The sequence below is a fragment of the Diadema antillarum genome, unplaced genomic scaffold (genome assembly GCF_040938485.1).
Source record: "Diadema antillarum isolate AM-2024a unplaced genomic scaffold, OU_Dant_1.0 scf00000029, whole genome shotgun sequence".
In the NCBI taxonomy this organism is placed as follows: Eukaryota; Metazoa; Echinodermata; class Echinoidea; order Diadematoida; family Diadematidae; genus Diadema; species Diadema antillarum.
In genome coordinates this window covers 3,654,620-3,726,708 of record NW_027270918.1, presented here as the reverse complement: position 1 = coordinate 3,726,708, position 72,089 = coordinate 3,654,620, and the positions used below count along the sequence as shown (strand labels likewise).

General features: G+C 39.0%; 2 protein-coding genes across 2 annotated transcripts in view; one reads left to right on the top strand and one right to left on the bottom strand.

Annotated features, from left to right (window-relative positions):
* The window catches only part of LOC139738226 (uncharacterized), a 27,617-nt gene extending 6,599 nt beyond the window's left edge, over positions 1-21,018 (bottom strand). Inside the window, exons 1-8 of the mRNA XM_071648885.1 lie at positions 20,837-21,018; positions 16,975-17,144; positions 15,060-15,272; positions 13,942-14,612; positions 13,065-13,170; positions 11,814-12,001; positions 10,831-11,001; positions 9,709-9,795 (exon numbers count right to left, since the gene is read on the bottom strand). Coding sequence (XP_071504986.1) covers positions 9,709-9,795; positions 10,831-11,001; positions 11,814-12,001; positions 13,065-13,170; positions 13,942-14,612; positions 15,060-15,272; positions 16,975-17,144; positions 20,837-21,018 — 1,788 coding nt within the window. The remainder of the gene's footprint in view (positions 1-9,708; positions 9,796-10,830; positions 11,002-11,813; positions 12,002-13,064; positions 13,171-13,941; positions 14,613-15,059; positions 15,273-16,974; positions 17,145-20,836) is intronic.
* Positions 21,019-53,145: 32,127 nt separating this feature from the next.
* LOC139738215 (mitochondrial 2-oxodicarboxylate carrier-like) lies at positions 53,146-64,404 on the top strand. The gene is made up of 8 exons (XM_071648874.1): positions 53,146-53,248; positions 55,912-55,960; positions 56,426-56,509; positions 59,506-59,635; positions 60,147-60,254; positions 61,289-61,453; positions 62,578-62,759; positions 63,963-64,404. The coding sequence occupies exons 1-8, from the start codon at positions 53,197-53,199 to the stop codon at positions 64,075-64,077; spliced, it is 885 nt and encodes a 294-aa protein (XP_071504975.1). The 5' UTR covers positions 53,146-53,196; the 3' UTR covers positions 64,078-64,404.
* Positions 64,405-72,089: the final 7,685 nt, after the last annotated feature.

Below are 72,089 nucleotides of genomic sequence, written 5' to 3'. Positions count from 1 at the left end.
AATAACTGCAGTTACTACAGCTTCAAGAAAAATGCTCAATGCTGATAGGTTATGGCCTTGGCTGTTGCCATAGTAACAGTCATCACATACCAGAAGAATGGGATGCTATTGCAGCAGTCTAGTGCTTGGAGTAAAATGTGAATCTGGGCCCCGTTTCATAAAAAGTTGATATGATAACAACTCTTGCTGGAATGTCAATTGTCATGGTAACAACATGAATGCAGCTTCCCGATTGGCTGTTGCTATAGGAAGTTGTCATTCCAGCAAGAGTTGACATCCTAACATCTTTTATGAAACGGGGCCCAGATCTCACTTATATGCTGAACAGAGAATGATCCATGCCAAGAAGGCAGTTATTGGTGTGGATAAAGAGTGTGGACTATTTCTGCTCTGTGAGAGTGATTTTATTGAGCATGACTGGGGGGCTTCTTAGGATTGGAACAAAAGATGTTCAATGGTTATGCAATGTGTGAAGTGTGGGCACTCCCGACTTGAAGGCAATGTAGCAGGGTTTGCTCAGCATGTTCACAATGTTTGAGACCCCCGAGCTACGGTAGGTGCTAGTGCAGAGCGGCGAACAAAAACTGAATGTTGAGCATGGTTTGTGTGTGATTGACTACTTGTTTACACTTTTCTGCAGTGACAACACTTCCATGCACTCTTACTTTTCTTCCCCGTAAGTAAAATACGAGGCATAAATAGAATGAAGTGTTTGACAACATGGTAACAATTGTTTGCAAACTGTTTACATAGAAATGTGGCAAAGTTGGTCTTGCCTGATAATTACGAACAGCAGGGTATGTGCGTCTGTGGGTGAATGAATGTATATATGTATGCATTGTGTGTTTGTGTGAAATCTTTGTTCTGAAACACGGTGCTAATTTTGATGAATAATATTGCGTGCACGTCAATTCGTTCATCATTCAATCTTAATTATGTTGACAACTTCAATAAATGATCTTTGAGCAACGTCTGCTGGCATTTGTGTGCACATTGTATGTGTGGTGTGTATACAAATGTGTAACATCTGTTTAGACACAAGGTGCTAATTCTGATGACCAACATGTGACCCATAGTCTATACATTTATAATGAAATCTACAGAAAATCTAAGGAAAGTTATATCAAATAGAATTACGTGGAGGCCTTCGTGCCTTTTTTGTTAAGGGCAAGCTACTGCTGATTCAGCATGCAGCATCCTAGGTAAAATGCTGACTACTATTTACACTCACTCAACAGTTTTCTGGACTTTTCCTTTCTACTGCTAGGGAGTATACAACTGTACCATCCCTACAAGACTGTTCAACCTTGCAACAGAATTAGGTGATCCCTAGATATTGTCATATTGGGCATAGACAAATTAAGAGTGGGACTTCAAGGTGTCCACATATGAAACAAATCAATTACAAAGTAAAACATTCAAATGAAAACAAAAACAACAGCAAATGCAAACACCTAAATGCTTGTTTTTATGTTTGGTGATACAATATTTGCTAAAGTGATCACGAGCATAACATTCAAAAGTTACATTGACAACATGTGCCTGTATAATGTGTGACAATAGTGCCTGTATAATGTCTCTTTGCAATATGAAGTGCATGACAATGTTGTACTATGTGGTTTACAATACACACATCCTGAATTCATGCAATCTCTAAAACCACAAATACGTGTAATTAAATCTCTTCTTTGCCTGGAATAATGAAAAATGTCCTTTTTCTTCTGTTTTTTCTCTTCAAAGCACACTCTAAAAGAAGAGCCCTAATCCAAACTTAAGCAAAACATATTAGAAAGGCATACGCACAACCACACAATCACGGGCACACCTAATTTGCTCAACCGAGAAATCACATTTCATAAGATCAATCATGGCAAATTCTGTTCCAATGTCAATCTTGTGACCATGCAAATGACAGGGCATTTGTAGGAATGTGTCTTATGCAATCTTTTGACAACACTGCCGAGGCATTTTAAAGTTTGTTAATGTATCCAAGAATATGTGTGAATTTCAATAATCAATCCATTAGACCACGTTATTCATAGTCCATATTCTCTCTCTTATCCAAACTATTATGAACCTTTTTGCCATCCACATGTAATCTACCCAGTCACAGTCTGAAAGTACATAACATGGGGTTGCATTTTTTCATAAAAACAAAAAAAAAAAACAAAAAACACACGCACAAATAGTTCTAAGACATTTCACAGATTAAAGTGAGAATAAGAGCAGATAGGACATTGTCAACACCCACCTATTGTGAATTTGTTCGCCATACTTTTGATATTTAGTCAATGTCATATTTTAGACTATATTCATGTGTGTATTAAACTTGCCACAATGAGCTGAAATATCATGGAGTGGTGGCATCAGTTATTTTGACATTAACAGTACCTCCTTTGCTTTGTTGACAAAAAGAAACAACAACAATATGCAGGACTTGGCATGATACCTCCTTTTTTTTTTTTAAACTTTCCCTTTACAATAGACAACCCGTTAATCACATGACCACGTAGATGATGCGCTAGGATGCGATTCTTTGTAAATATTTCATGCAGCTGAGAGAGAGAGAAAAAAAAAGTCAAAGGGAGTTATTCTTGTATGTGATACAGGCAGGCTGACAGAAAAAGAAAGAAAGAAAAAACACCAACTAGAATATGAAAAAAAAAAGAATTGCCCCCCCCCCCCCCCCCATAATGAGATGTAGGTATGGAGTTTGTGTGGTGAGAGATAGAGGAATATTTGTGGGAGGAAGAAATTGTCTTACAATACCCAAAATCGACCTCCAGAGTAGGGGACAGAAAGAAAGGGAGGGAGAGAAAGAGAGAACACGCAGGGGGAAAGGATGAAAAAATAAAAAAAGTTTGGTCAATATTTGTCCACCTCTGAGATGTGTGCGCTCATTCAATACAATGGAAGGGAGAGAGAGAGGCAAGAAAAATTATTATTGGAATTGAAGAAATGCATTACAGTGTTCTGCTTTGTGGGGACGTGCAATTTCCCCGTTTTTCACATGAGTTTGGAGGGAGATTGTTCGTTTGCTGAAGGAACACATGTTTGTTTGGCTAGAAATGATATGTATATATGAGTATTCCTTTCTATGTTTCTTTCTCCTCTTGCCCCACTCGCTTTTCTTTCATATACTCATGGAGTGAGGAGTAACCCAGGTACTAGGCGTGATGAGAATACGGGGTTTCACGGTAACGCTCCTTGTGTGATGAAATGCGCAGCCTTTTATGATATGTTCTTCCTCAAAAGGGTGTCAGCTATTCTTTGTCAGAACACAGTAACACTTTTTTTTTTAGAACATATTTCAAAATTTCAAAATAAGATCATGTGTGTACATACACCTGTAATTATGTTTACGTATACATGGATTATCATTAAAACAAAATACAAACAGTAGAGAAAAAATTGTTTCCAATTTTTTTTTTTTTTTAGCCATAGGCCTTCGTCAAGGAAGATATTCCTTCCCAATTTTTGAATACCTTCCCTTATGTTTCATGTGTGTGTATAAATACAACTTTAGGTATACACACACATACATACCATGGTATACATGGGTACATCTCTTTATATGTAGGAAATGTTTCTTTTGAAGGAATTCTGAGTAAGTAAAGCCACTATTATTGACAGGTGGAGCACACTTCCGCAATTAATCAAAAAGTTACGACAGGGCATACAGTATATCTATACCCTGATACAGCATATACATACAACTTGTATATGATTTAATAATGTTTTGAAAAGAAAAATGAGAATTTCAATGGATGAATAAAAATTTATAATCTTTACATGATCATCCATCATTTTTCTCAATGGCAATATCGGCATGCTGACTCTATACTGAGGAAAAATATTCTTGTAGATTGTGTATAGTTGATTTGTTTGCTTACAAAGTGTTAACTTGTTCTTTTTTACCGACTTGGGATTTCAAAGGAATAATCAGGTTTGAAAGGTCCTGATGACCCCTTTACCATACTGGTTGCCACATATAATCATGAATGGGTTCAATATAACACAATATTTTCTGTGCTAGAAGTCTAATCTATTATTTTTTTTTTGTACAGCATCTATTAATTTATTAATTCATTCCTTTATTTATTCAAATAAATAAATAGATAACGAAGAAATATGAAGAAATAAAGAGTACAGAATAAATGGCAAACTACACAGACACTATTTAGGTCCATGTGTGTACACACACCTAAATTGTAAATATGAATGCATTCAGCCAAAGGAACTTGTAGTCGGTTCTGTTGTATTTCACACTGCTATTTGCTATGGACCTAAGCTTTGGCTCTGTCATTCATTTGAAAATAGCCTTGTGTTTCAGCTTAATATCTAATTGTATTCTGACCACTTTGATACCGTATGTCCTGTGATTTGGTTATTGTGAATTAAGAGGAATTAATTCATTTCAATTCAAAACATATTGAGTACAAACAATTACTGTGTACTTGCTCCTTGTCATGACAGCATATTCATTCTCCCAGTTTTAGCACTGTGGTTGTATTGCTGCCCCTCAAAGAGGCAGGTAACAGGTTCAAGCCTCCATTCAATGACCACTGTTTTACTTTTCCTAACAAATAATAAGCAGATGTAGCATGTGATCTTCATAATATGAGAAGCACGCCATAAACATGTTTGTTTGTATAAACTTTATATTGTTCCTGTATTTCTGATCAACAACACGGCATCCCTCTTGCATGTTCACATACATTTTTCTTCTTCTGTTTTTTATTTAAAGAATTTTCTCTGCCTTTTCAAGAGTCAACTTGAATGTCACTGTCTGGGGAAAGTTACACGAAACTTCTGATGTGTTTTTTTTTCCTGTTCTTTATCTCCATTCTGAAAAATAGATTAAAAACACCCTGAGAATCTATTGTGGTCTTTATCAATGACATTTACCAGGAAAAACTCTTCAGGATTCAGAAGCAACCACTATCAAATTATAGGTAGTTGCTGGCGATTCATTGCAGATTTACATTCACTAAAATATAGTTCAGATTGAGACTTATTTTCATGCAAGTGATTGTAACAAATTCAGCTTTCATTCTTAATGTTTGGTAATCAAATCAATTCTTTTTTTCAAAGGAATCAATTTTCTGTTTTCAAGTTAGTCCCAATCCTTCAATCTTTCATGAAAAAGAAAGGCACATCAGATGCTGAGACCCATTCCAAATGCAATAGAGAGTGAAAACACACTTTCAGCACACCTGATAATCCGATACTCTTCAGTGTGAAGTGAAAATAATACAGAAAAACCTTGAAAAGTCATGATTTGTGGACCTCCTCCTTTTTGGCCATCTGCAAAAAAAATAGGTATAATGGTGGGGGATGCGTGTGAGATTGTGTGCTCGTGGCTGTATGTAAATTGTGGGAAAAAGGCGGGCATTAAAATATCAGCAGGTCCGGGGGAAGAGTGTGATGGTCAAATACGGTCTTGCTTGTTGAACACACACGCACACACACTCAATTTGATAGCAAACGTCATGAGCAAACCCCTACTTGTTTGATATGGCTGCTTCAATGCGGCCATTAAAGATGATAGAAAAGGGGGAGGGCAAAGAAGAAGGGATACCAAAAGGAGGACATTTGAGTGTCATTCTAAGGCATTTCTTGTGAGCTGATCTGCAGGTCATTATTGTTTCTTTCATTTTTTGTTTTCTATTTCATCTTCACTCTGCTCAAAAAGGTGGTGGCAATCTTGTGTTTGCAGAAAAATACAGAGATGTTTTAGTAATCTTTTCCAGCTGATCTGAAACTCAAGTATAGGTTTCACTGTTGCTTTATAGACCTAGAAGTATCACTGCTACCCTTGTTTTAACAGTACAATTTATTAAGCTGAATAGAGATTGACACTTGTATTGACAAGTGAATACCATTCTTGTACCCATTTGCAGTGTGCAACTGCAAGAAAATATTTGGATTGAACAGACCAGGCTGCACACATAGACAATATGCTGTATGAATACTGGCTTGCTTTCACTGTTACCATATTGTGCTTTAAAATGTGAACAAGATGAGAATGTATGCACACGTAGTCATACCCACTGGCTGGTGCCTCAGGTTTAAACTAAACCAAAAATGTAGTTAGTGCACGTGTATCGCAACTAGAGCTTACCACAAAACGACTACTAACAAAATGTGACGACATGGAAATACACTTTGGTTTTTTATTCCAGTAAAAGAAAACAGCAGCACACAATGACTGCTCAATCATTTGGTAAAAAGTTGAGATTATAACAATCATAAAGTCAACAAGTATTTCATTCTACTCATAACCTGACCAGGTCTGTCTGTACTCTAACAATTGTGGATATATGCATATATTCATATACCTCATATGATGGATCCTTGATTCTGAGCCCCAAAGTACTAAACTGCCCCATACACCACTTTGGGTTGGTTGTTGTTGGAATTGCCTTTGCGTATTGTACAGTCACAGATGTACTCATAATAAGCCAAGGGTAAAGATGAACAAAATGTCTTTACTGCACAACTGTCTTAAAAAGAGAAAAAGAAAAAGAAAAAGGAAAGCTATTCAATACATTTTGCATTCATTTTGTCTCATATAAGGCAAGTATGATGATTCTCTGTCATCAAAGCCATCCGACTCGCAAGATTTACCAATACGCCTCAATCTTCTCTGTCTTGTCTTATTACACATGTGGTGCTGCTGATTTTCTTTTTAAAAGTAATTTACTGAACTGCTGCAGCAATGCTAACTTGAAGTTATTGAGGTAAGTTTCAGAGTACTTTGGCACATTTTATTCACTTTAAGACAAAGGAATACAATATGGGAGGTCATTAGTATAATGCAATGTTCCATGATTTGAATGTTCAACATGCATTGTTTATATGAAGCTACATTTCACCCACAGCTTGGCTTAACATAATGCTACACCTAGTTTTGCAAATTAGAGCTACTACCACTTGGGAAAACTCAACCTTTTAATGACAGAAAGGTATTTTAGACAGCAGGTCACTGAATATTTGAGCAAATTCAACCCATTACAAAGAAGCATGAATGGTAATTCTATTTAAGATATTCAATACGAAAAACTTTATGAAATGTTCTCTTTGTCATACAGCTGTAATGTTGTCTGTATTTGAATATGATGGATCTATCACAGTACTTGGAGCTCCTTCACCATGATATGAACTTTGCTCCTAAGAACTTTCATAACTTCGTTGATAAAGTCACATGCATGTGTGTTTGCAAGATATCCTCATAATACAAACTTTTGCTGCAGTTTTCATGTTGTTCTGTTCTAAAACCCTGCCACAAAGAATGTACCATGAAAATCAAAGAAATAAATCCTATCAAGAAAAGTGCACATTCATGTTGGAAAATGATGGATAACTTGGTACACAGCCATTATAGTCCCCTGAAAAAAATATACAACATGCTGGTTCGCCATGCAGATACTTGTCGTGCATATGGCTTTGCGGAAAGAAAAGCCTGTTGTCGCACCCTTTGCCATATGTGGGCCCTATCCCGGTATGGGATAAATATTGACACTTCATTGCGGTCGCAAATTATTGAGGGTATCCGATTGGAACAGCCCTCTATGGAGGGGAAAAAACCCCTCTAAATTCGTCCTTTGCTTAAATACAAAACAAGACAAAAAGGGGGAAAATATGAGACTATTGTGTGCCACAGAAAACATTGACATGATTGAGAATCACTGTCAAACATGCCCTGTATGACAATGACAAAACATGGATTATAAAAATGACTTGATTTAGAGAGGGCAATATTGTATTTATATAAGAGAATGTAATTGTAATTACGGGACAAAATATGGAGCAATAGCATTACTTATTTGGACAAATTCGCTTAATTATCTCTCACCATTAATCTGTGTGATATATGGCGTTCCCTCCCTTGTAAGCGGGTCCTTATGGCCTAAGGCAAACTGCCCCATATTTGTTTTATATTGGATGGCCATGAACGGGATACCACGGCATATTGGCTCGAAATGAGTGCAACATTAACTGATATTCCATGAAATAAAGCCATCGAATATAATGATTATAATCTATATAAAATCATCATCAGCATAAACAGCTGTTAAAAGCAGTTACTAGCATTTGATGTAGACTACCTGGGTAGACCAAGTCGTGACTTGCACTTGTAGCAAGAGTTCACGCACGTAGTGAGTGTACGTGTGCTCGTGCAACAGACGAGTCAAAATACAGTGTATTATTTACGGGGCCATTTACGACAGTAGTCCATGAGGGATTGACACACTAGCCTATATGTTTCAGTGAATATGCTCTGATATTGTGCATGAAAATCAAGCAGACAATAACACGTTTTCAATACAGATAATGATGCACTGTGTTGTGTATAGCATGGCGAGGTTGTGTCTTTCTACCTTTATGAGCACTGTGATTGAATGTAATCATACAGCAGGCACTTGGACCCAAAGTGTGCTATTTGTTCTCACTAAAAGAAACATAGATCTGATCACTCTGGTTTCTATGTAGGCCCTATGTATCCCTGTTTTGGCCACTATTCAGGGAACATACCAAACTGCATGGAAATAACACTAACTCCTTACAGCCAGCTGGTGCTGTGAATTTTACTTAACGCTCTGTGCCGTGTCATACTGTCTACTAGACACATAGTGAAATATTAACACTATGTACCAAATGTTCCAAATTGAAAGTAAAAATCATACTAGATGAAAGGAAAAATCATACTAGCAAGTGCTGACAAAGGTTGGGGGTGGGGGTAGTCTTGGGAGAAAAGACATAAGCAGATGCATGTACCAGCCAAAAAGAAACTAAAAGCCAGTACTTTTATTAGTATTACACTACACATCCAGTGCTGGAAAGGCAAAAAAATGACAAAATACTCAGGAAAGGCAGAGACATACATAGGATGAACTGAATATCTTCTCTTTTTGGCAGTACACAGACCTCTCGTTCACATTCTAAGTCTTGTTTGCTCCCTATAAACGTACACACATGCAGGCGCGCACACACACACATGTACACGGTCATATCGAACTTTGCGATAGCTGCCTGTCAAGCTAAGCAAACTGCATGCAAATGAAGGGGGTGGAGCTGGGAAAAATGATGGGCGTGTCTACCCATCTGCCCATTTCAAGCTTCATCAAATTCAACACAGAGGGCGACATTCCTGTTAGATTCATGCCAGAAACGTACTAGCTACCAGTTAAATAAAGGTCACCCCAATTTCAGGTAGTCAGAGATATATCACAGACCAAGCACAAATATATCTAATTTTTTGCATGTAAGGTAACAGTGCATATTTTGACTACGCTCCTTTCTTTGCTAAATGCCTGTTAGAGATATTACAGAAATCCCATGTGATTTATGGGATTTTTTAAATTGTACAATAACAAGAGAGATAACACAGTTGAACTGCCTCTCAACCACCCCCTCCATTGTTTTGTTTTTTTCTCTGTTATTTCTTCTAATTTCTTGTAGGTTGTTATACACTAAATGTGCTGATATGTTCCCTAATCTCGTCTAAGGTCTATAAATCAATCAACATTATGCAAACACATTGCTTTACCCTGTGTGTATCAAAGATGATGAAGGGATCTACAGCAAGAACAAAAACAACAAAAACAAACAAAGAAAGAAAGGCATGCAAATACCTTTAAAAAAAATGTTCAAAAGTGAAAGTGATGTATTTCACTGTGTAATGCCAAGCATGGAAATACTCACTTTGAGAGCCTTTTCATTGTTGTTCCGCGACTTTGAGCTCTCGCAGTTCTTTCTCAGCTCTATGACTTCTCTCTCTAACTTCTTGCACTGGAAAAAATAAGAGTGAAAAGTGAAATGAAAGACATACCTTCAATACACTCCCTCAATTTTTTGTACTCTTCTCTCCACTGATGTACAGTACAGTACAGACAACTTGCAATTTACTTTCAGCAGATGTAGCCATTCATATCCTTTTAAGCATATGAGCAATCTTCAGCCATTGGCCATTCATTACTTACACAAGATTTGAAACTGCTATTTACACAAAACAAAGATATGCACACAAATGTGTGTTAATGTTTTTTTCCTCTCTTTCTCAATGCTGTTTATTCATATCTTGCATATCTGGGGAAAAAAAAAAGTATTCCTTTCTAACATTAGCCTGAACTGTTATAGATAATGGACATGAAACAATGAGTGGGTTAACCTGTTTCTAAATAAGAGCCAAACTGGCGGTCTGAACAAAAATTGATTTCCGTTGTGCAATTCACACACAGCATATCTGCAGTGCACAGACAATTTAGAAATTAACATGCATATAAAGAATGTTCATCAAAACTATAAAAGAATTTGACTGTGTGAGGTTTGCATGCAGGGGGATATTGCAAAATGTATACTTAATGATGTGCTTAAAATTAAATGCATCTTTATAGCATAGATCAGTTCTTCTAAATAGTTACAGATGGGCTTGTCAATAAAAGATAATACAGTGCACAGCTGTCAATTTCTACTGAAAGCTGTATTATTGTCAACATTTCAACCATGCTGAGAGCTGGACACGCACATCTTAAACAACATGACTGAGAAGAAAAGGGCAATGAACCCAACGGGGGATTTCAAGTTTGGTGCTCGTGCTAGTGTTCAGCAGATGATATTCAACACCGGGCCCAGCACCAACTACTGGAAATACATCGTAATTTTAAAGTCAACCTCCCAACACCGATTGATTTCAAGTTCAGTTTTATCGCCAGTGCTAGTGTTGAGATAGCACTAGCACTAGCACTAGCACCAAACTTGAAGTCACAAGTTGCCTCTTCAACGTAACGGAGTGACAAGGAAAGAAGAGTGGGATGAGATCGTTACCTTGGCAACAGCCATGTCTTTCTCCTTCAGGATGGCTCTCATCTCCTCTGATGTAATCTGCTGCCTCCTACCCTTCGTCTTGGAGATACGACCAACGATGGCCGAGCCGAATCGGTCGATGGAAGACTTGTCATTAGCGACGGTCAGACGTGACAGCAGATTGCCAAGTGTCTGTTGGAGATTTGGTCATGATACACATCATGTCAATTATACTGTTTGGGTTCTGAATCAACCATGTTTCTCATTTTCTGGCACAAGAGACAATTCAGCAAGCACTTTTGTGGGAAAAGAGCAAAATTTTATGTTATAAACACTACTTGTGAAGTGACAGAAAAAAAAGGTAACAATTGTGTGAGTACTGATGATATCAATAATGACAATAATCACAGTTACTGCAACTAACGATGCAATAGCATCCTCTCATATGATGCACAGTATATGAAAAATGTTAGGACTAGATGGGTATGATGTCTCTCTGGATACATTAATTTTCAAACCAGTTATCTTCTTTTTGTGATTTGGCATATCGTACTCGAAATTATCATGTCACATACATTGTAAAAGGGGACAAAGACTTGAGCAGACATGCAGCTTTTTTAATGCAGTTGCAAGAAACATCACAGAATAATAAATAATCCCTCTGCATCCAATAAATAGATTACAAAATCTACACAGGCAAGTCTATGGATTAGTGACACGACATTTGCTTCTGTGACAATTGCTCTAGTCTTATCCCCTCTGAGGATTTAGGGTTATGGTTAGGGTTGGGATAGGGCTTTAGATTTAGTTTAACGTGAGGATTAGGATTAGGATTGGGTTAGGGTTATGTCTATGGGTAGAATTTATGTTTGGTCTAGCGTGTAGATATTTCATGGGAGCAATTGTAGCAGGAGAAAATGCCATGGACCCTGTTAACACTATTAACTAAAATTGTATTTTTTTTTTTTTTTAAATATTATCTCAGGATATATGTGCAAATTTACCGCATCAGCAGGAGAATTGTCCTCTTCGTTTGAGTTGACGTCAGTGCCCGAATCAAAGCCATCCTTGGACTGCTGGTATTTATGGAGTCTGGCGAAGGCGTCATCTCTCTCATCATTGGCCAGGCGGAGGCGCCCCATGATGGCCTCGTCGTGTTCCCTCTGGGCGGTGTAGATCTCCTCAATCAGGGCTGAAGGGTAGAAACAGGAATTATTTCACACATTAATGGTGTTTCATGCCAGGCCTACATAGAGTTGCGCAGTGCTGCATATCAACTACGCTATGTCGAGCTTACGCTGCAAATGCAGTAAGCAATTGTATGCAACCGTAAGAAAACCTATGTAAATGTACAAAACCCTAAGCCTGTTATAGGCTTTTCTACAAGTAAGTACACCAATTGAACATACCATTGCTTTGTTGTCGTTATGCACAGGGCATGCAACCATACACCACCACTCACCAACCTACATATAACCTATGCAGGGACTATCTCATGCGCAGCAACATTTTTGCCACACATATTTAGCCTGATTGCAGCATACTCAGTACGCTGCACAACAAAACTCTACGCAGGACTGGTGTAAAAGCCCCTTTAGGCAGCTCACTGTAATTCCTTCACACAATGAGGATGCCTCGAGATGGTCTCACATGATGTCACTAAATCTCAAAACACACGTAGGGTAAACTGGATACGAAAGCATAACATATGCATATCATGATCTACCATGCCTGTCTTTCAAATTGCCTGCAAAATACTATTTAAGAATCTCTACTCAATATCACAATCAATAACTCCTTCATTGCAAATCAGATGCATAGCAAAAAGCTCATAGCAAAAATATCAATAAACTCACAATGATGAAAGATGTGTTCATTTACTGTATACATGATATGTTTCACCAGGGTTTTATTTTCACAAATTTTGCCAGTCAGGTGCCATTCGTTAATTTAACAACAAATGAAAATATTAACTCTGATCCCTACATGAGTGGATGTGCCGGTGTACATTTCTCCATTCAGTAATTTTAGCCACTCATGAAAAATTAGACTTGCTAAATGGCATATATGCTTCCCAGTTCAATTGTTCGTATGCTTGGCATGTGAACATCCCATCTAATCATAGTATTTGGAAACAGCAACAAACTTCAACGTTATAACGTCGATGCAGGGCCATTTGTCAGTCAGTAGCAACAATCCTGTCCAAATGTGGAGGCCTAGTAATAATCTCTTGAGATTAGATTGAATGTTAATACCTGCTCCCTTGGCTGCTATCTCTGCTTCTGACATAGCATCCTTCACTCCCAGCTGCAGCTGGAGAGACTCAATCTCCCTCTCCGCCTCTGAGCATCTCTCCGCGAGCTTGGTAATGAGAAAGAAAAGCAATTTCAAAGAAGAAAAGAAACAAAAAAAGAAAATAAAAACATGAATCTACTAGAGAACACAACTATTTTTGTTTTGCAATTTGTGCACAATCCCTGCAAAAATGCAGAATAAGCACAACTTGCTACTCTCTTGTTGACAATTTCAACTATGTGATTTATCCATGTTTGTTTTTTGATTAATGTCAACATTCTTCTTGTCCTAGAGAACTTGGATTTCATCTGTTTTCTGTAAGAACAAAATGGGCAAAATCAGCACACATATAAACTGGTGTACAGAAAATAATTAAGGTAGTATGGGTCAGATGTAACAAGCCACAAGGCACACTTGGCAAGAATACAGTCTCGATTCTGCAACCAGCAACTGGCAGAGCAAACCCCAAGAACAGATGATTAAATCGAACAACACCCTCAACAAGAGAAGAAAACCCTTTACACACCTTGATCATCTCAAAAGAAAATGATGCCAATGATGAAGACAAGGAGGAAAGGTTTCCAACTGAAATTAATTGAGATTTACATTTAAATAATCCAATATCAGACATGATTTTGAAGTACAAGAAATTGATCTTAATCATCAGAGGCTGTCAATAGCTTTTGGAGTGCAGAATCTATTCAACCTTTTTATGATTTGAGTGATTATAACTTGTCCTGTGAACTCAATACTTTGTGAGGAATACACTACATGCTATACCACTTGGACCGATTTATTGTAACACAGTAATATAGACTAGGAAAGACAAAAACTCACTGCTTTATTTTTATCTTTGGTAGCACCTAGCTCATCAAGCAGCAGCGGAAGACCCCTTTCATCAAAGCCATGATGCTGGCTTGGTATGGGTGGTGGGCTGGCTCCAACGCCGATGTTCACCATCTCCGAGTGGTGGCTTGTATCCAAGCCCTGGTCTCGGGCTGCAGTGGACACCGACAGGGAGGGGGACCCTTGGTGGTTCGTCCTGGTAGTTGACTGCTGGACGCTCTCGGGTGATGGCTGGATTTGAATAGTGACAGGGATGCGTTGGCTGGTTGGTTGTTGCTGAGGGCTTGCATGCTTGGGGTTAGCCCCGCCTTGCTCCCTGCTCCCATCCCCTTGCCCACTCTCAGTGTTCTGTGTGGGGATCACCAGCGTGGGTCCCGTAAACGGGAGCTGGGCGTCGCCAACGCTGTGTCGGCGTGGATGCTGTGGTGTGGAGCTTGTGTGCTGGGCGTACGCCTGGGTGGCGAACTCAGGACCTATCGTGTGCATGAGACGCGGGTCGTAGGATGGGATGGGAGGTACCCTGTGTGGACTTATCCAGAGGTTGTGGGCAGCATAGGCAGGGTGGTGCAGAGGAGGTCCATAGTCCCCATACCATGCGGGAGGTTGGTGTCTGCTCCCGGGATAGGTGCCAGGCCTGTCATCCCTGTCGCTGTTGTCATACCCTACACAGCAGTAGAGACATCAAAAGTGCAATACATGCATTTAATCTGTCAACCATCCTTATTAAAGAGATCTCACTGTGAGTATGTTAACTGCATTAAGTTGTGATATGAGGTACCAGTATTGACTGTGTAAAATCCTTTAGCATCAGCAGGCAAGAAGAAAAGAAAGGTTAGGACATTTGGGGGGGGGATGCCAACATGTTCAGGCAATAATGGCAGCCTGTCAATATGTTTTAAAAATTTGTTGCTTGTTTACGTCATATCAAGAAGAGTTTGTGAGTGTGCTCTTGAGTTCTACATACTGGTGGTGACATATTAAGCATTCACTGCCAACTATACTCTGAGATCAAAGACTCCAAGACTAAAGAAATGCACATTACCAGTTTGCACACATTACAATTTACTGAGTGCTCTCTCACATGAATCAACATTAAGCTTTTCTCCTACCTGCTCTCTTCCGCTGCCTTCCGTGTCTCCTGCCCGCCTCTTCCCTTCTATCTCGTCGTTTTTCCGGCTTCCTCTCCTCCTCTGAGGTGTAGTAGTAGCTCTCCGTCAGGTGCTCCTGCCCATCATCCTCGTCCCCTGGTGTGGGACTCCTCCGTCGCTCCTTACCCCGGGTGGCCTTTGTGCCCCTTTGCTGGGGAGGGGAATTGCCCCTACCTGTTTGCAACAGAAATCCATTCCACTCTGATTGTAAAGACATCTTGCAGAGCAAAAGTTAATGCATTGTACAGTGCACTCCTGTTATAACGAAATGCTCGGGACCGGCAGTTTTCTTTCGTTATAACGAAATTTCTTTATAACCGAACAAATACAATATAAAACGAAAACAAGGAAACCACGTATATACATCATATTCTGTTTGCCGAATAGTCATCATACACTGGAAAGCTATGTGAAATGTGATGGGATAACTGTATCACAATAAACGCAAGTTCCCCACAGAATCTGTGCGTGACACAAGGAGCGAACACACAGTGGTGTGAAGCGTTCACCCATGCAGAGACGCTATAAATGCTTGTTCCGCTACGTATTTTCGAAAGCAATTCGCATTTCGTTATAACGGAGCACATTTCTTTTGTTTTTCTTTGTCTGTGGCGCTCGGAAAAGACTTCGTTATAACGGAAATTTCGCTTTAACCGTGTTCGTTATAAGCGAATTTTGTACCATAGACTTTAATGGTGATAATTTTGGGACCAGAAGATTTACTTCGTTATAACGAAATTTCGTTATAACCGAGTGCACTGTATTAAGAAGGGTGTGCATGCACACGCATGTGTGTGTGTCTTGATTTCAAATTTGTAAATCCTCAATCTCTTGTTGAGTTGCCACATTAATATATCGTATTCCAGTCATTTCTTGATTCCAACGCAAAGTGATGCACATTAACAATGCCCAGACCACAATCACATGACACAATGGCAGGCATATTTCACATTACAATAGTCTAGGAGATCAATGCAATAATCTAACTCAGTTATGCTGTTATCTTAAATAAGCAAATCCCATGTCTGCCTGTAAATATACCAAAAAAAAAAAAAATCCAAAAACAGTTGATGACGCTTCCTAACCCCCGTGCCAGCTTAGCAATCTGTTGTAGACTAAAACAACAAATGATGGACTTTGCCGTTGTTTTGACATTCACACCCTTCTCAAATCGTTTGCATGCTCCATGAAATCAGCCCTTTACTGAGATTTAACAGCTCTGCATGAAGGCGAATAAGGTTATGGGTATTGGGGTGCTGATTTCTCAGTCACTTCTCTAACTCTATTTACATGAATCTAAAATGTTAGACTACACAACAAACACAGGTCGGGTGGTCAAATGGACATGAAATGATTTCTGTCAAATCTCGTAATCTGTATAAACTTGACTCCCTCATGAAATTAGATTAATTACTGATCGCATTATTATTATTATTATCATTATTTATTTAGCAATTCAACATAAAATACAAGTGGACATGAAGTACAAACAGAAAATCATATTACATGATATAAAGATTGTGGTGATTCTGGGTGCATGCCACTGGTTGCCAGGGGAGGAAAAGGCAAACTTAATCACCAAGGCTTGAGGCCTTCCTCCGCGACCAGTGCATGCACCCAGAATCAGCAATATCAATGAAACACAGTTACAAACATTATCAAATAATACATTATTACACAAAAATATGCACTGAATTAAAAAACAAATATAACATGTGGCATGATGGCAAATCATATTACACACTACAAATGGAGGAGCTAAAATGGCTCTGGAAAGAGGTGCTCAGTGGGGGGAACAATGGCAGGGAAGTAATCATTGTCAGGTAAGGTGTTATGGGGGAGGGGAGGAGGGCTGTCTCTGCGTTTGAGGCCCTACCAAGAAGTCTTTTTCGTTGGGCTGCGGGGGACAGCCATTGCTTTAGCTCCTCGTTGACTGATGGGGTAGAGCCTGCATAGGGGTCAACATAGCTACCTTCTGACGTCTTGTCCTGCTCCTGTTTCTCTGCGGCTTTTCGCATGGCCCGCTCACGCCTGATCTCCCGATCTCTGATGGACACAAAAACAAGCACAACGTCATTACATTGCTGGATATGTGAAGGCATTCTTCATTCAGTATGAATATGTCAGTTTCAGGAATTTTTGCGCATCTTTTTCAACAATCATTTTCAGATGCATGTGAAATGGCAAAGAAAATATAAGTTTCTATTGATAGAGAAAGGGTGTTGATGTATTAGACACCCAAACATATCACGGTATCACTGTTTCGCCGTTGACCTTGTTTATCATCGGGTTTCCAGTAGACATCTTCTAATATTTGGACATTTTCATATCCCCAGTGAAGAGCAGAAAACCACTCCGCATAGTCTCATACATGTTTATCATAGTTCAGGGCTGCCAACTCTCACGCACTGAGCGTGAGACTCCCGCAATTCAACCAATTTTGACTGTCTCACTCTGATAAACGAAATCTCACGCTAAACCCCCAAAATGGAATGTACATGACAAAAAAATAAATATATCTCTAAATTCTCTGATATTCCGAATATCGATATGCCCAAGCCCAAAATTTCGAGATTTTCCCGCGCGGGTGTAAAGCTTAACCAATAATAATCGTTTCCGGTTCGCGCGCAAAGACGAGCTATTGGATAACGATTGATTTCTACCTATACCACGTGAGCGTAGCTTGTACTTTTGGCAAATTACAGTACATGTATGGCTATGACGAGTGCTTTACATCGCTTTACATACACTGACTGTGTACGTAGTACATACGTATGTACGTACGGCCACACAGCAGGCCGCCAGGTACTAGCCAGGAGGTCGCTCCGCTCCCTCGCAGTGTCTCACGCCAAACTCTCACTCAAGGTTGGCAGCCCTGACAGTTATGGGTAAACTCGGCCTAGCTGGTAAACTCGGCCACTTGTAATGCGCACGCTGTGGGCTGAGTTTACCCATAACTACGATATTCGTTCTCTACGTCGTTACGCGCAATGCTCAATGCAACGTCAATTACCGTATAGTCACCACTTGCATGTATTTCCTGTGCACTCCCGGGTTGGCGAACTAAAAATAGGTATGGTATTGAATTAGTTCGCCACCCATTGCACGCCATGTATCATTAGCGCATGTGTTATACACACACTTCTTTCAATGAAGGATGCATTGTGCATCATCGGGTTTGAAAAACTTTGTTCATCTGCCACCTGAAATCCATTCGAAATCAAAAACATTCTCGCATTAAAAATGGTTTTATCACCTGTTACATATGGTAAAATACATTTGGATTAAAATTATTTGTGTTTTTATAGAGGAAAAAGATGAATTAGGAATGTCTTAATCTTCGAGAGCGATGAAAATCTGTCGCCCCAGCTGATCTCCGATTACGGCTCGCGTTACATAGGAGGTGGTATTCTGAAAATCTTCCTATAAGTATCTTCCGAAGTTTCTTCCTAAGTCAGAAACTTAGGAAGTGCCTCGGAAAGACAGAATTGGTATTCTGAAATTTCTTCCCAGGCACTTCTTAATGAAAATTAGGCCATCCTTATCCCCGCCCACGTCCTTTCTTAAGCCAATACGGAATGCCGATCGATCGCATATTACTACACGTGCACGTGAGCGCGGCATGTCCCCTTTCTCATGCAAGTATATGTGCCATGCGTGCAGTGAATGACAAGCGCACCTATTGTATCAAGATGTCTGCACTGACTGCAGCTTGCTATTCTTAACAGCGTACTTAGGACAGGGTGGAGCTTTCCTAAATATCTTCCCAAAGTTCTTTCCTAGGCCTATTATGAGAGATTTAGGCCATCCTTATCCTCGCCCACGTCCTTTCTTAAGCCAATACAGAATGCTGTATCATAAGGAACCAACCAATGACAATCGCATAAAATTTTGATGTTGGGTCAAATGCACGTTTCAATACGCGGCATGTCCCCTTTCTCACGCTCATTTCGCGCATCAAAGTACATGTGTGCACAGTAAATGACAAGGGCACCTATCACGATGTCTGCAACTTGCTATTCTTAACAACGTACTTAGGACAGGGGTGGAGCTTTCCTAAATATCTTCCTAAATTTCTTTCCTAAGTGCATTCTAGAATACCAACTTCTTCCCAAGTCAGAAATTTTCATACTTCCGCCCCCTTCCTAAGTTTCTTCCGCAGTTTAGGATAAAAGTAAAAACGTAGGAACAGACTTAGAGTAAGAGCCCCAATTTTCGGACACTTAGATTTATTGCAATATTTATTCAACTCAAATAATACTCTCCAAAATTATATCTATAATAATGTACATCAACCTAATTTTTCCCAATATTTATTTTGTTAAACAGATCATAAAATTTCACAAAAACCCCAAATATCATCACCTTGTCAATTCCCCAAAATTCGGACAGCGTCTCCAAAATTCGGACACGCGCGCAATGTCAATACGCATACAAGGCAGCTGAAAAATCCACGCGCGCCATACATTGTTGGCGCAAGGTCGCATCGGGGATGTTGCGGCGCCCGTTCGTGTCCGAATTTTGGGGACTGTGCACTTGCATTCAGCCCCTGTACATTTATTCACTGCATCGGCATGTACGGAGATTTTGTTTTTCTTTTGTGTTTTTGAGGATACAATCACACTCTGAGCTTGTGATAACCGAAAAATCTCGCAACGGAACAGCGTAATTTTTCAATTTCTAGTGCTTTTTCGGCGACCCCGATTCTTCACACGGGACCTAAATTCGCGCGCACTTTGGAAAAGTTGCGGCGATTCCGTGTTTTTGACGGCAAAATTTGGGATTTTAGATGGATTTTTGGAGGTGACTCAGGCACTTTCCTGTGGTGAATGAGTGTGCTAGAGTGTGAAATGATGTGATATGCTTGTGTTGTGACAGTCGACTTTGCTGCATTGTGATAAGTGGGACGTGTCCGGATATTGGAGGCCGGCCGAAAATTGGGGTTCTTACTCTATATGGTTAGGAAGAAACTCAGGAAGATTTTCAGAATACCACTTAGGGAAAAATCCTGACTTAGGAAGAAATTTCTTCCTAGGAAGGATTTGAGAATACCACCCCTGAGCTAAGCTACATATAATTTTAGATCCAAGCAGTGCATTCTCAGAAGACTAGAATACCAACTTCTTCCTAAGTATGACCAAGCATTGTGGGACCGGACAGGTTGTGGGACCGGACAGGTTGTGGGACCGGACGCGTATTGTAAGTGCGTCTGTAATAAATTAAAAATGATGCACCCAGGAATTCTCACGCCGTTTTCAGAGTATGTATTATGTTGTCTAGTATATGAGGAGTCTCTATCAAGTCTTTGAGGTAAAGAAGGGTGCATATTCTATATAAAATAGGAAAGTTTTCACACGCGAACTTAAGAAGTTAAATGTCCGGAAACACAACCCCCCATCATATTTATTATAACAAATCAGAAATTTGCATAAATTTTACTCCCGCTCCCTTCATAAGTTTCTTCCTGAAGTTTAGGAAAAAAACTTAGGAACAGACTTAAGAAGAAACTTAGGAAGATTTTCAGAATACCACTTAGGAAAAAATCCTGTGGTGCCCCATTCTGGCTTCTGCCATAGCCCATAGACGATCTATCACAATGCCCTGCCCACCGGAATAAACAGTGAAAGACATCATCGACATGCTTCGTTATCCTGCGCCGGTGGCACCCCGTCCGCCGTGACTCTACGTTCGCCTCGAACGTTCCGTTATTACGCGATTCTGTTCATATCTTTACTCACTTTGCTTCAACTTCCTGTTTCAGATTGGTAATTTTAGTCTTCGTTCTCTTTACAGCACAATGAACTTTGTCTGAAAGATCCTCGTTAAAAGGATGAGCAACGCCGTCAGAGTAAGGGGACGTAGTAATTGAAGATCGTTGGTGGTGTCGAAATCGGCGATCGTTGAAGGGAACATCGGCCATTTTGGACGCCGAAACAGTTACCGTGGAAAAGACTTCTGGGAAATTTCTATGCGCAATTTCTCTTTGCACTGCATTCCGTGTTCCACCCACTGATCTCCCCTCCTAGAGGGGAGATCAGTGGTTCCACCCTTTGTTGGAACCGCTTCGAGCATACAGGTGTACAAACTCATTGCGAAAAAAAAAGAAGAATGAAGAAGAGGCAGAAACTGACTCAACATCGAAAATAAAACAGATATATGAACATAATTAAATTATTGTCTGATTCAACAATTTTAGTCGTGTCGATTTTCAACTAATCTTAAACGTAGAAGTTTACACAGGGCAGTGGCGGATCCAGGGTGGCGGATCCAGGGGGGCGCACCGGGAGCGCGAGCGCGCCCCCTCTGTAGGCCTATTTTGTTGTTAAAACAAAAGAAAAACAAAAGAAAAAAATGAAATGAAACCCTGAAGTAGCACCAGAAACATTGTTTGCGGCCCCCCCCCTTACAGAATTCCTGGATCCGCCCCTACAGGGGATGTTAAAGTGTGGAATGATTGTCTAGAAAATATCAAGATTATGAGTTTTGATAATTTCAGGGTCCATTTAAAACAGCAGCAGTTGTAGTTTAATTCACTGTGTCATCATATTTATCATATCAATATATCATAAAGTTTCATATCACGTTTTACGTCAATTTCTTGTCAATGTCATCTACGTGCTGTTATATGTAGATATATTTCAGGGCCGGCGGAGCGTTTTGAAAAAGTGGGGAAGGGGGGGGGGGCACTTCCGGGTTTCATGAACTAACAAGCAAAAAAAAAAAAAAAAATGGAGGGGGGGGGGGTCCTTAGCTCACCTCTCCCCTTCAACTGGTTTTGTCCAGCTGACAAGCGAAAAAAAAAATAGTGGGGGCCTCTAAAGCGATGGCACCTTATGTATTCCTTTGTATGGTGCACAGAAAGTGTGGGGGCCCGGGCCCCCATGGCCCCCATGGTTCCGCCGGCCATGTATTTTTTTTCTCTCTCGGTGATTTTCCGAGGGCCTCTGTGTTATTTTTCGTTTTTTTTTTAAATCATTATCATACACTGAATCTAATGTTTTTCTTCTATATTATATTGTATACATGCACGGACTTGCAAAATAACAGCCAATGGCTGAGCAAGTTCCTTTTTTTTTATTACCGTGTTGAAATGAATTGAAAAATAAATAAATAAATAAATAAATAAATAAATAAATGAATGAATGAATGAATGAACAAATAAATAAATAAATAAATAAATACATAAATAAATAAATAAATAAATAAACATGGTATTCAACATGCCCAATAAAGTAAACGGTCTAGAATTCAGAAAATTAATGCTATAGCATCTCATCATCATGGCATCAATTCGCAAGGTTTTTTTTTTTCCCCGCAAGATTGTTGACCTCACTCATAAAACGGCTGAGTGAGGAGTGAGTAATGTATTAATGGATGAATGGATGGATAGATGGATGAATGATGAATGAATGAATGAATGAATGAATGAATGAATGAATGAATGAATGAATGAAATGAAATAAAATGAATAGACACATGCATGAACGTTTAGAACGTGAGTAATTTATGAATTATTCTACACCACTACTTGCTTGCTTTATATTCACTGATTCATGTTTTTCAATGTTTGTACACTAAAAGGAACTTTGTTTGAAGATTTAAAATATCGCTTTTAAGAATCGACGACAGGTTTACTGGTGCTCAGTATGTGTGATAGGCAGTAGGAAATTGAAATAAACAAAGGAAATAGTTCTTATACCAAAATAGTAGCAACTCATTATATTCCCATAAAACGAATGCTGAGTCGTTTTAGACGACCGTCTATTGAACACAAAAAAAAAAGACGAAAAAGATATAAGCATACCAGACACTGTTTCCATCTTGACAATATCAATTTAAACGTATATCAGGCCCTATACACGTAATGCATATTATGTTCTATTTAAGTATGGGCAAACTGTCCACCAAAGCGGTGGAATTCATCTACTGGAGATGTGACACGCATCACCCTGACTGTCTGTGTCATTGTATGCGAGTGAAAATAAAAAAAGGGTAAAAGAAAACGTTTTATTTTGGATTACAAGTGTGTCCCTTTGTCATCTGTGTGGATACTGCAGTGCGTTATCATTATTTCTTGTCAAAAAATATAGTGTTTTTGTGAAATATTCATTTCATATTTCTCATTCTTTTTTATCGAATCGGCACTGTATAGTATTAACCAAGCAGGATGGGTTACGTTTTCTTTTCCCGTTTGAGGCCGAAGATGCTGATAAGTGGGTCTTATAATGTTAAGTTAAAGTTATGCATGTGCACATCGCCAAAAAAAAAAAAAAAAAATTTTTTTTTTTACACTTATCGTGTAGGCCTACTCATAAGATACAAAAAAGTGATACAATCGAAATGTTAATTGAAAATAAAGAATAGTAAAAGCCGTCAGGGGGAGGGATCGAAGTAGTCAAGAAACACAAGTGTGAATTCAACCAAAAGAAAAAAAAACATGCAGCATAAAACATCTCGACTGAAAGAATTTCATGAATTTGAATAACCATGCAGCTATATTACATTTAAATATCCATGCATTGCTACACGTTTGGATTTACAGCAATCAATATCATTTTTTTTTTCTACATAGGCCTGTACCAAGGACCGACATTTAATGATGCAACTTCCTAGCATCCTTGCTCCGGTATCACGAAAAATAAATAGATTTTCTTGACTGTCTATCCGGTGTAGCGAGTTCGAATCCCGTCCAGTATATACCTACGTCCTTGGACAAGATTTTTAACCCATCACCGCTTGATTCAGATTATGTAATAATCAAATGTAACCATTATGCACTATAAGAGGTTCCAGTTGCTTGAAATTATGGATTCTGAGGGGCTTGGCTTTCTGCTGTTTTCTGAGGGGCGCCGCAGCACCGAAGAAAAATTAGTGCAATGCCAGTCACCGAAGAGTCCATAATTCAGATGGTACCTCAAAAAGAGTGCAGGCATAAATTTGATTTATTTATACCTGCAATGCCAACCAAGGATAATCTGTCAGGGCCCTCTGGTAGAGCAGTGTGCACAACACTGAAGAGCTATCCAAGATCTAATGATGAGACCATTCTAATTACCCCGTCAACCCCTCCCCCTCAAAAAACAAACAAACAAACAGTGACTTACAATTATTATTCATAACATTTCAACATGAAAGAGTTATCAACTTTCCTAATGCCAAGCAGTCATGTACCTGACTAGTTTAACAATTGTCCCCGCCTTGAAGACAGTTGACCGTGTGCTTTCAAAAGCGTGTCAATGATATTTAGTCTGGGTTTATCTATATTGCCCAAAAATGCCTCAAACGCGTTTATGATTGTGATTATGATTTTTTTTTTTTTTGTTAAGATAGACGCAAAATACATCTTTACATAAAGTTTAGGAGTGTATCACGTAAATAAACTGTATATCAGGAATATGGCGTTAACATTCACCTCTGAGTGAAACACGCCATTTACCAAAACAACATCAAATATGGGGAGGGGGGGGGGGACAGAGCCGCTACTGAGGGGGGGGGGGGTTGATGTGCACGACACGTAATGATGTTGAAAATGTAAACTGCGTGCACGTAGTCTTATAAGGTAAAATGCAATCAAATATTATCAAAAGTATTTGCAGTGTTGCTTAATGCGAAGCATTATATCATAATTTAAAAATAATTTCATAAAGAAACAATAATAATATGTATTTTGCATTAGTACGTACGCATAAATATTTAAAATACTTAGATTTATTTGTGTAAACGACTAACAAAAAAGACTATGCACTAAATAAAGAAACAATCGGGACAATCCCGTTGACACGAGAGTGCGGCGTGTAGCCGGTTGCCCATTCACGCAACGACCTCAACCTCTGTCTACTGCGGTCCTACTAATTGACGCAAACTAATGCAAACTAATGCAAACTAATACAAACTAATGCAAACTAACGCAAACTAATACAAACTCAATGCAAACTCAATGCAAACTCAATGCAAACTACTAATCAATGCAAACTAATGCAAAATACTAATTAATGCAAACTAATACAAACCATTAGCGGTGAAAATTAGGGTGAATTACAGTACCTGGACCTGGCTCTTCCGAGGCCACTCTCACGTTAGTCCTCTCGAAACAAAAACTAGTATCGATCAAGTAAATCCATTCTATCGAAGAATGACTAACGCAACTGCTCAACAGTCAACACTAACTTGAAAAAAAAAAAACATTTTATGAAAATATCATTAAATTCATATTTCTTGACCAAATAGATATCGTTTTGAATATATTTCGCTTTCAAAATTCAGAAATTTTAAAGCAGAATGATGCCCAGAAATACGGATATTAATAATCGATCATAAATGCCGAAATACTAATTGATGTAAACTCGACGCAAACTCCAAAACACAACGCTATCCTATGCGAAAACAACCTATATCGATTACAAATATCGGGAAATGACACCCCGAAATACTAATTAATGCAAATTCAACGCAAACTCCAAGACACAACGCTATCCTATGCGAAAACAACCTATTATCGATTACAAATATCGGGAAATGACACCCCGAAATACTAATTAATGCAAACTCAACGCAAACTCAAAAACACAACTCTATCCTATGTGAAAACCACCTATATCGATTACAAATATCGGAAAATGACACCCCGAACGCGCAAACTCCAAGTCACATTATAACGTTTTCCAATGTGAAAACAATGTAAATTGATCATGAATATTATTATTATTATTATTATTATTATTATTATTATTATTATTATTATCATTATTATTACTATTACTATTATTTATAGTGCGCTTTTCCCACAAGGCCCAAAGCGCTTACAATCAATTCAAAACATGTACGACAGTACGTGTAATTCGATAAATGTTACAGCTACGAACTACGAATATCGGAAATTGACACATCGAAACACTATAGTAATGCAAACTCCAAAACAAAAAGTTTTCCTAAGTGAAAACTACCTAAATTGAGTACAAATATCGGAAAATAACACCTCGACATTAAAAAATTGGTCTCACAGTATTCTATCACAGTCCTGTATCAAATTTCACTCTTGCAGAAGCGCAAATCTATTTAACACCAGATTGAATTGCAGTTTCAAGTTAAGATTGTTTCAAATGCTGTTAGACTGCCGTGGGAATATTTAGAATGCCGTAGGAATATTTATGATGCAATTTTATTTATTTATTTATTTATTTATTTATTGCAATTCTTTATCCAGAGTAGCCTGATCAGCATGAAATATATAAACAGTATAAAATATTACATTTCAAAACAGTATAAAGTAATCACACACATCAAGTATTCAAATAAAATAATATCATGCAATCACACAGATTTAAAATAGACTAACTGCCGGTCTTCCTCAGGGCTCTGTTTTCGTAAAAATCCATGAAACATGAACAACATCAACAACGGTAACAACACCAACAATAAGAAAACAATTTGTTTAAAAATAGATATTACAAATTGTGGCTGATCAGCGACGGGACACGTAATACAGTCAAATATATAAATGAAGTGAACGCACATGTACAAACATCTGGAAATACGATAAAACAAACTGAACATCTAGAAAGAGGAGAGGAGAGGAAATGATATTTCCTATTAAGCGGCTGCAATCAGAGTGCAATCAGAGTCCAATTAGAATACTCTTCGAATGCAGATCAATACTTTCCATTTCGAATGCTCCTCGAATGTTTTAGGCATGGGTAAAACATTCGAGCTGGCCTCAAGAATGGGCCCGAACACACTCAGAATGTCGTCAAAATTTTTAGAATGCACTTCGAATATGCAGGAATGCAGGAAGAATTTTCATTCCAACGACATTCCGGCTCATTCCGCCTCTGGTTGAACGGGGTATCAGAAAGAATTTTCAAATCCACATTAATTTCATCAAAGAAATGGGCCGATAAACATTTTTTTTTTCTGCAACACATCTTTACCTTCTTTGGCTATCAAAATAATCATCGCTTGTTTTTGAGAAGCGAATAATTCCCATATTGATACGCTTCACTCTAGGCTACTAAATATCCTACGACCGGTCAAAATGTATGTATATATACATAATATATGGGTCAGAATTTTGAACGATGTACAATTGAGCCAAAACAACGCAAAATTTAAAAAGTAGGAAATCCTCAAAATAATTTATCTTATCTGATAGAGTATAATTCAAACATTAATATGAACCCAATTATACTAGGAATTTCCCAGAGGAACAAGTTTTTTTATTCACCGCGGAAGTTTACCATGTCCAGAGCAGCGAACGTCCGTGAGGAATAGCACTGCACATACATTTTGAATACCATTTGACATATACTTGCAACAATCTGATTCAGTTCAAAATCGTAATCAAATATCTTATGGGACATGTGTATGTGTTGGCAGAATATTAAGCTTGTACTCTTAACCTGTACGTAATGGTAGACAACTGATTATTTAACCAAATACGTCATTTCTGTTGAAATATTACTCTTCCGCTATTCACAAAATACTTTCTCCAATTTACGCGCATTTTACAGAAACTCAATATTTCGACCTCTTATTTCACTATCCCATACTTTAAACCTTACTCAAAAATGATAAGATACTTTTTAAAGATGTATCTGATCTGGGCAGTCTCTATAACCCAACAAATATAACATAGTTTTCATCACGGAGGTTCGCATATAGCTCACGGACGTTCGGAGCAAACAAGATATTGAACAATGCAGTTCTTTTGAGTTGGAAAGGCATTCTACTCACAACAAACAGCGATTTCATGTCGAGAACAAACTCCTCTGCAAAGTCCTAAATAATTACTACCGATTCTCAATTATAAAAGTTTGTTTATCTTTCCACGCTGAGGAATGAAAGAAAACACTTTTTCCATCTCTCGTAAATGAACGTACAAACGTACGTGTAATCTCAGTGATGTATCTGTGCATCCTTAAGAACGAATATATTTATCAAAATTTTGTAATCATGAAGTAAAGATTTAGCTCCTAAATTCGTTATCTAAAGTCTACAATGCAAAATTTGCTTATAACGAACATGGTCACAGCAAAATATGACAATTAAGAATTGACATAGAAAAACAAAATAAATGTGCTCCGTTATCGAATACGATGTTTAGCTCGGGAGGGCAAACGATGTGTATAGAAAGAAATCCCTCTGCGTTTGCTCCTTGTGTTACACACTGTTACCAAGGAGAATTTGTGTTATTTATTCAGAAATGATATACGGTCCGATACTCCGAAGTTTCGTCATAACAAGACACAGTAAGTCCATATAACTTGGATGGATGTTTGCGACTTCGATATTATACAATATTGTTCGTTATAACAAACATTTTGTATAAGCGCGTCATTTCGGAGGATCGCTATTCATACGGTTTGTCAATCCGAAAATTGGTTAAGGTTCGTATAATTATGAAGCTATATTATTCGGTAAATGATAGGAATCTCCGAAGGTTAATCGAAAGGATTGTTAATTGGAACATGAAAAATCTGGTTCGTTTATCCAAATGTGGAGAATCAAACTAACAACCAAATCCCCCAGATTTCAAAACCTCATAATAATCGCTTTCACCTAAACTAAAATAAGGCCCATTCCACTTTTAGAAGAATGCGGACCTTAAGGATAGTGAATCTTAATAATTCATTTTCGGATTAACAAACTTTCGGAATAAGAACATTTTTGATAAGAAAAATCCTGAAATAACTACGAACCTTTTTTTTTTCATTTTCGGAATAACAAACCTTTGGACATTCGGAGTAACGAGTCTTTGGAAGAGCGAACGCATCAAAGTGCGACCTTACACTCTTAAAAAGAAAAGGGTAAATCAGCGTTTTAAAAGGGGCGAGGAGTGACAGCGTTTAAAAAATGTTGTATTCACCCCTTTTCTTGCTGTATCTAGCACATCTAACTGTTGGATTCAGCTGGATAAAAGGGTGAATACAATATTTTAAAAACGCTGTCACTCCTCGCCCCTTTTAGATGTTGATTAACCCTTTTCCTTTTAAGAGTGTAATCCTGTTATTAAATCATCACTTTTTTTAAAATGTGTTTTCAAAGTAAGCACAAAAGCACAAACAACTTGAAGATCTCTCTGTCTCTTAAAGGTAAAATAAAAAAACAATTCGGACAGAACTGCAAAGTAACATCGCTTTTCATTGATGAGTATAAGAAACACCATGTCATGATAAACGGAAGATTTGCGTGTTTTCATCAGACAATAAATCGTATAATGCATTATTTTTGTTCGCTTATGACGACATTTCGATGAATAAAAAATAAACAAACAAACAAACAAACAAACAAAAAAGCTCCTCCAGAGGAATTTGGTATAACGGGACTGCACTGGCAATTCTTTTCTCTGTGTGTTGGAGCTCGATCCCTCCTCTGTTTCTTCTCATTTTCATTCAACTGCTTCCACGTCCTTTTGAAACTTGTACGTTTCTTCTTGACACATGCCCATTACAGACTTCTTCCTTCATTTCATCCTTTTTGTTTCAATATATTCTGAATGTTACTGCGGAGCACTTTTCTGTTTGGTCGCAGCATGTTCAGGCTACTTAGGGAATGAGAGAAAATCGTTGTGAAGAGAAAAATGAGAATGTATCAAGGCATAAAATATTATGACAATAACAGCGAACGTCCGTGATGGAGACCAAAACTGGATGGCAGCTACCTTACTCAAAAGATATACACAAGGAGTATCTGTCACTAAAAAGTGGCACTGTTCTTCTATCTCCTACTATGTTATAATCCATGGACTTATTCTACCAACGAACATCCGTGAGCAAAACGTTTTCCTTTTGTTATTACAGGTAAATCGAATGCTGAACGTTATTCACTTTTGGGTATGAGAAAGTCGGTGATTTGGTAATATTTTCAAGTAACATTAACTTAATGTATACAGTGATATATTTGTAATTATCAGAAATTTCCTTTCTCCGACCGAACGTCCGTGAGCGAAATTTTCAGAACCTATAACAGTGCAAATTGTCTCCAAAACCTCATCAGAAAGAAATTCAAATGCACAGAAATTACAGATTACGCAAAATTCCATTTTCCTTGTTTTCAGTGTTTAGCTGTTTTTATGTAATTAGAGGAAAAACAAGCATAAATTTGTGAGTAAATTCTGAGCTGCCTGTTCATCACGATCAAATACCGCCTTTAAAATTCTGAAACTACTGCTCTAAGCTCATTGCTTACTTTGTAAAACTTTATTTGTCGCTATTGGAGCTAAAAGATTTAAAGAATATAAGGACACTTTCGAAACAAGTTATCCCTATCGGTCGCATACGTCACGAACGTTCGCTGATTATTGTCACGGACGTTCGTTCTGTATACTACTACACAGGGTCATGTTCCAGGACGGGTAACTAATCGACGGAGAGTACGTAGCCTTCCTAACTCTTTCAAAAAATTGAAAAGGTATTGTCAATGCAAATTATAAGAAATTTGACACTCTTCCAGCATATATATTGCTCAGAGAGGGATTAGAGGGTGAATTTTCAGAGAAAATAGGTTTTCGGTGAATCGTTATGTTCCAAAAACTGCAGACGAGCCCCAGTCCGCTCTAAACATGACATGCAGCTCCTCGGCTAGAGAGCCAAAGGTAAAATGTATACCTTCGCCATCAAAGCAAGATGGTGCCCCACTCGATAACGTTTTAAAGCCCCCTCACACCTGAGCGAATGTAGGGTGACGAAGGGGGACGAATGGGAAAAACGCACGAAATGCGCGCGAATTCAACGATTTCAAATAAAATTGCCTTCAAATCATCCGATTATAAACTAAAGTCAAATATGATTAACGAATGGTAAGCGAAGGATAAATATGACATGCGAAGGATAGCGATTTTTCGGTTCACTTCTTTGAGTAAATTGCGGCCGAAGGCGAGCGAAGGGTTGATATGACCCGATAACACGAACGAACAATGAGCAATGGTTTGATATGGCGTGCGATTGGAAACGGAGACAAAAGAATATAGATCAGGCGTTCTCGTACGTGTGTGCGCGCTCATCGGGGAGTACAAAAGCGACCAGGGCCCCGTTGCAAGAAAGTTGCAATCAATTGCAAATAATTGCTAATTTTGAAACAACCATTCTGATTGGCTCAGGGTCTGCCCTATTAAGAAGACATGCTTGCAACAATGATTTTGATTGGCCAGTAACAATCAGTTGCAAGTTGCGTTTAAAGGGGATGGCTAGTAACTGATCAGTGGGAATCAGTGGGAATGCTGGAGGATGATTGTTCCAATCCTTGTGGGATTCATTTAAGAGTACATTATATATCTATTCTTGTGTGAAAATCATTTGCTTCGGAATGGTCTCATATTCAAGTAATGTGCAGATTAATGTTTCCAGGTAAGCGTCCCTGGTCAGTGACGGGGCATTAATCTGCACATTACTTGAATATGAGACCGTTCTAAAGCAAATGATTTTCACACAACAGTAGATATATAATGTATTCTTAAATAAATCCCACAAGGATTGGAACAATCATCCCTCAGCATTCCCACTAATTCCCACTGATCGGTTACTAGCCATCCCCTTTAAACGCAAAGTTTCTAGCAACGGGGCCCAGGTCAGTCCAGATTTCAGTGCGGCCAGAGAAATCATCTACGCAACATTAACATTTAAAGGACGTCAAAGATAAACAGTAAAATCAGCCGGAAGATTCCAGTATTTTTGGCACTGTAAACATTAATGGGTTTTTTTTTCGCAAAAATTGTGCGAGTACGTGGAAGGTGATAGTCATCACGATGACGAGTTGGGTAGATATGAAAAGAGTTATTTCTTGTGAACATAAGTGCAAAATTGTCAGGAAGCTCATCAATTGAAAATTTATACATAAAAATACCAACATTATAATGAAACAAATTTTTATATAGTTTGTATTCTTTTGCAAGAGATTTTAAAAAGTACAGTTATGAATATTTTATGATAATCAGTGGCACATAAATTTGTAACGCTGGATGCATCTGGAAGGGATATAGGTTAGGACGGTCCGCGGACTACAGTTATTTAGTTAACTTGCCCAACGCCTGGCAGCCCTGTCAGGTGCATTCAGTGTTACGGTATTTTTGTGTTATTGTATTGATTGATTGTTTTGAGCTTTGTAATTGATCATGAATTGCATACTTTCTGCCAAATGAAACAAGAGACCCGCGGGTCTAGCGCTCACCTGAGTATCGCAAGTTCATCTTTCACGCAGTCACTAATCTAAATTATTCACAGCTCTACCAAAATTTGACCAGGCATTCTCAAGTAGAAGATGAAAATGTACAATAAGGGCCCAATTTTTTAAAGATTCCTTAATTTGGGAGGATTGGGGCCCTCTGGGGCCCTCTGGGTGGGGTATGGTGCCCATTTTGATAAACTGAGATCCTGACCCCCTAGGGATGCTACCTGCCAAGTTTGATGAAAATCCATCATGAGGTTTTCAGGAAGAAGATGAAAATGTACAATTCAGGCCCCCATTTGGACCTTCCCAACCAACCCCCACCCCCCCCCCCCGCCCCCAAGAGGGGCGCCCCTGGATCTCCTATGAACAAACTTGAAACTACAGTCATTAATGTACTCACTCATAGTATTATCTCAGCTCTATAACTTTTGATTCTAGAGAAGATTTTTCAAGATTCCTTCATTTGGGGGGTTTGGGCCCTCCCTGGGGGCCCCCTGGGTGGGGCATGGTGCCCATTTTAACAAATTGAGTTCCTAACCCCCTAGGCATGCTACCTGCCAAGTTTGGTGAAAATGGGTCATGGGGTTCTCAAGAAGAAGATGAAAATGTACAATTTAGGCCCATTAGAACCCCTCCCCACCCCCCTCCCCTGGGTCCCAAAGGGGGCACCCCTGATTCTGCCATGAACAAACTTGAAACTACAGTCATCAATGTACTAACTCAGAGTATTAACTTAGCTCTATCACTTCTGGTTCTAGAGAAGAAGATTTTTACAGATTCCTTAATTTTGGGGGGTTTGGGCCCCCCTGGGGGCCCCCTGGGTGGGGCATGGTGCCCATTTTAACAAATTGATTTCCTAACCCCCTAGGGATGCTACCTGTCAAGTTTGATGAAAATCGGTCTTGGGGTTTTCAAGAAGAAGATGAAAATGTAAAAAGTTTACGCACGACGGACGACGGACGACGGACGACGGACGGACGACGCACGACGGACGCCGGACGAAGGGCGATCGCAATAGCTCACTTCAGCCTTTGGCTCAGGTGAGCTAATAATAATAATAATAACAATAATAATAATAATAATAATAATAATAATAATAATAATAATCAATCAGTTTCAGATTATTGCTTCTACACAAAAGATCATTTGTGTGAAATAAATATCCAATATTATTAATTATTCTTAAAGCACAATTTTGAAGAAGAAAAAGGGTATCAAGCAAAAACTGAAATGAATTGCCCAAATTGCTATCATTTTAGCAAAAAAATAAATATTGAAACAGTAACAATGGAGGTGAGGTGATAACAAATCTGACGTACCCCTAAATTGACTCGACCTACCCCCTTTCCCCTATCGTATCATACCTACCACCAACATCGCACCAGATAAATTTGTAGTCACTGTCCACTATAGCCAACAGGATTATACTAAAAAGCCCTTGTAGTTGCAGCATAGCGAGCCGGACAGAGGAGGCTTTCTGATGGCCACATGCTTGCCATCAATAGCTGCCACACAGTGGGGAAAATTCCACCGCTTGTAGAATCCACCTCCAGCAAGTTGTTTCCATCCATCAGGATGCATACTCTGCATACTCGTCACATATGGCCTGACACACTTCCCTGGCCACTACAAGGGCGTTTTCAAGCACCCTCCACCCATACTGCATGTCGGAGTACTTGGTGCCAGACACAAGATGACGGAAAGTAGCTGCCAACTTGAGACCTTCTTCCAGCAGCTCCCTGTACCAGGTGCACTGCCTCCTGATTCTTCCTCTGACCCTCTCCAGGATTTCATCGTAGAGTTCAGGGGGCATGTAGAGAAATTTCTTGAAAGTCGAAGGGTCTTCTCTTCGGAGCTCAACCAACAGCTGGTCGTAGATTCCAAAAGCCCTTCTTCTGCCAGGGTTCAGCCACGTCCTTCTCCAGATACGACGTCGTCTGAAGCCTCGTCTCCATCTGAAGCGGCCTCTGATGAACTGGTGTAGGTTCAGCTGCTGATGTATGATATCATTCTGAGCCATTGCCAGTAAATTAATACTTGACTCTGAGGCGGGCTGCATCTTCCATTTTTCTGAAGATACTTTGAAACTTTCAGGTGGAATGTTTATAAAAATATATGAGTTGCGTGGTGAGTGGCTGGTCACATAGAGCAGCTCAGCATTCGCCAATTTTTTCGTCAGGTCATTCGCTCGTATTCGTATCACTTCGCAATCCATAGTTTGTCATAGTATATCTTAGACTTGCCTTCGTGTATGCATCGCCTTTCAAATTTAGTAAAAGTCAATCTTAGTTTCCCTTCGCATAGAAGATGGCAAGCGAAAATACGTTTGTCATAGTATCTTCGTGTCTATGCGCAAGTCATATTTAGTCATCGTGTTGCTTCGTTTAGAGTTCTGTCGAGATCGGTCCACCTTGGTAAAAGCGCGATGATTGACTATGCGTGACAATAGCACACGAACGATAAACGAACGATTACCGCAGTCTAAATAAGAGATGCGAATGACAGACGATTTTTCAATTCGTCGGAAAATTTTAAACATGTTCAAAAATCCCGTGCGAATTTGAATTATCGCAACTGTTAGTTCAGAAGGTGTACGAACCCAAACACGAAGGGTAAATATGACTTACTATCAATTACCATTGAAAACGATTTTTCCAAAAATGCCTTTCGCCAGCCATCGCAAGTCATATTTCAGGCAATTCGCTCAGGTGTGAGGGGGCCTTTAACCCTGTAAAGCCCCCCTACCAGATTTTCGTTTGCCACTCCTTCGCCCATAATCCGATTTCAACCAAATTTGGTGACTTTTCCTAAAATCTTATTGCAAACATTTTGATACATAATTTAGCTATATTTGATGTTGCTAGTTGCCATGGCATTCATAAGCTGACAACCATGTCAGTCAGATTTTGCATCTTTTTTCTGTTCCCATTTCATTTAACAGCATTACAGTATATGAAATGAGTGTTTCTTGGCTGAAATTTGTTGAAGGAGCAAAATTTGAAGTAATTATGGTCCTGGAACGTTTTTCTTATCATTTCCTTTGTTTTTATGTGACAAAGGCATAAAACAATAGATATAATAGAGATAATTGAACAATAATATTTTCTGAAGATTGCCCTTATATTTTGAGTTATTTTGATTCCTTCACCCAAGTTATGCCTCTTACTGAGTATATCATTAGTTTATCATTATTATTATCAATTTGCAATCTCAAAATTCCAGTATTATGCAAATATGAAATGCCATAATCATACATGTACCCATCCCAAACATTTCATCTCAGGTCTCATAATGTATCACTATGTTGATATGAATAGCGCCCCCATGTGGTGACCTTGAGAAATTTCAAACATAAAAATAACAAAATTCCACTTGCTTATCATTTGTGGCAAATATGAAAATGATTGGTCTATAATAAGACATATACAATGGGGATAAAGAAATTATTCAGAAAATCATGTTTTTAGCATATTTCCTATGTATTTCTTTATATTTCGGTAAATAGCGCCCTCCATGGGTGACCTTGTGAAAATTCAAATGTACGGTCATGTAGAGTTTGAGTTACTCTACCCACGTGCCAAATATGACGATGATACATCAAATAATAAAAAAGTTATATAGGGGGCACAATGTGCCCCCCCCCCCCCCCCCCCCCCCCTTCGGCCTGCGAGGGGTCAAAATAGCTTGGGCTTAATAGGTTTAATCATCACGGATGTTCTGTTTTTTCTCGGAGGTTAGGCTAAAAATGTCATTTCGGTTCGCATTTGACAAGGGATGGACAGAAACTCAAAACATACATATTATCGTGTGGCTAGATCTTACTTGATTACGACTCAGAACAATATCGCCAATAACGTTTAATGTTCTGATTAGTAGGCATAAATAGCGGACGCACGTCCGTGACGAAAACTGAGTATAATCTTGCATAAAAGAATGTTACGTCCCATGTACAGTCAGTAGACGTACAATTTTTGCAGGATATGTACATTAGGTGAAACACCAAATTTTCGTATACAGTGTGGACAACAAAGTGGAATTTGCAGCAGCTATAGAAATAAAAGCATCACGGACGTTCGTCAATTTAGGGCTTTGATATTTGAATTGTTCTCTGTAATTTCATACGTGCTCATAAAGTTCTTATAGTTTTGTGGTAAATACCCATGATATGTCAGATCCAGAACACGGTCAGATATTAGATGCCACGTACCATACAAAAGGCACATAATTGTTTTGAAAAACAGAAATTATTGTGAAAATAGCGTTTTTTCCTTATTTTTAAGTTTTAAGTCTCTGTCAAATCAGTCAAAAGTCACCCAACAGGCACCAAACCATACATTTCCTGAAAGGAAATTTACCAGGCTTTTAGATGACATGAAAGAATCTGGTTTCTTAGATCATCCTGGTGTGTTCTATTCTAAAGGGAAAGAATGTCATAAGGTGCGAAAATTGGCAATTGTACATCCTTATATATATATATATATATACATATATATATATATATATATATATATATATATATATTTTTCGCACCTTATGACATATCTATTGAAACAAGGAAGGGAAAACTGACCAGAAACAAATAGCCAAAAAAAAAAAAAAAAAAAAGAAAGCTTCTGACCACACGAGCAAAGAGAATTAAGGGTTTGGGACGAACACCGAACTAAGGCTTTCAATAGCTCAGTCTGTAGAGCACCGGTCTAGTAATCCGGAGGTCTCGGGTTCGAATCCCGATGAAAACCCGTTTTCTTTGCTCAAAGTTTTCATTATATATATATATATATATATATATATATATATATATATATATATACATATATATATATATATATACATATATATATATATATATATATATATACATATATATATATATGTTTATTTATTTATTTATATTTATATATAGACATTTGCCCTTATTTTACTGCCAGATCGTATATATTTTGTATTCCGCGAGGTGGTAGCCTGCATCTTTAGATGATCATTTCCAAATGGTAAATTGTATCGTGTATGGGCATTTTATTAGCATTATTCGTAAGGTATAACATCTATTTGTTTATAATTTCATGAAATGAAGTTCTATCATAAATAATTAGATATTTTCATGAGATAATATCAGTATTATCATATTACCATTACACAGACAGACAGATAGACACACACACACTCACAATAGTTCCCCGTAATAAAATTTCGGATATTTCTTTTAACGAAAATAAAAAGGAGCAAAAATAAAATGGCAATGGTATGTCTGCACGTATTGACTAACGTCAGTACAAAAATGAGAATGATTTCCTGAATCGTGGATGAGTGAGCACACATCAAAGGCAAATTTGGTTACTTTTTAAAAGTATATTACGGTTTTATTTTTTTCGGGGGGGGGGGTGTCACGTATGCTGTTTGTTGTGTTTGTATATAATGATTAATCGCTGTTGCTGTTTCATCATCCATCACTTCGACCCCTTCACATCAACTGTGACGCTTTTCATGTTTTGTGTTTTTTTGTGAGGAAAATAGTTGTGTCAACTCTCATTAAACTGCAAAATCCATTTAGTTTAGGATTGTTGTCAGATAATGCAGCCAAGATCTAGCAACCCATGTCGAGTTAGAATAAGAAAGAGTAGTTGTGTCTTCATTGAGTAAGCATGTACACTTTAAAGATGGAGTAAAAACTGCAAAACTATACTCTTGATATTGAATAAGGGAGTGGTGGTACAATGAATCATGAAATAACAACACCACTAAAACATTCACCGGAAGCAGAATGTTGTATACTCCACAAAAGTAACTTTTGTGACTTTTGAAAAGTGACCATTGTCACTCCTACATGATTATAAAGATCACTGTCATTATTTTCCACATAGAAGTTTGTTAATAAGTGTAGCAATATCCCTGCGAATTGATTTTGCTTAAAACTTATTTTTTTCGTTAAGTGAGATTATTTTAGGGGAGTGTGTATATGGGTTTTGTTAAATACTGTTAAATAAAACAATAAATCAAGCCAAACCTACCAAACTTTCAATACCCCATGAGATAACGACATTTTAAGATAAAAAGGCATAAGATACATACTATGCAGTTATGAATTCAAACATATAAGCAGTACTATCAGTTCGGCCAACTTTTTTATATTGAGCGTATATCATGTTAGCATTCAAAAAGATTCCATTCTCTTTTTTTATCTCCCATTTCATCATATTTTCTTCATGTATTTCAAAGGAAGGCGAAAGCATTTGTCTTAATCTTTCTTCTTTTTTCTGGGGAAGAGGGGGCGATGATCTGGGGCCCGTTCATAAAACGTGTCATTAGTGACAAGTTGTCATAGATGTGACAAGCTGCTGAAATCCTTGCATCTGATTGGCTGAGAGCGAATTTGTCATAGAAATGTAGTAGTTGTTACTGATGACAAGTTTTATGAAACGGGCCACTGATCTTCTGTATGCGTTTTTTTTTTTTTTTGGGGGGGGGGTGGGGGAAGGGGAGGGGAAGGCCGAGCATGTCGATTCAATAATCTATTAATTTCTTTAGGTTGAATGAATGGAGGGCCAATTTGAAGTTGTGGCTGACCTAGGTGATACTTTCTCTCTGATGATAACGTAATCGTCATTCGCAATACTGCACAGGTCACGTTGTCATCATCCTATAAACCTGCCAACCCTTAGCTATCATCGATGGTTGTGGATAGTAGGCCTATAATCACTCTGCAGAAGTTAACGAAATAATAAAATCAATTGTCAGCTGAACTATAATATTCCCATTCGGGTCCAATCCCGATCCCGATTGTGAAAGATATTGTATCTTATCTCAACAGCCCGCATTGGTTCGCGGTATTCGTATTGAATTGAATACTTGAATTGAATAACTGAAACAGCACTGGTCTTACACTAGAGACACAGTGAACAGTTCCAGCACGTTTATTTTCATATTTCACTTGACATTAAGATACATCACAAAAAGAATACAAACAAGCGAGATACAAAATATGATATAAGTCGGGTCATGAATAGAAACTGTGTCAGCATGTACATAAGACAATTGTCTATAACGTGTGAAATATGATGGAACCGCAAAAGCAAAGTTTGTAAGCGCAGGTTCCAGGAAAAAATTACCAATGTAAATTTGCTATGCAATCAATGGAGATAGGACACACAGTAATAATGACGAAACTATATGGAAGCTAAAATATTTATATCAAGGTACAAAGGGAAGAAGAAATAAAAGAGGAGAAAAAGAAAAAGGAAAAACAAGAAACCATAGAATAAGAACTCAGTGAAAACATAGCATATAGATACACAAGTATACGAGCACATATCTAGAATCAAGTCCATAACGACTTCAAAATGTAAATACTGATGTAGGGATTATATAATGGGATAATAAACCAGAGGTAAATCGATCATACACTGCAGGTTGATGCGTCATACATTGAATGAGGATACTGCAGATAGCATATTAAAAAATTCTAATCAGGCAAGTTATATTCATTAAGTAGCATTGATTTTTAATTTTTATTTAAATGTAAACATATTAGAACATTTGATTAAGTCTGCGGGAAGATCATTCCAGAATTTGGGTCCGGTAAAAACAATACAGTGTTTTTGACTAAGGAGTGTGCGAGTACGTGGAAGGTGAAATTAGTCTCTTTGTCTTGTGGGGTAAGCATAAACTGCATAGTTTTTTTCTGAAACACATGGATTTATACCAACGACGTAAATCCGTACTGAGGAGTGGGGAGGATGGTCGGCGATAGTCATCATCACCACGAATACAATTGACAAGGCCATAACCGGACCGACGCAGCCTTGTGGGGGATGGGGGGGGGGGGGGGAAGAGAAGCTTGGTGGGGGCTGCATGCCCCCCCCCCCCCCCCCCCACACACACACGCACACTTTAAAGGGAACAAATGTTTGCATCCCCCACTCTTTTGCATGAAATATAAAGTTGGAGGGAATTAAGTGGCAGCAAAAGTGTGACGACTTTTTGTTCATGCAGTATGTTTGCTTTTTTATTGCTTGTCAGCCGACTTTTGGCGGAAAATCAGACCTTAAAAGTAGTAAGACTATTCTGTTGCTGTTTCTATTTGTCTTTTGATTTTATTTCTTCTTGACTGACAGGCGATTTTGACACCCCCCCCCCCTTTTTTTTTCAAAAACGTAGCTTCGCCCTGAATAATGCCCAAATAAAATCAATAGAATGGTAAGATGGATCTCCATTTCTTTGTATGTAATAATGCAGTAGATATTTTCACGTAGCTATTGTATTTTTCAATTTTCTTGATTTAAGTCAATAAAGCCATCATCTCCAGGGGCATCGTTCCATTTTAATGATGCTGGGTGAGGCAGCAACTTGGAGTTGGAATATCTGCCCAAGGGAGCCGAGCAACGGAGCGGGGGGAGTGTGTGGGAGGGGGATACCCCCCTCCGACATGAGGAAAATTGTGCATTTTCAGACTTGAAATTCGGCAATCTGGTGCAAACTTTTGGTGAAATTTTGGATTTTTCCTATCAAAAAACAAATACGATAAAGAAATATTCATAGATCATGGAAAGACTTAAGCGTGGTATCTCAGCTCTTGCTCCGCCTGTGCGACATCACTGTGTAGGCCTACTAAATAGTTGGGCCTATAACCGGTGAAGCCAGGATTTGATCCTGGCGGGAGGGTGGGGGGGGGGGGTTAGATGCGAGGGAGCGAAGCGACCGAACCCGAGCGAGCGCGGAGCAAGCGAGGGGGGAGGGGGAGGATGGTGCGGGAGGGGGGGGGGGGGATTCCCCCTACCATGGCGCGAACCTTTCATTTTGATGTTGTACATGGTACAATTTCATGCATGTTTTTGCACGTTTTGTCGAATTGACACAGTCCCACTTGTTTAAGGTAGTAATATATTTTGAAGTTGATTATTATTAAACAATTTGGCAGATTTGATGCACACTTTGTGATGAAATATTCTTCATTTGCTCAAATTTCCGAAGTGTATTAAGTATATAATAGGCGACGAAATGGGGAAGTGTGTGGAAAGGGGTATCACCCTCCGACGCAAGGAAAATTTCGCATTTTGACAATATTGAAATTCGAGGACCAGGTGCATAATATGGGTTAAATATTTGGACAGGTTTCAATCAAAAAGCAGGAAAATCTTCCTCATTTCGGGAAATGTTGGGGACAAAATGACATGTTTGCCCCCTGTATAGCCCTACTAGGATCGACACCCCTGCATACGAGGGAGCTTATGTGTTTATTCAAATCAAAATGAAAATATCTCGTAAACACGTTCATGATGGAATCTGGGAAAATTCCAATCCCAAAAGTGAGTACTAATTAAATCTGTGGAGGTGGAAGAACCCCATAGTTTATCTCCTCCCACCCACCAGAAGAAACGTTTGAATTTTTTTGACCGAATGACAGACCTGCATGGTGCACACTTTAGATGAAATATTTGGAAATCTGAAAGTGTATTAAGTACAAAGGTCAGAATGAGGAGGGTATGGAAGGGGGTAGGACTGTTCCCCTCTCACGCGAGGGAGGTTTTGTATTTTCAAAATTGAAATTCTACCATCTTGGGGTAATATATTTAGACAGTTTTCTATTTTAAAAAAAAGAGAGAAAATTTCCACATCTCCGGAATAACGAGGAGGAGCAAAATAATATGTTTGCCCCCAATACTTTTATGGGAGGGAACCATCCCCTCCCCCCCCCCCCCCATCGACGCCTCTGCATTATTATGAGGAAACTTTTGTAAGTGAAATATCTGCTGCACACTTTTAATAAAACATCAGGAAATACATCAATCTCAAAAGTGTACAAAGTCTGTCGAAAGGGACCCAGTGGGGAAGCTTTTGTATGTCTATGATTGCAATTCAACGATCTGGTGCATAAGAATTTTTGGCGGTATTTATTTTGGACAATTTCCAATCAAGAAAGTTCGAGATGTATTTTTTTTTCCTCATCTCGGGAATTGTTTGGTTGTTTGCCCCCAACATTTCCACGAGGGCACGGCAAATGGCCCTTTGCACACCCTCCCCTCCCCCCCCCCCCCCACCCCCGTAGGATCGACGCCCCTGATTATCGCTGTGTATGCCCATAGATGCATCCTGACTGAGTCATCAGGGTTATCATCGTTTGCTCAATGATTCAGGAAATGGAGGGGGTCAGTTATGGCGGTATCATTTGTTGTTGTTCGTTTTTGTTGTTGTTTTTTTCCTACGTAATTTGCAGGTGGTCCCACGTAGCGCGCGTCATAGCATGTATACCTGTAGGGCTATGTCACTATGACGTTGTCAACGTTATATAGGCTATATTGATTAAAGAGTCGGTGGCCCTGGCTTATTTTCAGTGCCAAATACTGGAGGATAATGGTAGACATAATTCAAATACTTACACAATTTATTTCGAAATTTGACCAGACGTATAGTCAAGAATTTAATGCAGTCTGCCAGTTCCGAATCGAACTATTAATCAAATTCAAAGCTTCGTTGACATTACTCACGGTAAGATGATAATGGGATATGCCAAATATTTCATACTGTATATCAAATGAAAGAACTAAGGGAACATAAAAAAAAAACATGAGATCGACATGAAAGCGAATCGCATGCCTCGTAAACTGTGACGTAGAAAGACTATAGTGATATACAGAATAGTAACATAAGATTATAAAGGGTAGCATGAAGAGTGTATTAAGGAATTTTATTTCATACTAAAACATTTATCTTCCTGGAAACTTGAGTTGTTTCTTTAACACAGATTTTTGTTTCATATCGCTCCATCAAGGAGGTGCTATAGGCGAGCTTCATGTCATTTTCCTATCAGATAACATTGTGTTTTGTGGTTTTCAGTAATTAGTACTTCGGGTTCCCGATTGGTCGTTACCTTTGCCTTAACAAAGTGTTACGAAATTATTTAGGGGTAAAATTTTCCTGGAAAATGTCCATTTTTATATAACATAATTTCAACAAAAGTATCCCTGTGATGAAAAGTGGAAATGAAGTTGCCACAGAGAATAAAAGTAACTTAGAATAAAGTAATCTGTTGCTGTTGTTGTTGTTGTTTTTTTTTTGTTAAAGAGTCTGGGCAGGAATTTGGAAAAAGAAGGATACTAGCGCAATGATCTTTTTAACAGAGTAACTATTTTCACTTTCTCAAAATATATAGATGTAAAGGAGTCCAGCTGTTTGTATTTTCTCTTTTTTTTTTTGTTCAAGTCATGTAGACTTTTATACTCTATTCCGTCAATATGATTCCAGTTTTGTTACAGTGTATGACAGGGTGTTAAGCCCCAGCCACATAATGCTCTGCGTCCGACGTTACGTCCAAAAAAGTAATTTTTTTCTGCGGACTGCCGCGGATCCCTTGCCGTCACCAGAAAAAAATTACATAACATACGCGAAAAAATGCGGGTGATGCGGACAGATACGATCAGATGCGGATACTTGCGTCCACTTGCGGATTTTCTTACGAATTGGCACATAATAGTTCTGAACACTTGCGGAGAGTTGTGGATATTTTCGGATAGTTACGGATAGTTACAGATTGTTATGAATAAATATGGACAATATGGTTTTCTCTGACGATCCCTGCCAAGTCAGTGTATTATGACAGCAAGGTTATCACATATTGGACTGTCTTACATTGTACACTGGGGAAAACTGAAATTAAATTACGTACAAGTCAGCAAGTTGTGAAAAAAACGTATTCCATTGATTTGCTTTACAGTAAAGGCCGTGTCACACCTTTCCGGGCAAGCCTTGCGTGCGACTTGCAAAGAACAATTTTTACTACCCGCAGGTCCCCGTAGAATCGCCGCACATGACAGTACCTAGCACGTACTTCACTCGTAGTCGCCCGGAGGTGCGCACGCAAATCTTTTTACCCGCAACCATGTTTAGGCCCTGTCACACCTTTCCGGCCAAGCTACTCGGGCTTTTTGCGTGTACGGTTTTTCCTGCACATGGGACAATTTCTGAAGGCGGACAAGGGTTTGGCGAGTCAGTGCATGTGTCTTACTTGCTGGACGCGTTCTACTTAAATTCTACTTGCGGGTATACTGTGTGCCTGTGTACCAGTCGCATGGGGGTTGACAACTTGAGTGAAGGAATTCCTCTGAAGAATGACAAAAGTCCCACGGAATGTCATTATCTCGGCTGCATACAGGGACTGCGAAGTACCTGCTTGGGAGTTGCCTGCGAAGTGCTGCCGCCAAGGGCCTCCTACTGGCGTTCTGCGTGGACCTCTCCGGGCATCACTGCGACTCACCCGGAAAAAGTTTTGGTCATGCTCAAAACTTGGCTGCGGTTAAATCGGACCTGCGTGCGCACCTCCTGGCAACTACAGGCGAGATACGCGCTAGGTACTGTCAGGTGCGGACCAACTGCAGAGAGCTCTGGGTAGCAAATTTGTTTCCCCGCAAGTCAAGCCGCAAAACTTTTCCAGATACGGTATGACAAGGCCTTGAGCATGCTCAAAAACTTGTTCCGAATGAGTCGTGGGGGTTCGCTAGCAGAGGTACACGCAGAACACCAGTATGAGACCCTTACCGGCAGCACCTCCCACCCATAAGTCGCTCGTAACAGAAAACGGATTGGTTTCAAAGCTGTCACGCAGGTCACACGGAATACACGCAAGTAAAAGCTAAGTAGCACGCATCTAGTAGGTAAGAAACAAGTGCGAAACTTGCAAACATTCTTGTTCGCTCGTGGAAAGTCTCCTGCGTGCTGGAAAGTACCTCCTCGCCACAAGCCCGCGTATAAGCTTGCCCGGAAGGGTGTGACATGGCCTTTATAAAAGATATATGAAATTTTGAACTTTAAGGTTTGATTTTATTTGTGCAACTTAAATATGAATAAACATCATAAATGTAAAGAATACATACCATAATTATACCACAAATAAAATACAACATAGATTGATAAGTTAAACATTAGAGTAAGAAAATATTACTTACAGTCATGGAATCGACGAACTGTAGTTACGTTGTCGTTGTGCAGCGATATTCATGGCTTACTGGGTTATTTGTTGAGATAGTTATGATAAAGCAATGCTTATTAAATTTCCAGAAAAAAAGACATTAGGACTTTCAAACACCCCTCCCACACCCAAGTACAATAAAAAAAATGTAATACACATTCCATGGTGCGTAAAGTGGGTGAGACTGTAGAGAAATACTAAATTCGTTCTCATTTTATATAGTTTATCGCCGTCCCACACCTTCCCCTGCCAGAAAAGTGAATAAAATGCTGTCACCCCATCTCCTACCCAAAATATTGCCCTTTTCGAAATATAAACGTTCAAAGAGTGCAAGAAAAAAAAGTTCAGCTCCAAGGGTCAACCGATGTCATTTGTATATGGGTGCCGCCTAAAATGACCATTTTGTGGGAGAAATTTCATGATTTGACCATGCGGTTCTGCCTCTCCACCGCTCCGACTGTGTTGTAGCATTCCTTCAGGTAAATGCGCTGCAGCTTGGCAACACGAGTTGTGTGGCTTCCCATCAGTCTCTGTGTTCCCATGCGAATGGAAAACGGAAAAACGTCGAAGGACGTAATCGTCCGCAGCATCCGTAACTGTCGGCAAATATCCGTAAGCGGACGAAAGTGTTGTGATATGTTAACTTGCGGTTAATTTCGGATACTTACGGTGGACGTAAACGAACGCAAACGGACGGGAGGTAAATTTTTTTGCGGATGGTCTGCGTCCAAGCTACGGGTAGTTACGTTCAGTTACGGATACTTACGTTTGGTTACGGTTACTTGCGTAAGTCTGCATCCGTGAAGTCCCTCTGCGAAATTTTGAACATTTCAAAATTTCGCAGGCTTGGCGCCGTCATTTTGCGTTTCTTTACGGATGAGTTACGGACAGTTACGTTTACATACGTCCCTGCGGATGCCTGCGTCCACGCTGCGTCCCCCTGCGTTCACTCATCCGTATCTATTTGCGGCGGACGTAACCCATCGTAAAGCATTGTGTGACTGGGGCATTAAGAAGACACTTCGAACGTCAAAATATATACTATGGAGAATAATTTAGTAGGTGAGTATTGAATATATAGACTAAATAGCCGCAAATACTTATTTCACTTCCATGGAAATCCAATATCCCCGTAAGGACATGGGCCAGCATAATCCTCCAAATATACCTGACTTCTTTTACCTAATTTAGCATTGTTTAGTAAGGAGTTGAGTAAAGTACATGTACCTGTAAAAGGCCTTTAATGTACCATACCTGCCGCTTTTTATTTTCCCGATTACTCTATTTATCAAACATATTCCATTCCTTTTCTAAATATCTTTTTCATACATAGAAGTAACACAAAGTCAATTCAGCGAACTAACTGATGAAGCTGTAAATTAAAGGTCCAGTTTACCTTTGGGAGCAGTGATTTAAAAAATGTCCAAGATATCACATTTGATGCATATGTGTAGGTCTCTTGTATCACAAAACATCCTACCATATAAAATTTTTGCAATAAAGCCCAAAATATGAGGAGATATCGGCATTTTCCTCAATAAACCATAACTGTATTCGGTTTAGTCTGGAAGCATTCTTATTATAACTATTATTCACATTTTGTGCATTTAATAATACTTAACATCGATTATACGGATTCAAATTTTTACAGTGGTTGTTTCTATCCCTAACTCACATTTTAGAACTATTTTAAAGCACTAATGTTGGCTTTTTGTTTCATCTGCAAATGGTAAATTATGCCTTTAAAGACGAACAGGGAGCTCTATTATCACCTGTACACCAAGTACCATAATATCAAATATTGTGGCAATATGCCTATTGTTGGATTTTGTCGGTTAGTTGGCTACTTCTATAAAAATAATCATGTATAACAATGACTACTGTCGTTGAACTATATGTTGATGATATTACGCGCATTGCATTCAACTGAAAGATTCAATATGTTAAGAAACAATACTTAAGACTGATAATTATGTGGAACTTTGTTGCCTTTGACAATGGCGCAGACATGACACACCGCAGCGATAAAATAAACATAAGTAAGTGCGCCCCTTCCGACATACTGTCGATGTGACTAAGTTATTTATAAATTGGTTACTATTATGATCTACGGTGCATTTTGTTTTACCTGTTGTTGTGAACAAGCATTTATGAAAGTATTAACATACACGTATAACTCAATTATCAATTTAGATACACTCATTTATGTACTATTCCATGGTTTCGGTACAGTCATCGACAGCAATTTGTAGGAATCAGATTTTATAAAGAAAATCGATCAAATGCGCTCAGGAGTTTGCATTGACGACCTGTTAACCCTATAAAGCCCAAGCTATTTTGACCCTTCCCACGCCCAAGGGGGGGGGGGGGGGGCACATTGTGCCCCCCCCCCTGTATAACTTTGTTATTGTTTAATGTTTCATCGTCATTGTGATTTGGCACATAAGTAGAGCATCTCATACTCTACATGACTGCACATTTGATTTTTCTCAAGGTCACCCATAGAGGGAGCTATTCACCAAAATATGAAGAAATACATAGGAAATATGCTTTAAAAAAATGCTTTTTCTGTATAACTTCTTTATCCCAAGTGTATGTGTTTAATGATGGATCAATCATTTTCATATTTCCCACAAATGATGTGCAAGTCGAAGCTGGTTATTTGTAATGGTTGAAATTTCTCAGGGTCACCACATGGGGCGCTATTAATAACAACATAAAGACATACATTATGAGACCTGTGATGCATTGTTTTGGATAGGTATATGCGTAGTTATCACATTTCATATTTCCATAATATTGGATTTTTAAGTTTGCAGATTGATAATGTGATAAACAGATGATATTAGAGTTATAACTTGGGTGAAGGAATCAAAATCACGCAGAATAGAACGGCAATCTTTGGAAAATACTGTTGTTTTCAATTATCTCTATTATTTCTATTGTTTTATGCCATTGTCACATGAAAACAAAGGAAATAATAGGAAAAACATTTCAGGGCCATAATTACTTCACATTTTGCTTCTTCAGCAAATTTCAGCCAAGAAACGCCCATTTCATACACAATATATTGTTAATTGGAATTTGAACAGAAAAATACGCAAAATCTGACTGATATGGTTGTCATTTATGGTTGCCATGGCAACCAGCAATATCAGATATAGTTAAATTATATATCAAAATGTTTGGAATAAGATTTTAGGGAAAGTCACAAAATTTGGTTGAAATTGGATAAAGGGCGAAGGAGTGGCGAATGAAATCTGGTAGGAGGCACAATGTGCCCCCCCCCCCCCCGGGCTTCATAGGGTTAATCGATCGACACCTTCCTTTCACAACGTGTTTGCAGGACTGTGATATTACTGAGTCTAAAGTTCAAAGTTCATTTTACTCAACAACCCATATTCTGGCTATCGGGGTCCAATTAAAAGTCATATTTCACGTTATTACTTCAATAATCCAAACAGAGTTGCAAGTAACTTTAAGTTTATACAAAACAACTATGATAAGGTAAATAGGAGTGAAGTGCGATTGATGAAAATAAAAACAAAAAAGAATGTACAGAAATACACGGTTTGGTAATAGTGAACAAAACAGGAAGGAAAATATGAAGAGAGATGAGAGAGAGAGAGAGAGGATTAATAAAGAGTAATAGGGAACAGTGAGAAGGACACAAAGCTGATGACAAATTCCTTGGACATATTAACAATAAAAGAAATACGAGTGACATATCATTGATAAAAACAACAAAAAAGATTAAAAAACGTTAAAAAAAGTACAGAAATATATTCAGACAATAAGTAAACAAAGAATGAAGGAAATATATGGGCATGCGAGAGCAAGAAGAGAAAGGAAGAGAAAGAGGGGAGAGTGGGAAGACAAGTTCAGCAGATTACTCAATATATAGAAAGCACGGCCTGTAAAAAGACATAAACAAGTAACTGAGAGAAGGTCGAAATATACTCATGTAGGCCTACATATGTCATTATCAATTGTAAAACTTGGTTAAACTAGAAAGAACTGCCCTCTTCTCACAATTAGATAATTGATTCACCTTCATTTTGGGTATTTCCTGTGATATCTTATTAAGTATTTCTTTTGCTGTTCATTGAAGAGGCTGCAATGAAAAGGTAATGAAATTAATCGCCAATATCATTCTTATTGCAGTGGGTACAAAATCTTTAATTTCCAGGAATGTGATTATATTATCTTCCAGAAACAATTGGCAATTTGGGATGAACACAACGGAATTTTCATAAAAAATTATCAGAGAATCATTTAAGTGTTGGGAGTATTTATCAAAATAAAGCTCCTGCTTGATAATTCGAGAGTTCTAAAATAGAGAATGAAAATTCTTCTACATCACTACCCCCACTTTTGCTTGAAACTGCAATTCAATCTGGTGTTAAATAAATTTGCGCTTCTACAAGAGTGAAATTTGATACAGGAATGTGATAGAACACTGTGAGACAATTTTTTTCTTTTTATGTCAAGGTGTTATTTTCCGATATTTGTAATTAATTTAGGTAGTTTTCACGTAGGAAAACTTTTGTTTTGGAGTTTGCATTACTATAGTGTTTCAATGTGTCAATTTCCGATATTCATGATCAATTTACATTGTTTTCACATTCGAAAACATCGTGACTTGGAGTTTGTATTAAGTATTATTTCGGGATGTCATTTTCCGATATTTGTAATCGATATAGGAGGTTTTCACATAGGATAGCGTTGTGTTTTTGAGTTTGCGTTGAGTTTGCATTAATTAGTATTTCGGGGTGTCATTTCCCGATATTTGTAATCGATATAGGTTGTTTTCGCATAGAATAGCGTTATGTCTTGGAGTTTGCGTTGATGTTTGCATTAATTAGTATTTCGGGGTGTCATTTCCCGATATTTGTAATCGATATAGGTTGTTTTCGCATAGGATAGCGTTGTGTTTTTGAGTTTGCGTTGAGTTTGCATTAATTAGTATTTCGGGGTGTCATTTCCCGATATTTGTAATCGATATAGGTTGTTTTCGCATAGGATAGCGTTGTGTTTTGGAGTTTGCGTCGAGTTTGCATCAATTAGTATTTCGGCATTTATGATCGATCATTAATATCCGTATTTCTGGGCATTATTCTGCTTTACAGTTTCTGAATTTTGAAAGCGAAATATATTCAAAACGATATCTATTTGGTCAAGAAATATGAATTTAATGATATTTTCATAAAATGTTTTTTTTTTTTCAAGTTAGTGTTGACTGTTGAGCAGTTGCGTTACTCATTCTTCGATAGAATGGATTTACTTGATCGATACTAGTTTTTGTTTCGAGAGGACTAGTGGCCTCGGAAGAGCCAGGTCCAGGTACTGTAATTCACCCTAATTTTCACCGCTAATGGTTTGTATTAGTTTGCATTAATTAGTATTTTGCATTAGTTTGCATTGATTAGTAGTTTGTATTGAGTTTGCATTGAGTTTGTATTAGTTTGCGTCAGTTTGCATTAGTTTGCATTAGTTTGCATTAGTTTGTATTAGTTTGCATTAGTTTGCGTCAATTAGTAGGACCCGTCTACTGCATGCCCCCGATGGTGCTCCGGTGGTGTGGACGCGGGACGACGTGGATCCGTGCGGGCGGGTGCGGCTGGCCAATTTCCATTCATGTCACCTCATGTGATGATCGTAATGCACATTTATTCGTTCCATTTGCATGCATACAAGGCATAAAATAGTGTAGAAAATACCTCGAAAATATTGCCTTTCGACTTTGAACTCCACGACTTGGATTCCAGCCCCAGATGCAGATCCAGCTCGTGTTCGGACGTTCCACCATCAGCCATTTACTCCATAGAAAACTGCGCTGGACCAGCTAAGTTTTTGCTTGTGCAAGTTTTGACTTTGTGAAGACTTTGGAGGAATGTGTCAGTGTTCGCCTCGATCATTCAGAACCCAGAGAATATTAAATATCAATCAGTGTAGGTATGGATTCCAATGAATATTTAGTATTTTGATGAGTTATTTTGCAGTTTTCCGTTCATATCAGTTGATAAAGTGACAGAATAATCAACTTGTTGATTGTGGTCGCTAACCTGGAAGAAGAAGAACTTGGAAGAAGAACCTGTCACTTTCTTCGTGTTCATTTCACTTTCTGTTTTTCTCAGATAGTGCACTAACATGCCCAAGGACAAAGTAGTAAGTTGCAATGACCTTTTGGGATTGCAGTTGATGCTGCTGGTAACAACTTCACTTGCACTTGGATTGGAACTGTGAGTTGTACCACATAAATTATGGTAGCCATTTTCCTGACTGGTGTCGTCATGGCAACTGCAACTTGCCTTTCTTTTATCCAATACAATTAGGAGCGCGAGTCCATAGGACTACTGCAAGCCATTGCAATTCCACTGCATTTCCACCCAGATTTTATTCAGCTGTGATGCACAGTTTATGACCTTGAAATTGTATTTGCAGATGCCATGGCATGGTAATTTACAAATTAATAAACTATATCTACACAGCCTAGTCACTGTAAAAAAAAAAGCGTTTTATAGTGACTGGGCTGTGTATAGTTAAGTAATTAAGTTAACGGAATACAGAATAGATATGGCATGCTTCATTTCCTCCACAATGCGTGTGATTACACTCTTATCGTTATGAAGAGTGAAATGCATGCCTTAGTTGCTGGAAGCACAGTAACCCCGGGGCGCTCCTTGTACACAGTTACTAGTATATTTCACGTTTGGTTTTTGGGCTGTGTTTCACAATTAGAAGCACAGGTACAAACACACTCACGGCTGGATCGCTATTTCTGATTTCACCCCTTCTTGTACACTTGATTTGTAATTGTATCACCCTGAATTTGAAGCGTGTGTAATATTTGTCTGGGTAAGGAGACAGATGATGCTTTCAGGAAATGAATGACTGTCTTTTCTCCTTCTGTCACTGACGGGTCACTACAGACACAGTGCCCAGCGGCTCATTCTAGCAGAGCATGTTCATTTTGCATAGTAGCATGCTATGCTATTTCCATATATTTATTCAGTTGTTCTATTGCAGTGTGCCACAAACTGCTTGTCATTTTGCCATGGGCAAATGAGCTTGATGTGGGGAAAAATGAATTGAATGGGCACTTGTCTGTTCAGGTATAGTTTCGGTTGAGATGGGGCTTCAGGTTTTCAACTTTTTTGTACAAGATAATGAGAAACCTCTCATGAGATATGAAAGAGCATACAATTCAAAGTTTAGTTGATAAGAAATAGTTTTGAAATGACTGAATTATCCCCAAAAAAAAAGAAAAAAAAAAGAGGTGGGACCCACCTTTTATGAATAGGACCACTTCATTTTACTCTGTTTTTGGATATCTCGGCCATTTCAAAACCGATTTTCAGCGGATAAACTTTGAAATCTTCTAGAATTGTATACTCTTTAATATTTCATTTGAAGTGGTTTCTAGTTATCCCACAAAAAGTTAAAATTGGAATCCCCCATCTCAACCAGAACCATATCATTCCTTTGAAAGTGTGGTGGAAATAGCCATATGCCCTCTGGGGCGAGATGGAGAAATATATATTTATGACTTTATCTCATGTGTTGCATGTGTTGTTTTGATATGAAAATGAAGAAGTTCCCAGTATGCACGCCCCACCAATCAAACTGTAAAACTGTAATTCCTACCTCGACTCTAATCTTGTCCTCAAGAAGTACTAGTGTTCAAAATATTTTCCACATTGAAGTCAATATTCTACCAGCTTTATTGGGGGGGGGGGGGATTATGATACAAATGGAACTTCACCAAAAATAAAATGAAATGAAGAATTTGATGCATAAAGATATGACTGCCAAGTGCAAACATGTACTATGCATTTGTTTCTAGGTTCCTTGAGATTTCACGTTTAATACCCTTTTGTTCGGTTGGTTTATATTGCAGTGAAAAGAGAGGTGATAGAGACCTGAAGTGGCAGACTGACCAGCCTTCTCAGAACGACAGCAGCTGATCACCGATAAACCATGGGCAAAGTCAAGGAGGCGTGCCAGCAGATTACAGCTGGTGGATCGGCAGGTACGACAATACAGTGTCAAATATGACCCGATTTGATCTATTGAGATAAGAATTTGCCCCCTCCACTTGTAGCCCTGAAGCAGGCTGTATGTGATTAATTATACCCTGGGTATTTTTACTGTGAAGTAGAGTACATAGTTCAAAGTTTTCAACATATGAGTGACTTTGCTCTCAATTGATGCCACTATGTTCACACATTGCTTTTAATATAGGAGTATAAATTGCAAGAGGAAAGCAGTAATTTCTGTCTAAATGTTGTACAGTATTTTGGGACTACCAATCAAATTACCTTGAAATAGCCTAATGAATGCCCCTCTTTCGAGCAGAGGGGTGTACCAGGGTATTAGAGAGACTTAATTAATCCTGAGCAGTGGAGTGGGTGGCTTCTTTGTATTGTAATCCCATGGACAGTGGGACTCTTTGGATCAAAAGGTCACTTTAATGGTCACTTGCTGACCATGCTTGGGTCATTTCACTGCAGTGTATTAATTTCCCTGGTTAGGAAGAGGGGCCATTGTTCTTCTGATCCAGAATGGGTCAGTGACTTGATCACATGACATAAAAGTCCAGTCTCAACCCATTTTCCCTCTTTCCTTTGATTTATCCAACAACAAAAAAAGATTAAAAGTCTGTAAAATGCTTGTGTGCAAGGTTTTTGCTGCACAGCGTTAGCCACACATCCTGTCAAAATTTCCTGAGGCAGCGCAAAAAGGATTTGTTTTGAAACTCAGAAACATCAATGCACATTTTAGAATCTCTGAAACATCAATGTACATTTTATCAGTTCTCTTCAGTGTGGCAGGATATCAAAAGTGCAGTGATGTGTATTATGTTTAAAATAAAAGTGCAATGTTGTGTATTATGTCTAAAATATATCATGCTTTGATTTGCCAGTGCTAAATAAGTTACCTACATTAGAGTGACTGAAAAGTGAATCACTTTGTATATTTTGCCATTATGGACATACGATGTATCTCCCCTAGGGCAAGAAGAAATAATCATTGCCCCTTTTTTATGGTTAAGTAAAGTCCCTGACACTTTAAAGGCATAATTTACCATTTGCAGATGAAACAAAAAACCAGCATTAGTGCTTCAAAATAGTTCTAAAATGTTAGTTAGGGATAGAAACTACCTATAGATGTAAACATTTGAACCAGTATAATCGATGTTAAGTATTGTTAAATATACAAGATGTGAACAATATTTTTGATAAAAATGTTTCCAGACTAAACTGTCTACAGTTACGGTTTAATGAGAAAAATTGTGATATCTCCTTATATTTTAAGCTTTATTGCAAAAATTCTGTATGGTAGGATGTATAGTGATACAACTGACCTACACATCAAGTGATATCTTGAACATTTTTAAAGTCACTGCTCCCAAAAGTAAACAGGACCTTTAAAAAGTAAGATTTTATGTGAAAGGATCTTGTTGCTCCTAACTGGAAGATGACTCGCAAGAATGAAAGAGAATAAAAGAAGCTCCATATAGGTTGCTTTACCCAGTGACAATTGTGTTACGAGAATTTAGGAGCTAAATTTGGTGCATGTCATTCTTTTGTAAAGGCTCTCTTACATCCGGTCGTGCGTGCTCCTACGAGTGGTTTGCGTCCCAAAAATGGGCCAAGTGGTGCGATGCACGCAAGTGGAAAGTACTTTTTTTGGTGGTCGCAAACACGACGCATAGCACGCAGCCTGAAAACTGGCCGGCCAGTTTTTTGCTACGACCTGGCTGCGACAATTAGCATGCCTGGGGCACGTTCAGAGTATGCAAGACAAAAGTACTGAGTAAGTTCGACAGGCGTGCGTTTTACGCAGGCAAAACATGCAACAATTTTTTGGGGGAGGGGGGGTATTTTCCCACGAAGGCGTACTTACCACGCAAGAGGCTCTTACTTTCCCCTTGCTTTCAATGTATGTGTCAGCAAAAGGGGTGAGCGCACGTCCTCCGTGCGTATTACCTACTTCCAAAACACCGTACTTGTGAAGTACGTCACTCTCAGACGACGAATGTGATCAGCACGACAAAAAGTGCGTCAGAAGTGCAATGTTGAGGCATGCTCAGGTGCATCGTGCTCCTATATAAAAGCTGATACGGACAACGTGCTTTCAGTTCCTCGTCAACATTTTCTGCAGTTAGTCCACATGAATAATGAAGAGACTCAGTGCACCCTTTTATACTATTTTGATTATCCTTGCGTTCTTCCAATTTGACGCACGATTGTCTTGCTTAACACTTCTGTGCTTCTTACGTTTCTCTTACGTTTCTCTTACTTCGTAAGTATGATTTCTGAAAACGTACGCTTCACTTGCAATTCACGTACAATTATCCCACTCATTGTGTGCGACAGAAGTAGAGATCTTACGTGCTCCTTACTTCTTCCTACTTCCAGAAAAGGCGTACAGACCACTTGCGGGCCACACTTTTTGAGCAAGACACACCCACTCATTAAGTACTTACTACATACTTCCCATCCGATTTAATTTTCACCCTGCGACAACTTCAAGCCTGACAGGAACTCCGAGTCCGCATGATATCTAAACACGCACGACGGGATGTAAGAGAGGCTTTAAATATGTGATCTTCACTGTTGTCATCTAAAATCATTTACTGTCAAAATGTGACTGACTGAATTTAACAATTTCTTTCTCTGACATGTGCAGGGCTGGTGGAAGTCAGCATCATGCATCCACTGGATGTCATCAAGACAAGGTATTAAAAAAAGTGATTTTTTTTTTTTTTTTAAATCAATTTTTCATCCGTAATATTTTTTTGATGAGTAAAATTTCCTTTACGTTCATAACCAGGAACACCCATTAAACATTTAGTGAAAATGCACACACACACAGAAAAAAAAAATTGATGAAATTATTGAAGAGAGATATCTGTATTTTAGTGCATGCTATTAGTATACATCATGCACTGCAGTAGCGGATCCAGAGGGGGGTTGAACCGGGCGCGCATCCCCCTTAATTTTTTTAGGTTAAAACAAAACATATGAAAAAAATGAAATGAAACCCGGAAGTGGCACCAGAATTATTTGTTGTGCGCCCCCCCCCCCCCTTTTCGGAATTCCTGGATCTGCCCCTGCACTATATTTGTGATAAGTAGACTTAAATATATTTCAGAAGGAATGATGTCAGTTTAATACTTGACCTGCTCTTCTTTCATCTCCAGGTTTCAGATCCAGGGCACTCCAAATAGCAACATGCAATATTCAGGGATGTTGGACTGTGTCAGGCAGATGACAAGGCAGGAAGGGTGAGATGTGAAATGAAACATTTCTGTATATTGCCCAGAGTTTAATCTGTGGTAAGCTATGATAGGGGGTATATTGCCTTAGTTAGGGCAATATTTTTATATTTCCAAATTTCCTACTTCAAAAGGAAGTCTGGCAGAATGAATAATGATAATTTATTATCATGATTGTTATGATGATGCTGCTAATGATTATCATTATTATTATTATTATTTTACAAGAGTTAGAATGGAAAGACATGGCAATATGGGTGTTGGTGTTAATTATGTCTCTATACCCATATATTTTGATGACTCCTAGGCCAGGGATAGTTATGGTATTAATGTCACATTATGCCACCCTCAAGCACAGTCAAGCCAACTGCTCTTTGCACAGGTGCCATATGCTGCTGTCATACAAAGTGTAATTTTTTTCTTGCATGGTAGGATCGCATCAGATTGCGTTGAATTTTGCAATCCAATTCATAATGTCAAGACAATAATGGAAATAAATTTGTAGCATACGGCTATGTTCCATATTCTAAGGATACACATTGCCTGTTCATCTTCTGCACAACAGCAATAAAGCAGTCCATTTGTTTTACATAATTCTGTGGGCATGCAATATTGGTTGTTATAATGGGTAAACTGCAAAACGAGGAAAGTTCACGTGCATTTTAATTTCGCGAGTGCCAAGATTCGCGAAATTAAAATGCATGTGAAAGTTCTTGTCTACACTATATGCATTGAATGCCAGTGGCACTTCGCGAAAATTTCATGCCGCAAAAAAGGCCATCGGCTCCGTTTTGCGAAAAATTCATGCCGCGAATATACCATGTTTTAAAGTAGGTTAATAGGTTTATGATTATTGGGAAAGAATATTATTGACCAGAAATTAGTGTTACCTATTAATTGTTTTAAAGATATATTATCTTAATGGTAAATCAAATTTAGGCAATATGCACTATGGTCTACAATGCCATATGCTGTGTGTGTGAAGAAGTAATGGTAGACATGTTCCTGTACTTGTTAAAGAGTGGTGTACATTGCTGTTCTTGCTGTTCTACACACACACACACACACACACACACACACACACACACACACACACACACACAATAGAAAAGACTGCCTGCTTGAGTGCCATGCTACCTTAGTGGCTTGTAGCAGAGTAAACATTGCATTGTGTGGTAAAGAATGGTAGGAGAAACTGTAGGGAGTTTGACATGGGGAGTCCTTTGTTGCAAGTCTTAGAATGCATAGAAAGCATTCTCTCTGTAGAGTGAGGGCTTGCCCTTAGTGTTTCTTACACAAGATGGGGAACGAGGGAAAATGAGAGTCTGCCAAAGTGTGCAGCATAGAGAAATTATGTGATTATTCTCATCAGCTCTTTAGAAAATACATGTTTATCCACCGCTCGGCATGTGTTGAGGATGGGTCTCGGGCAATTACCCCCTGGGCAATTACTTCAGACACTTCTCCAGACCCTAACCATAATCCTAATCCTGAAGCTAACCCTAACCCAAACTCTAACCCTAAACCTAAACATAACCTTAATCTTTACCCTAACCTTGTCACAATATTAGGCGGGGTGGGGGGGTGGGGGGGTGGGGTGGAATTGCCCTGATACGGTTGAGGACCCCTGAATAAAGCATTATATTTGATGGTTAATTTGAAATGTATTGTGGATAAAACTCATTCATCTACAAATTAAGATATGAGGGAGCATATTTAAAGGTGTTCTTCTGAATGTTTTGCATTTATTTATTTATTCATTTTTCTTTTTCTTTTTAATGGAGTAGCCCCATCAGTTGGCAAGTACTGTTCTCCCAGGGGGATCTATATACATACAATCAAACAATAAACTTGACAATGGTATTTACATGAGTGCATAATTCATACTAATTACACAAATTGTAACAGACATTATTATGAAAGTGTCATGCTTGTCTCTCCTGAAAGGATCTTTTGAAAATGTTGACTCATCAGATGTTGAGATGCAAATTTACTCATACGTATGGTTCTGCTTTTCACCACAATTATGTAGACGCAAGATCATTTCAAGGTCCCTTGATATCCTGTGCATGTTGACTTGTTCTGATATGAATAGGTCTACAAATTGCACAGTCTGGAACTGCATGTACTTGATCAAAATATGTTTTGCAGTTTTTTTATTATCATTTTAGTTTCTTTTTTTTCTGCACCATTAAGCCCTTCCCTCAAAAAGCAATTCTCATCTTTCAGAAAGCCGTCAAGAGGAAATTCAGCTGTATTTATAAGCATTACAATGCTTTAAATGTTATGCACTGTACCTTGACTAATGCACACATTCACAATAGCAAGACAGTGTTCACAGATCTGTGCCTCAGATAGTATGATGGGCAAAATGTTGAAGGATTGTGGGTATTGAAAGAAAAGGAGCAGAATAAACAAATTGTATTTTATGAAACCTGTCTTGCTATTGTGAGCTGGTGCATCTGGTTTGGGCAAGGTGCATATCATTTGGTACGTGTACTTTGTATATTTCTGCCAACTCTGCTATGAAAGGCAAGAAAGATTTTTAAAGGTGTGGATCTCAAATGTGTGCAAACTACTGGTAATGAAAATTCTAATGGACAGAAACATCTGATGCATATTTTAAGCAAACAATTGCTGAATATGTAATTAGAAGGCCCATTCATATCAGCAGAAGTCTTGGACACACAACTGAAATAGGATGTCAGGGGGTCTTGAATGACCAAGTCCTGTACAGAGGACATGTGTGGCAAAATATGGATTGTCTGTAAAAAGAAAAAAAAAGACAACAAATGGTCACACCTTGGAGTGAAGAAGCAACAGTAGACACTGCTGCACACTGGCACTGGTCCAACAGTCCCTGACCAGTAAAATCACTGTTGGACCAGTAACTTTTTCAGGAATGGACCAGTAAAAAATGGGTTTAGTGTGCAGCCTTGTATTAGAATAAGTATCATTTATGTTACCATGATACTCTCACTTTCTCTTTATCTCTTCATCTACAGAACTCTTTCATTGTACAAGGGCATTCTACCTCCCATCATGGCAGAGACGCCAAAGCGGGCCACAAAGTTTTTCACGTTTGAGCAGTACAAGGGTCTGTTTCTATTCGGCAGTCCCACGCCGACACCGTTGGTAGGTCCTCAGTCACCTGCATGGTGTCGAGAATGAGAATGAGTAGTGCATTGGATGTGTGTGTCGATGACTTGCAGGATTTAAGGGGGGGGGGGGTTACCAGCTACTACTGTAAATCATATTTCAAAGTATAAAGTGCAGGAACATGATTACAGAGCAATGGTGTTAATTGAAGAATGTGTTAAGAGAATATGGATATTGCATACGATGGGTTGTTAGTGTGTTTGCTTTTTGTAGTTGATCAAACAATTCATTTAATCTGAAATTGAAAGGTATACTGGCAAATCTGTCTTGCAAGACAAGGATTGTCAAAGTAATTTGTGTGTCGTTCATCAGCCCACTATGGTTTAGTTTCAGCCTTATTTTTCTATCTGTGAGAGGAATATTTGTTTTATTTTACATGTACGGGTTTTTATTTTCCAGTGTCATCGTGTTTTAAAGTGACATATTAGATAGATGCTTTAGAGAGATTTTAGATCCAAGCACCTTAAGCCATGTTTTCTGCCATCAGACATTCACTCTTGCTGGACTATCTTCTGGACTGACTGAGGGAGTTCTCATCAATCCGTTTGAGGTCGTCAAAGTGAGACTGCAGGCTGATCAAAACAATTTCAAACAAGTGAGTAAAAAGAACACTTCCATACATATTTTCTTGACTGTTAATTGAACCACGTTATGTATTCACTCTTACCCCTCATGTAGCAGGGTCAAAGTTTGGATCACAAGTATGTAAAATAACATCCCAGTAAGTATGATGCCGCTGATCTGGTTTAAAAAAGAAAATGTCTGCTTTACATGTTTCTGCTTCACACTCCTGCACAGTGTGAATGTGTTTGCATGCAAGCAACAGTGAATTTTGCAGTGACTGCCACATCCATTCAATGCATGGTAAACGTTGCATTATTGCATGCCTGCCATGATACATTATATAGATGATGACTGGCGGAGGAGGGAACATACCAAATGTTCCACTCGAAGGGTTTGAAATGCTATTGAGGGACTTATAGCCTCCCGAAATAGCATTTCAAACCCTGAGGGTGGAACGTTTGGTACATGTTCCCGACAACACAAGTTATCATCTGTTATATTATGTGGGTTAGTCAAATACAGTCATCTGCTTTTTCACATTGTATGGAATAGGCAAAGTTATCCTTTTGATTGCATGAAAAATATGATCGTTCAATCGTTTGTCATTTGTTACGTGAAAATGTTTTCCCGTGGGAGAACATTACAAAAATGTTCTGCCCATGGGCGAACATAACCAATGTGCCTCCATCACTTGACTGTGTTTAGCCAATCACTAACCGGTATTTGACTAACCGATTTGATATAATGGCTTATGGATATGTTCCAAGTGCCTACATGCCTTTATATGAAAAGGTGTTTATTAGAACACCTTTTACCCACGGGCTGTTTTTGAAATTGTAAACATTAATCTTACACTTCTTGTAAAAGTCAAACCCCATACATTGTACACACAAAAGTCATCGGAAACTGCAATTTTTGGTGATGTTTGTCACCAAAGTGTGCTGTATCTTTATAAGTGTACCCAGATTTTTGTGAATATGGTCGTGAAGTTTCGGTGAAAAAAAAAGGATCAAGTTTTAAAATCACCACAGAAATGATTTACGCTTTGTGATTTCCCTTCTGCAGCAACCGAGTGCCTTTGCCATGGCAAAGCATGTCATTCGCACAGACGGCTTTGGGTCGGAAGGGCTGGCGCGGGGACTGACGGCGACGTTGGGCAGGCATGGCATCTTTAATATGATCTACTTCGGCTTCTACCACAACATCAAGGACTATTTCCCCTCTTCATCGGTAAGTCGAAGGAAAAGCGGAGAGGTGTATCTATCCTACCATTGACCTGAATCTGTCCATGGTGCTGTCCATTAACCCGTTGAGGACGGGCTGATTTTGCTATAACATGCATTTCCCATAGACTCCTGCCCTCGTATACTCTGGACTCGTCTTCAACGGGTTAAATGTAGATGCTTAATTTCTCTTCCATCTTGTGAGTGTAAATGTGTCAAATATTTCATGAGGTTTTTGTTTTTGTGAATTTCAAGAGTCAAGTGCTTTTTGCAAATTTAGAAACATGCTAAAATATTAACTCTGATCCTGGTATGAATGTGCAAGTGTACGCATGTATGTTTCTTCGCTCAGTGTTACTCCACAATCGCGAATTTAACCAGTCTTGATTCGTGAAAAATTAGACTTGCTAAGTACAGCTGTATATGGCATATGCAATATTTGTATGAAAGAATATTAGAGGATTTATTTCAGTATCATTTCTTAGCATTCACAGCCACATTGAACAGCAGTGTCTGGGAGAACACTGCCTTCAGTGATGAGGCTAACCCTAAGTAGATAGGACCAAACATGCATATCATCCCTGCAGTGATAAGACCTTGTATCTCAATTGGCTTATAAGAGCTCCGAACACAATTTTGAATATGAAAAATACTGATTTGCATTTAAAACATTTCAATTAATTTGTGTAAATTTTAATGTTTCTACATTATTTGATGTTGACATTGATGTAATTTTGCAAAAATGTTGCAAAATTGTTTTTGAAAATTGTGTTCTTGAGAGGAATTATATAAAAAATTTGTGTTCTCAAGAGGAATTATATAAAGAATTTGTGTTTGTGAGAAAATTCATGATTTTGAGTTTAAAAAGTTTTGTCATCCCAGGGATGCATCATGAGTAATTGTTATTAATCATGCAGTTCTTAACATCCCTCCATCTTTGCTTGTGTCTGCAGTAGATCTTGAGTATCAAGTCGTAAGTTTAAAGTTGGCTGAAGTTTGATGCTCTCCACTCTTTGACAGAAAAGAGATTAGTAGCATCAGATACAGAGCACTGGCCCCAAGAATCATACATGTGGGAATCTTCTGTTGTCCAGTAAAGCATAAACCCGTTCTTCTTTCTGGCGAAAACAGGACCACAGACTAGAGCTGTTGCGGCGCTTCACGATAGGCACGATCGCTGGGATTATCGGCTCTACGGTCAACATTCCGTTTGATGTAGCAAAGAGTCGCATCCAGGGGCCCCAGCCTGTCCCAGGTCAGGTCAAGTACAAGGGTTGCTTCCGGACTATAGCCATGGTGTACAGAGAAGAGGGGTGAGTAGCACAAGGGCACAAAAGAGAGAATGAGAGAATTAGATATAGAAGCATGACAGATCAACTCACTTTGTGACTCTTCACCTAAATTTTCAACCTACTGTCAGATGGAGGTGGTTGTCAGAATAGTTCAGGGATTTAGAAATAGAATGAACTAGTAAATTTGTACACAAACATACAGACAATGAAAGAGCAGTGATGGAATAAGTACAAACAAATAGGAGATACTCTTGGAGTATGTTTGGACAGAGGAAGAAAGATTCAGTGATGATTGTTCATCTTGTTAGAAGAATACAATCATAGGAAAAATGGATAATGAGAATATATAGACTAGAAATACCAACCAAGTATTGGAGAAAGCATATTTGAGAGAGATACCAACCCTAAGCATTCTCTCACCTGAAGCCCCTAGCAAATGGGAGACCCGTGGATATGCACACAATATGATGTGCACATAGCTCACATCACAGGTGCGAAGTACAACATCCCTTGTGGCTGGAGTCCAGGGCCCACTTAAAGCTTATTGGAAGATCTAGGGTTGTAGATGCTACTTTGTGCTATCTTAACCATATTTTTGAACATATATGGCAAAACTAAAATTGGGTATTAGAAAGTTAAAGTTTAAGCAGGAGAAAATACATTTTAGGTGGGAGAGAGGGAAACACATTATTTAGAAAATGGCCTCAATGACCCAAATTCACAAAGGTGGTACAATCTTTGTCCATGGTTTAAACCTTGGACAAAGTCCGTAGTTTTGTATGGGGCACAAGTGTCGCATGGCCTATTTCATTACGAAATGAACATTTAAAATGACTGATTTTGTAATGAAATGGGCCATGCAAAACTTGGCGCCCCACACAAAACTACAGTCTATGTCCATGGTTTAAACCATGGACAACGATTGTACCACTTTCGTGAATCCGGGCCTAAGTGGGCGAGTTGGAGTCTCTGAATATAGGACGTTATGCCACAAAGGCGTCATGTATATCATCCAGTATGCCTCAGCCCCAAAAGATGTTGGGACATTATTTTTGGGTTTGATAATGAAATACTCCACTCTGATAAAGAGAGTTTTTCCAAGGATACATATGCCATCTGGTATGCCTTGAAGCTATCAAGGAGAAAGTTATGTATCATCTAAACATGAAGTTACTGAATGTTCTTATCACCTTCTGGTTTTTCTTCCGCTCTATGTTGTTGTAGGTTCTTTGCTCTCTACAGAGGCCTGGTGCCGAAGATCATGCGTTTGGGACCAGGCGGCGCCATAATGCTGCTCGTCTACGATTACGTCTACACCTGGTTGAGAGAAAACACTTGATGTTGGAAGGTTGTGCCAATTATTAGGTTGGGTTTAGATAGTAGTATTTAACTTGCCAACTTGGAGTCTTCATTCCTCGTTGATATTATCTCCAGGTGGCTTCTGCTGAAGGGCGCTGATTTACAATCTGCCCACAGTTTCGTCTCCTTTATAACATTGCAACTGGTAAGGGAGATTCACCTTTTTTGTTTCAAGTTTTCTTTCTAGTCTCATGTTTTAACATTTGATGCATTTGATATTAATCCTTAAGTCACATGGAACTACAGGTGAAGACAGTTATAAGGTCACAGGCTTCTAAACAGTGTTAAGAAAGGTTGTATGTTGTGTTTTTAATGGGGAGATGGATTTAGTTCATATCATATCTTAAATCAATATTTTCGTGTTCATTGCTCTCCTCTACCTGCTGATGCAAGTTCCACACTTATTCAACACTTTTTTTTCTTTCTTTTTTTGTATCCTCGTGAAGCTACATGTTGCTTTTGAATACTTTGTGAGGATAGGATTACACCTCCTGCCATTCGAGGGTCCATACAAGGAATGGCATGATGCTCACAATACTATAGCCAGTAGCTGCCTACGAGGCCTCAAAAGCCATACAGAAGCTATTGCACGCCGCCTGGAGCAAATGACAATCAAGCATTATAATGCATATTCCATTTTGTATGAAAAAATATAGCTGATATCATGCAGTGCAACTGTGAAGTACATTTGTCATTCCTTGCACTTTATATCTTTGATGCTGCATATTTTTGGTAAGTGAAGCAAACTGCCGACCACTACAAGCATTCTATTTTCTATCTGTATCTATCTATATGTGTGTGATTCAGTATTTTGTGAAATGGTTCTCATTTATGAATGAGAATGCCATCATCATTATGATTAGGATATATCACAGCATATTTCTAATTGTCCTCCTTTGGCTGTGTATCACCGGAAATCAGGATGAATTTATATTGCCTTTACACTTAAAGTGCGATTGCATGGCAAGTTCAGTTTCGTTTTGATGAGTAAAGAAAAAACAGATGAACAGAATGAATGATTGAGGTTTCATGAGAATTGGACCAAAATCAGAGAGTTGAGAAATTTTCAAAGTTTTGCACATTTTCACAAACAATGATGTAAGCAGCAGATCTCCTCATAAGTCTCCCATTGACCTTTGACATGTGCAAAAATCGTCGCTTGACTTCTTCCTTTTCTTAGAAGGACATGAAACAGTATATGCAGCTCCCGTTGTAACAAAGTCCATGGGAACAATAGTTTTCTTTCATTGTATCGAAACTTTGCCATAGCAGAACAGTAAAGTATATAAAGATGTAAAAAATTAAGATGATTATTTTGGGACCTGAATTTTTACTTCTGCATAACTGTGTTAGTGATAAAGGGAGTGCACTGTTTTAGGAATACTTTCATCGAGTAATTGTGGTCTTGTTATAACTTGGCAAAGGCGACTCATAGAGGGAAAGGAGTAGTACTTGTGAAGTTATTGACCCAAAAACATGAATTTTGCTGTGTTCTAGTGTACAAACCAGAGGGAGAGTTGTCAGATAGGCCTAGGGATATTGTCGCCTCTTCAAATTTTTGCGTGCAGTTGTGGCCAATATCAGGATTCAGTGAAAACATGTGAAATCTTTAGAAATCAATAACTTTCTTATTTCACACTCAATTTTGAAGGAACTTGTACCATTCTGTTCATCTGATTTTACTCAATTCATTATCATCTATTTGAACGTGTATTAGATTTGCACTACAAGAATTGTGTGAATGATACATATATGTACTTACATCCAGTTATACCTCACCACATTATTTCATCATTGTTGTAATCACTGCTGTTCATTTTATCTCTACATCGAGTAACAAGAATGTAAGTGCTCTAGATGAAAGATATTGATTCATAGTTATATGGAACCTAAAAGGCCTAATCTTCATCTCCTTTGTAGCATGTTAAAGACCTACTAAAATGGTTCTAATTTTTTTTCAGTAATCAGATCATGTGAAGTGTTAATTCCTGAGCAATCTTCATTAATTTTGTGCAAACTTCCTAGCTTTTCAGACTTTTGTACTACTTTGTTAATTAGCTGGGATGTTATTTCCGTTATTTTGGAAAAATGTCTATAGATACTTACACTACCTCTTGCACACTTCCACAAATAATGTGTGATGACGTGTGACATGGACTTAAGATCAGGCTCAATATTTTCCAGCAAGAGTGCAGCTGCGGTGCTTGCAGCAGTGTGTGTCCTGCTGTCCAGCCACTACCGACGCGATTGTAGTTTTGAGCATTGCCCTTCAGTCACGTCTTCCTAAGTAGCCCCTCAAAACTTCTGACCTTGGGGCCAGTCACCTTACGCCGCTTATTACGGTTCTGCTTCTGGTGTCTCCCTTGTTGGTGCAGCTTATCACTCGCCTGTTCGTCCATCCTTTCCGTCCGATACCTCAGGCAGTACGTTCTTGTAGGAGTTGCCTCTCCCGGGGGGAGCTGTGCCACATCTCGGAGGAAAAGTGCCTTATGACCTATCTTCAGTATGTTTGGTGATTATCCTGTTGAACCTTTGGGACAGATTTATATGTCACAGTGGCAAACAGAACAAGTTGATCCCAGTCCCAAAAATTGATATCCATCTATAAGAATTAATATGGTCTCAACCAAAAAAAAGAAGAAGAAGGTGCAATTAAGCATTCTATTAATTGATTTGATTGATTGATTGATTTCAACAAGGTAAAAAGCGTGCTATCAGCTTTGAAGTTGCTTTTCAGCAAGGCCATGCAAAAGAATTTACAAAACTGAATAAAAAACAGAAGAACAGGTACAAGAATAATAATAATAATAGTAAAAAATGACGAAACACAACATAAATAGCAAACAGACAACAGAACTGAAATTGGAACAAATATGAATGCAAGCATAAAATGACTTAGAGTGCATTTCCATAACAACAAAATCAAACTGTGACGAAAATGATATGCGTAATTAAAACAAACAAAAATAACACAAGCATTTGTTACAAATGAGTGGCAAGTAAAAATTAATATACTATCTGGAAATTTACATTCTGAATTGCTTGTATTAAATTGTCAATATTTTGTATATTTTGGGGTAAATTATTAAATAACTTCGATGCTATATTATAAAATGGACTTCGCTTTAAACAATTCGTCCTTGGTTTGGGTAAAAATACAATTATATCATTATTACGTACATTAAAATCATATTCTCTCAATGTAATACATGAACATAAACTCTGTGGTAATAAATTATGAATGGCTTTATATATTTGAGTTACTGCGTGCTTTTTCCAGCGTCCTTTAAACAATTAATTTTCAGGGTGTTATATATTGTCTCCCTGCTAAACCGAGCATCTACGCCTAGTACAATGTGTAAAGCTCTAATCTGTAGAGTCTGGAGCCTTTACAGGTGGCACACGTTTCCATTCATCCACGTGAGGGAACAATAATCAAAGTGTGGTTGAATGATCACTTTGTACAATAAAAGAGCTGACTTCATGAACACTTCTGACACAAAATTTCTTCCTAGATTGGAGTGAGTTTCTTTGGCACACGATGTGGCATAGCGACGTGAATTCTGTGACTTGGTGTGTAGCTGCTGTCTCCTTCTTTTGTCTGGTATGACATAGGTCTCATACCAGAAAGTAAAGAAGCAGGACCTTGGTTGACTGAGCTTCTTGGAAGAGGTTCATGTGTTGACTCTTTGTTCATTGATTGCTCAATGGCATCGGAGTAAGATTATTGGTTCATTGTTTTCACTGATTGTATTTTTCTGGCTTGCTTAGATTCAGGGCATCTTGTGGGGGCTTACACATCTCAGACATTGAGGTGTGCCTTTCATGGGGCACTGATCAGGATGGTGGGGGTCCCCACATTGGACACAGCATTGCTTGAAGCGTCAGATGTGGGTACCGTGTCGATGCCATGGCCAAGCCTTTGGCATCCAAAGCTGCGAGTGACCGGAGGAATACACTTGGATACTTCAAACGATCGTAACCTAGGAAGACAGCTGGAGGATGAGATTTGGATTTGAAAGTTACTATGATGACAGATGTTGCAAGAGCACGTGGAATTCATTTTCTTGTAGATGCGGTGTGCATCGTTAACTCCCTGGTCACTGAGTTCTTCCAGAATTATATCAGATAAGTCAAATGGAACGCATTTGATCACCCCCTTTGTCGACCTAAGTGAGGTCTTGGTGGTAATTATGGAGACAGTGATATTGCAGAAATTGTGTGTTGCTAAAAATGCATAGACCTGTTTTGAGTTCACTCCTGTAGATGCATGATTTTGAGAAAGCAAAACTGAAAACAATTTGTCAAATGTCTCCAATTTACGAGCATTTTCTTCCACTTCCAGGTTTGCTTGCAATAAGATTTTGAATATAGTTTAACTACCTTGTGGATTTAGTGATAAGGATAAAGTCCCCTTGATCCTGATGTCTTATTCCTGTGCAACTTTCATTTAAGTTTAAGTCAGAGGGGAGTTTCAGTATTTTATTAGCATGGGGGGGGGGGGGCAGATTGTAGACCCTACGGTCATGGTGCTGTTATCCTGGGCCTGAGGGCTTGGCAGGTTTGATAATTCCTTGTTTCTTGACCTGACTGGGTAGTTGGGCTTGTTGACGCCTAAGTGGCTTGGTAGACACCTTAATGTACCCGATCACAGCCGCCATGTCTTCATCTGCTGACTGCTCCCTCTGGAGCTCCTGTATGCTCATTGATGGCAGGGCCTCGGTGTGCGGTTGGGGAAGTTTCACCTGTTGGGCAACTTGAGGAGTTGGGACAGCAGGCTCAACTTTACCTTCATCACCTGGTCGGAGTGGGGGGAGGTCCTTCTTGTCGGGGACTGGCAACTGGGGGAGCACGTCTGCGTTGGCTGGCCCCACGACGCCTCGGTCATTTGTCCTCGTCATAGGGGTATGAGTCGTTGAAGTCATGTTATTTGAGTGGGTTGTCATTTTGTCGGTCTTTGTCAAGTCAGGGGGGTTAAGGTCAGTCTTATTAACACCCACAGCCACCGCTATGGGCCTTACCCATTTAAAGGATGGGCAGGCACTTGAGAAGGGCAGTTCCTAGCGAAATGTCCCTCCAGTCCGCAGATGTAGCAGGTAGTCGACCTCTGCGGAGGAGGGGGAGGGGAGTGTGGCTTGGACTGCGTAGGAGGTTGTGCCGGCGCCGTTTCCAGCGCCATCAGTTGTCTCTGCAGGTCAGCCATTCTAGACAGGTGGGCTTGCTGGTCCTTCCGCACGTCTTTCAGCACCGCTAAAATCTCCCGCACTGCCGGATCCCCATTCTGCTTGTTGCTCTCCGCCACTTTCCCTTGCTGGATGTTGACGCCTCGGCGAGCCTGGCCGAGATGTCACCTGGAAGCCCTCTCTCTGGCAAGGTGACGGAGTTCGTCCTTCAGGGCTCGAAACATCATCAGTCGAGGCCGCATCGGTGACAGTCTAGCCCGGACCTCTTCATCACGCAGGCCCCTCATAAACTGCTTGGTTAGTTTTGCGTCCCTATCCTCCATCTGTATGCCGTCATACAGTGTCTCCTCTATATTGCATAGAATACCCTCGAGCGCGATTGCAAAAGAGCCAGCTTCCTCGTGTTGCCGCTGTACCCTCTCGTAAAACTGCGCCATCGGGTCGCCATGGCAATTCCCATCTGCGTACTCAAGTCTCAGTTCATTGAAAGCGGCCTATGGAGTATGCTCACGTGGGGGAATGTTCGCCGCTTAGATTTCATACGATGGTGGCGAATGCAAAACTCGTGGGCTGGGGTGCAGCAGCCAGCAAATAGTCCATGTCCAGAATCCAGTTGTCCACGCTGATTTTTCCATCACGCTGGGCGGAGAAAATGGGGACGTTCCTCATCTGCTAGGCCATCATGAACGTTGGGGAGTTCGCCGCCTGCCTATTCGGAACCACGCCGTCGATGTCGACGTCTTCTCGAAGGATCACAGGTACTCGTCCGCATCCGCTCATATCAACTGCCGGTATTTCTGGTACCACAATGTCGATGTAGTATGTAGATTAACAAAAAGGATCCTGCCGACTACGCCAGTTTCGTGTAACGCCCATGTTTCATTCCAAGCGCGACAGCTAACAGCGCACTTGCTCTCCTATGTGTATAATCGTAACCTGCTTGTGGGTAAGGGGATGCAGGGGGCGTTCACTCAACAAAAAAAGGGGTGATGATGCAAGAACTGGTCCCTAACCTTGCGAGATATGACACCTGTATAGAGAGCAGGGGGAGAACACATCTGGCTTGATCAACACAGTTCTGCAAAGTGAAGAACTTGTGCTGACCCACGCCAGATGATGTTCATTCAGCTCTCGGGTAAGAAAGGGATTTGTTTGCAAAACAAACGCCGGGTGCTAAGGTGGTCGCCTGGTGGCCTTTTCATCAGGAAACAAAAGAATTTACCAAGGAGGGAACTTGAACTCAGAAACTAGAGCAACTGTATGTTCTCCAACATACCCGTGTTACATGTAAATTACTGTGTAAAATGTAAGTCATCAATTTTGAAGAAAAAAAACCTACCACCACCACTAAAAAAAAAAAAATAATGATAATGATAACAATAATAATAATTAGAAAATAATAATAATGCTGATAATGATAATGGTAATGATAATGATAATGATAATAATGATGATGATGATAATGATAATAATAATAATTATAATAATGATAATAATAATAATAATAAAAATGATAATAATAATAATAATGATAGTGGCTTCTTATACAGCACATGCTCTGTCATAAAAAGATGCTAATACGAGAACAATGGTATATCCATATCCATTATTTAAAACTTGAATTGACAAAGTATCATTTAATTCATTAAAGCTTGAACCACTTATGCACATTATAGAAGCTTAGGAAGCCATGTTATCACCAATGGTGACTCAATGAGAATATAAATGTGTAGGGGACTTTAGTACAGTGAAAAGATGAATTGATTGACTGCATAAAGGCAGTTTACTGAACATTTAAAATGTACAAATCATAATCAGCAAAGTTAATTTACACACAAATCCCTGCCAGAATTGCCTAGGCATCTGAATCGTGCCTCGAGGACGCCGAAGGCTCTCTCAATGCACACATGTGTTCTTGCAAAGGCAGCATTGTACCTTTCTTCGGCGGCAGAGGCCGGATGTGGCACTGACGTCATTAGCCAGGGCTGCAATGGGTAACCACTGTCACCTATTCAGTATCGTAGAAAAAGACAGCATGATTTAACAATATAGTAGACATATTTTGGTATTGGAAATGATTTTTGAATCAACCATAAATTCCACAATATTGTGATTTAAGCCGCAAGTGTTTAAAGATTCAAGGGTAATGGTTAGTCTGTCTGTGACATGGAGAGACACTTATGCTCTCACTGCATTGCAGGGTAGGACCTTAAAGGCTTAATGTACTATTTGCAGATGAAACAAAAACCCAGCATTAGTGCTTTAAAATAATTCTAAAATGTGAGTTAGGGATAGAAACAACCACTTTAAAAATTGGAATTGGCAAAATCAATGTTAAGTACTCTTAAATATACAAAATGTGAACAATAGTTAAAATAAAAATGATTCCAGACTTAACTGTCTACAGGTATGGTTTATTGAGAAAAATACAGATATATCCTTATATTTCAGACTTATCGTGAAAATTGTATATGGAGTTACCAGCAACTCCTTGATCATGGTTACGCATAGCTCTGTAAAGTAAATTTGGATCGTAATTCAGAACGTTCAAACTCTACGGTCAGGTGTGCATAATATGCACGATAACTGTTGTTGTTTGCGCTTGGTGGTGTCCACGCGCGCATCCGTACTGCAGATTTATAGTTTACGCTTCCTCTTTCAGACTGATCAGCTGACTTATGTTAGATTTACCAATTAGCCATTCAGAGGGAAGTCGCCCGTTTCGAAGATCGGAACAAATATTGCTGTTTTCCCAGATGAACGCATCGTGACTTGATCCGGGTCATTTCAACACCACATTTTCGAACTG

Coding starts and splice junctions, on each gene's coding strand:
- LOC139738215 (XM_071648874.1), top strand. CDS start 53,197: ATGGGCAAAGTCAAGGAGGCGTGCCAGCAGATTACAGCTGGTGGATCG. Junction 53,249..55,911: donor TACAGCTGGTGGATCGGCAG/GTACGACAATAC, acceptor TGACATGTGCAG/GGCTGGTGGAAGTCAGCATC. Junction 55,961..56,425: donor CTGGATGTCATCAAGACAAG/GTATTAAAAAAA, acceptor TTTCATCTCCAG/GTTTCAGATCCAGGGCACTC.